This window comes from Haliaeetus leucocephalus, unplaced genomic scaffold (assembly GCF_000737465.1).
Source record: "Haliaeetus leucocephalus isolate CR32 unplaced genomic scaffold, Haliaeetus_leucocephalus-4.0 Scaffold76, whole genome shotgun sequence".
NCBI classification, from domain to species: Eukaryota; Metazoa; Chordata; class Aves; order Accipitriformes; family Accipitridae; genus Haliaeetus; species Haliaeetus leucocephalus.
Window position 1 is genome coordinate 2,551,707 of NW_010972512.1, and position 69,529 is coordinate 2,621,235.

A 69,529-nucleotide genomic window follows, 5' to 3' on the forward strand; every position below is an offset into this window, starting at 1 on the left:
GTCTCCATGGCTGAGCTCCCTCAGCCCCAAATAAACCTAAAGGCACCAGAAGACCCTCTGTGGGGTTGGTCCCCAGCAGTTACCTGGGGCAGGGAATAAGCAGAAGCTTGTTTTGTCTCTGCAACCTAGTCACAGCCTCAAAAATGCTTCTAGCATAATACTGCCATTGTTGTAATGCCACAAATATCCACACTACGTCCTCCCCAGAGGTTCACAGGTGTGGATTTGGCTGATTTTGAGAGGTAGAGGAGTAGACATTCACAGATGAGACTGCCAAGGGGACTGGGAAAAACTGGGAGGTACAGAAAGCTTCCCATGCTGGGAGGGACCTCCAGGATTTTTCTGCTTGAGGTCTCCTCCCCCTTGCAGGAGGGAGGACGTGTGCTGAACCTGCTTCAGCAAATTTGGGGCAGCCTCGAGTTTGTCTCCGTTGCACCTCAGACTCCTGTATTTCTGTGTAACAGCATCGTGTCTGCAATCGCTGGGGCTCCTGGTGACAATCCCCCTGGCTCTGTTTTGTCCCAGATTTTCATCAGTGTCCTATGAGCCAGCTCTGCCCTGCTGGCAGACCTAACCCAGCCTGCACCCTGCCTGGCCTGCGGTCCCCTCCTTGCTCCTGAAAGCTGCTGCAAGGCAGCACGTCCACCATCACCGGTCCCATAGCATTGAGGACACGTCTCGACCTCCTGTAAAATCCCAGAGCCGACAAGGCAGGACGTTAGCTCCCACGTACACGATGGACAAGTTCCAGCCTTGTCTAATATTCATCTATGACCTGTCAAAAACTGCCACCAAACTGTCCCCCAACCACATTGCCTGGTTCCAATAGGGTTTCTGGATGGGGCTTGGCCCTGACCCCAGCACTCCCCGCTGCCTGGATTTGGGAGGGAGAAGCCACGAGATGGCACCCTTAGTCTGGAGGAAACTGCACCTCCATCTTGACATGCTGGGAATAAGGACATGGCTTGGAGGTCTGGCGGAGGGGACCTGCAAGTCCTGGGTCTGGCCATAAACTGCTCCAGAGCACTGTGCCCTTGGTATCTTGGCCCGTCATCCATAAAGGACCCACAACAGCATTTCCCCACCTCGCTACGGGTGATGAGGGAATAAATGCATCCAAGAAGAGTTGGTTGTCCTAGGTGGGTCCCTCTCACGACCGCCACAGGGCCACCCTTTCCCTGGGGTGATCCTGGCACACGGCGCCCATTGCACCCCGAGTGCAGGAGCATTATGCACCTTTTGACTGGCGGCTTCTTCTTCAAAACATCAGCCATCATCTTGCTGGTGGGAGGGAGCTTGTTCCAGCCTGAGAAGAATAGAGGAACCAGAGACCTCCATCAGCACCTTAAGCTGAAAAGTTGACCCCCTTCCCATGCTCCCAGCCCCTTTACTGAGAGTGTTCATGCTTGCTCGTTACGGCAGCGTGCGTGAAGCAGCAGGCATATGGGAATGCAGTTGCGGGGGGCAGAGGCTAAAGTGCTACTGATGCCCATGGCCACCACGGGCACTGCAGCAGAAGCCGAAATATGCCCTAGGCTCTGTGGACAGCACGTCAGGCTGCCCCAAACTTCCCACCCCAGCAGATCCCTCCATCCCTGCACCCCATCTCCCACCTGCAAAGATCCCTGTCACCCAGCGAGCCTGCATTTCTGCTCCCACCATCACAGAGCCCGTCAGCTGGACTAAGCCAATGATGGCCAGCGTCGGCTTTTCCAGCTGGGGAGGGAAGATGCGTTTATAGAGGGAACGATTATCGTCGAAGAGGCTGCGAACCGACTCTTCGAGGAAGGCAAACGAGAAGGAGTAGCCCGTGGCAAAGAGCACCACATCAATGTTTTCTTCGGTTGTCCCATCTTCAAAAACAGCAGAGCTTTCAGTGAACTTTCTCACTTTTGGCTTCAACACAACAGTCCCAGAGAGGAGGCAAAATGGCAGCTCTTCGTTGACAATTATCTTAAAGTTGGAGCTTGCAGGTGGAAAAGAGGACAGCAATGTTAGCATCTGAGAGGGACCCGAAAGGTCTTTTGTGGCCAGAATTTCCCTCCAATGGTTTGCTATTCCACAAATATCCCCTGAAATTAAAAATTGAGCATTTCACACCATTAAAGCCCCCCTGACAAACCAACAAAATAGTCAGAAAAAACACCTTTTGGTGGATGCCAAGCCATAGTTCGCATGGTTAAATCGCGAATTGAACTTCCGAAACCTGATCCTCTTTGTGATGGCTGATGGGAGAAACCAGTCAAGAAAATGGTTGAAGCGGGTGGTGTTGACCATGTCGAACGGGAAGCCATGGTCCGAGACCCGGCTGATCACCCATGTGTTGCTCCTGGCGCTGAGGAACACCTGGGGAGAAGGCAGGTCTCAGCCTCCTGCCCAGAGGAGTTGTCAGTTTTGCCCATCCCATCTCCTGCACTTGGGAGCCAAGAGGGGTATCCCAAGGGAAGGAGACGGTGTCCAGATAAACCGAACAGCTCGTGGTGGCTTCTGCAAAGTTCCCACAGCTGCTGAATGGCCACACCTCAGGTGGGCCAAACTCTCCAGGAATTGCAGAACTTCTTCAATTGCCCTTAATTTGAAGTGCTATTTATTGAGAAACCCAGCAGGCAAAGTTTTCGTACCTTCGCAGCCACGTGGCTCAGCTCCACGGAGAGGTCACCACCGGTGTTGCCAATGCCGACCACAAGGACCCGCTTTCCCCGGAAAGCCTCCGCATCTTTGTATTCCTGGCTGTGGAGGTACTGGCCTTTGAAGCGAGTGTCAATACCTAGGCAGAGAGCAGGGAGCATATTCTACTGCCACATACATTTGCTTGCCCCAGCCTCATGCCTGGACCCTCTGCAGCCCCCAACCCTCCACCTCCCACCTCTGCAGCTGAGAAACCTGTGGATGTCTTGGCTCCACGTGTGATGCCACGCTCTTGCACCTCCTCTGCTCAGTCCCGCTTTGCAAATTCTCAAGCAAGAGCCTGGCTGCATCTTTACGAGGTGTTTTTCCCATTCCTGGGAATGCCCCCCACCATTCCCATGGGATGAGGGTCCTGCCTGCCCCAGCATGGGGGCTTCATGGAGCAGGCAGGCTCACAGAAGAAAATGCAGTCAAGGGACCCATGGGTGCTGGGTGAAACCCTGGGGGGCAGCCCCAGCCCACCCCACTGCTGAGGCAGGGCTTACCTGGGAAAAAAGCCAATGGTAAGTAGGGCTCCTGGAAATGGCCAGTGCAAACCATGACAGCATCAAAGATGTGCACCTCCCGGATGCCGTTGGTGTCGGTGACCACCTCCCACTGGCCTGAGGTGGCGAAATCTGGGCGCTTCCTTACGCTGAGAACTGTCGTCTTGCACCAAAGCCCAATGAAATAGCAGTCAGGGACTGTGCCACGTTTCAGAGAGGACCTGCCTGCAAAGGGCTGGGGCTGCCACAGGCAGGCTGGGTCCCCAAGGAGCTGCATGTCACCTCTGAAGCTGTTAAATCCCACCCTGCACCTTTCCCCTGGTGATGGCATTGAGGCAGGGGATGCACCAGGCAGCCCATGTTCGAGCAGCCTAATTTAAAACATGGAGCCAAAAAGGCTGTGTTCAGGCTGCAAAAGGCACATGGTCTTCTACGGGATCACACCCGACATTTTCCCATCCCACCTCGGCAATGCCCTGGTATCTGCAGCCACTGATGGCTCTTCTCCCCATGGTGTTTGTGGTCCCTGCTCACCCTGAAGCGTATGTGCCGCAGGAGGTCAAAGTGCTGGCTGTACATCCGAAAGTACTCCAGGAGAAGGCCATGGGGTAGGTAACTGGGAAAATCCTCTGGACATGGGAAGTCGCTGAAGCAGGACATCTCCTTGGAGGTGTTGGTGATGACTGAGCGGTACACACTGATCCTCCCACCATCCATGGAGTCCTGTGTGAAGCCAGCAGTGCCATTTGCAGGTGTGTGGGGAAGGACTTTCTCCCTCCAAAGTATTTGAATATTTTTCCTCCTTGTATTTGGGTCCAAGGAATAAACCAGGACTAGCACCTGGTGACCATGGCTTCTGCTCCTTCCACCTCCTTCTCCACCTTGAAGTTAGGGACACCCTTATGCCTGGGACAGGGATGATCCCTGAGGGCATGACCACCATTTCCTCTTTGCTGCAGGCAAAGGGCATCCAAGGGAGGGGACAAACCCAGGGACAATCCTCCCCGCGCAAGCAGAGCCCACTGACCGTGTACCGCCAGAGCCCCCCGATGTCCTCACTCCTCTCAAAGCAGGTGGGCTCCAGCCCCTCGTCCAAGCAGCACTTGATGGAGGCCAACCCACCGACCCCGGCCCCAATAACGGCCACGCGTCGCACCATGCTGTCCTGCAGCAGGCAACTGGCCAGCGTGCAATCAGCTGGAAATAAAATAGCCCAGGGTTCAGCAGAAACACCAGTCCCTTCTTCCCATCCCCAGCAAAACACTCCTGGTCTTCTCTGGCTGCAGGTGTCCACAGAGGAAAAGTGTCCTGGGAGAAAGCCATTGCCAGCTCCTGGCTCGAGCATTATGAATGGATGTTGCTCTTTACCCTTCCTGCTGGGCTAACCCCACACCAAGGCCACCGTGATTCCCCTCCTGCAGGCAGGGGAAAAGGAGGCACTTCTAAACCTCGTTGCATTGCTGCTTCTATTTATTCCCTTTCCTGGCCCAAACCAGGGCATGCAAAGAAGGCAAAGGGTCTCGCAGCTATCTGCTTCTGCCTGCACATAGTGATCCTCCTGAAACCTTTTCAAGAAACAATTATTTCAGCTAAGTTGGCTCGTTTTCACGCTTTCCTTTTTAATTTCCCGTTAAAGGGCATTCTCTCGAAAACAAAAAGGTTTTGTTTTTTTTTTAAAAAAAGTGATGCCTGACTGAGCAGGAGCACGGCACAGCGATTCAGAAGTTAGACAGCACTGTGAAAGTGCAGCTGGGATTACAGAATATACAAAAGGTAAGAAACCCAGGAAACACAGGATATAAATGGGAGGAACTCAAAGCTAGGGGCGTGTAAATTGAGCTGCACTGAGCTTGACTGGAAAGCAGAGGAACTAGGAAAAAAATGAACCCATGTGAACTTTGATTAGATAACAAACACTCCTACTGCAGTCTAAAGAGTCATTTATAACTCTTTTTCTACCCGTTTATGTGTCAAAAGGTAGAGTTAACATAAACAGGAACTGGAGGAAACTGCAGAAAGCCAGGGAAAAATGAGGGAGGCGAAAAAAAAGCCCTTCTGCGTCCAAAAGCCCATCCTGAGCCACTCCTTGATCTACAGGAACAGGGCAGGACATCCCAACGCTCGCCCGCCCCCCGTTTCTGGAGCCTCCCTTGGCTTTGGGAAATGGTAGCAGCGTGCCTGGGCTGCTAAAGTCCCCCCTCTTTTCCAGCGCTGCCTACAGATGCCTTTACTCCGGAGGGTCCCCGCAACACCCCCTTCTCCCCCCACCAGCAGCAAAAGCCAAAACCCCGGAGAGCTGTCTGCCCACTTTTAAAGCCTGCAAAACCCAGCTGGAGAGAAGCGAGGAGCAAACCTTGCGGGGCAGTGCCGTGCCTTCGCTGCTCAGGCTTCGGCCGAACTTTGCTTCGAGTTTCTCTAGCCGCAGATTTAAAGGAAAGGCTGAAGTCCGGGCAGCTCACCGCGGCTCCTGCACTGCTGACCTTTACACCCACGGTTCCCAGCTCTGCTGTGTTTAAATGTGCTGGCATAAAGTTTTCAGCCTCCCTGTGGCGGTGCCAGGTGGAAATCCAGGCAGTAAACCCAAGGGGGCTGCTCTTGCAAGGACTCCCACGCTGCAGTTCACCACTGCCCCAGCCCTGGCAGCAACTTGAGCTTGTCCCGATCTGTTCCCCGGTGTGCTGCCTGGGCTGGGCAGGCACTTGCTTGGCATCCCCGGGAAGTCGGCAAAGCACACTCCCTTTGCCCGCATGCCAGCAGACAGCATGGATGGAGGACACGGTGCACGGTGCAGCCTAATTTTTGGTGATCAATGAAAGCCCCTGCAGCCCCAGGCTTGTGGGTTGCCCACGGCACCTGCCGGCATGGCCCCAGCCCAGGCACGGGATCCCCCAGGGAGATAACAAGGTGGCAGCCTGCAGCATGCTCCTGCCACAGCTGATGAAATTTTATTGATTGAAAGTCTCTCCGTGCACAAAACGAAGCCCTAGGATTGTCCGGTGGTGGGGAGCGCAGGGAAGCAGAACAGGGAGCACTCAGCCCCGCAGGGTACCAGCCCCAGTCACCGCAGCCAGGACCCTTTCACTGGAAAGATGCACCAATTCAACCCAAACTGGGATTTTGGGGTCATAGGGTTTAAGGTTGGAAGAAGGCACAGCCTGACCTGTGTACCCAGCCCAGATAACCCCTTGCTGGACTAAGGACCCTGATTCCTGGGTGATTTGGGGCAGGGCTGGGCACCCGTGCTCCTTTCCATCTGCAACACCCAAAGCCATTTTTGCTAGTCTTGTCCTTGCTTCATCCTGGCCAGTGTGGTCTGGGCATGGCCATGCCACACAGCTGTGCTCTGCTCAGGGCAGCAGGCAGGAGAGCAGCAGAGGGGCAATAAATGCTGGGGGGAGGTTGCCATCCCTGGCTAATCAGGTCTGCAAAGCTGTGCTTGTGGGTGAGCTGGAGCAGAGAGAGGTTTGTGCTGCTGGTTAAAGTTTTAAATTTGTTGCCATCTGCTGAAATCCCTTTCCCCCTGTCCCATGGCACCCTGTGGAACTGTCTGACCTGACATAACATCCTCAAGGACAAGACAAAACTTAAACAGGCTCTAAAATCTACCGGAAACAAAAAACCACAGCAGCCAGGAGCAGGAGAAACCCCACCACAGTCAGGAGAGAAGGGCAGGGGCTGGAGGAGCCGGCAGGGACTCGTGTTCTCGTGGGCTTCAGGGTCCGGTCCCACTGGGTGAGGATGGCCTGGCGTGCCCCCTCCCAGCGCCCGGGGCCCCCCAGTCGGTACTGGTAGGGGGTGCAGGGGCCGAAGAAAATGGTAAGGGCCAGCCAGGGGTCTCTGCAGAGCAGCCCCAGCACGCTGGGCTTAGCACCAATGAAGGAGGCGAGCTTGTCCATGTAGACCAGGCAATCGGTTTTGAGGACTTCGTCAAAGGACAGACCAAACCTTAATGAATTGGAGAAGAAAAAGAGGTGGGAGAAGGATTGGTGTCAGTGGGGCTGAGAGGAACTGGAGGTCAGATCCTCTGCATCCGCATTGTTATTGCATCCGGATGCAACTGGGTTCTTCTTAGGAAAGGACTGGGTGTACGTGCAGTGCAAACCAGGGTCTGCCCAGGCCCAGATCCTGCCCATGACACAGCATGTGTTAAGTGATGCTGGCTCTGGTACACACCTCTCTCACATGCATCAGTTGTTCCTTCACTTCATCACCCACAGGTTGTATCCGGACCCCCTCTCTTCACTTTGATGGACCTTTTCTAAAAGACTTTGTCAAACCAGTTTTGTTTGGTTGGGTTTTTTTTTCAACTAGTTTCCCTTTGCTCTCTGCAGAGGAGTCAGAATGAGAAAGGTGGCACACTTTAGTTTCCCTCACATTCATTTCAACTGAGTATTGCAAAAATGTGTGGTGAATTGAAGAATTGTTCCAGTTCACCCTTCCTGCAGAATTCACCACTTCATGTCCCACCTATGCTGTTTAACCTTGTATTGTACAGCAACTGTTCTGTGCAATCCTGTATTTCACCCCTCTATAGCTTTTCTACTACAGCAATCTAGATGAACCATGGATTAATATATTGCCTAGTTTCCTGGTTTTATCTGATTCATTTCCTAATAATTCTTAGACTCTGATTTGACCTTTTGCCTGCCCATGAACTATGTGCTGATGTGCTGAGACATCTATTCACAGTGATTCAGATCCCCGTGCTGAGAGGTGAGACAATTTGTATGTACACATTGGGTTGGCTTTTCTTCCCCCCTGCTGAATTGCTTTGCATTTATTACCATTAATTTCTCTGCCATTTTATCTCTCAGTCCCTGGGGACCCTGGCACACTTCCCCAACTCCCAAGCAAGCTTTAGTCTCAACTACCCTGAATTTCTTCCTGACATGAACAGGCAAAATATCAGCATCAAATAAAAGGTTGCATTGGCTCAGTGCAAAAGAATAAGGGGGTGGCTGGATCTGGGCATCACCCCCTCGCCTCTGCTATAAATGCAGGGAGCAGTCGCAGAGTGTGAGCTGTGTTGCTGCTCCTCAAACTCCAGGGGCTTTTCAATCCACTGAAAACCTTTGGGGCTCCAGGGAGTGGCTTACCTTCGTACTTGGTTTTTCTTCTTCTCATTTACTTCCTTCTCCATGACAGACTGAGGAGGCAACCGACACAAGCCTAGAAAAGAGGAGAGCGTCCTGCAGAGTTTAACTCCTGAGGGGACTTGGGAACTCATTCAGCAAAGCGTGGGAAGCGCTTCCCCAGGAGGGCAGGAAAGCCTTATCGCTGGATTTAGCTCAGCAGTGGCAATTTGCCAAAGACCAGCCCTCCATGGTGGTACAAATTCACCTGCACTTTTTCCTGCTCTTACAGATTTGTGCTGTTGGGGCACAGGCAGATAATGTACGGTGAGATGGGCCGTGCAAAGCCCCAGAGAGCACCATCCCAAAGAGAAACACCAGAGTTCCCCTGGTTCTGTGGAGGAGCCCTGATGCAGCCCTCCACACCAGCCCAGTGGGAGGTTATTATTATTATTTTGATTTTAAAAAACCCAGACAACCCAAAAAACCACCAGTAGGCTTCCTTCCTCACCTCAATAATTACAAATAATTCCTCTTGTAGGGCAATGAGACTCTTTTCCTCTGGTCGTCATGGTGGACAAACCACCATGTCCCTTGAAAAGCAGTAAATTCTGCCAGGATGGATCCACCACAGTTATCTTAAAGACAACTCTTATCTGTGCATCCAGGTTTACATATCCATCTCTGTGCTCTGACTTCTAAAATATTTTAGAGAGAAAATACTGTCATGAACAACCTAGTTTAGACCATGGTTTGCAGCCTCAGGTGCAGGACTGCACATCAGCTGAGTCACAGTAAGGAACAGAGTGCATGCACTCAGCTTGCAGCAGGCTGGGTACAAAGCATTAGCTTAAAAGCATCAGCTTAAAGGGCAAAAAAAAGCGATTTAAGGTAGATGTTATTAACTTGCATGTAGCTTGGACCAGTCACGCACTCATGTTGCTGTAGCTCAGCTGAAGTGAAATAACTTGGGAAGTCTGAGCCCTAGAAATGCTCCCTTGTCCACTTTGAAGTGAGCTTTGGAGTCCCCAAGGACTGAAACCCCTCTTGGTGCATGGAGGGGACAAGACGTGTCCAGTTTGAGCTGTGCTTTGATACATGGGAGAGCTCATGTTAGCTCTCCTACCTTTGAAGACACGGGTCACCCAGCGTGCTTGCATCTCTGTCACAGGCATGATGGCTCCTAACGGCTTGATCAGCCCAAGGACGGCCAGGGTGGGCTTCTGCAGGTGGGTTGGGAACACGTATTTGTAGAGGGACGCGTGCTTGTTTTCCACCTTGATGACTGCTTCTTCTAGGAACGGGAAGGAGACGTTGTAGCCCGTGCAGAAGACGATGATATCGATGGGCTCCTCCTCAGGGCAATTGTGGAAGACAACCGAGCTGTCCTTGAACTCCTTCACTCCTGGCTTTATGGTGATCCTCCCCGTCAGGATGTAGCTTGGAAGGTCATCGTTCAGCACGGGCTCACGCACCAGGCAGCTGTGGACAGCCGAGGGGCTCTGGGTGTTGGAGACCATGAACAAGCCCTGCCGGTGCCCCTGCTCCTCCTCCCCCCGGGCCCTCCATCACCACAACCTCCTGGTGTTATTTGCTCTGAGCAAACAGCCCTACCTGCCCCCCCTCTCCAAATACTGACATGTTTGACCCTTGCAGCAATGTCATCCAGTCCCACAGCCTGAGTGACTCATGGACATCTCCTGCCTTCTTCCTCCATTCATTCAATTACTCTTTAAACCATCTCTTTTCAGAGCTGATCCATGCTTTAAGCCTCCCTCCGCCTCTTTTACCAAGGACCCTCATGAGGAAAACCCCTCTGGTCCTTCCTGGGCTTTTCCAGTGTGCTCCATCTCACATCACCAGGACAGGAGGCTACAGCTTATCTTCTCCTGCTGGGCTACAAACTCCCCGCTGGAGATCACCCTGGTCTGGGTGCTGTTTGCTGCATTGGTTGATGTTGGTTGCTGGAGATCTCCCCCCTGCCTGCAGCACAAGCCCTGTGATACCACATGGGATGGGAGCCACCAAGAAGTACCTCTTCTCTGGTTGAAGGCCATAGTTTTCATGATTGAACCACTGGTTCACCCTGTAGTTAATCAATCCCTGTGAGAGGGGTCCGGGGAGGCTGTTTCTGATCAAGCTCATAAGTCGAGTGTTGAAAACCATGTCCCATGGGTAGCCGTGGTCAAACACGCGGCTGAGCACCCAGGCGCCTCGGCTGGTGCAAATGGTCACCTGGGAGAGAGCCAAGAATCAATGATTCGTCTGATGAATTTGCTGCTTTCCCTTTATAAAGTAACCCCAGAGGGGCACGGCGCAGACAGCTGTGCAATGAAAAAGCAGCAACAACATTTTTAAGACCTCCTGGCAGCTGGCAATGGAGGTGAAAAAGGAGAGAAGAGAACAACCAACTTTCTTTCAGGATAGGTTTTTGATCAAGAAATACAGCTTCAGAAATACTGTTTGGACACCATGCAGGGTAAACCCAGCTTGTTCTCCCTGCAGTGATGGCAAACTGAGATATTGCCCCCCCCAGCATCACCCTCCCCATGCCCCTAGTGTGGCTGGGTGGTGGTACCTTCGCAGCTACACGGCTGGCCTCCACCGCTATGTCCACTCCCGAATTGCCCATGCCGACCACGAGGACACGCTTCCCCTGAAACACGTCAGGATGCTTGTACTGCCGGCTGTGAAAGTACTGGCCTCGAAACCTCTCGATACCTTGGGGAAAAAGAAACAAAGCTTTTAATTGAGCATATGTGGGTTTTTTTGGGACAACTGGTGTAGAAACAATCCAGATGGCAAGAGCAAGGAAGTACAATTGCTGGACACCACAGACTCGGGGAGATCCAGCCCTCCATCCCACGCACATGGAACTGGTGCTTCCTCTCCAAAATGGGGTCTCACTCATCCCTGCACGGCGGCAAGCAGGGATACATGTGCTGGGCGGGACTTGGAAAATAGTGATGTGCAAGAGCTGTGCTGATGCAGTCTTGGGATTCAGCCTTTATGAGATGGGGCTGCAAGGTTCAGGAAAGCCAGTAAACCTCTTCTCCTGCCCTGCAAATGGCTTCAGAAGCACTTGATAATGCTGATGGTAAGGCAACCCTCTCTATGCTGACAGCTGGAGACATTTATCACAGCAGTTATGAATACAGCCCTGTCAAAGATGATGGAGCTTCACTGAGAGCGCTTTTTCCCATCTCGCATACTGTGTGGACAGTTTCACGGAGGCTAAACCATCCTACCTTGGAAGTTTGCTCTGAAGTGACCAGTGCCTGCAAAGACAAAGCTTCTGAAGCACGAGGATGTATTGCTGTTCATGCTAGGAGGTTTGAAAAGCAGGAGCAAGAAAAGGAAGGAAGCATTTTCCCTGATGAACCCCTAACCCTTTTTCCCTCAGCATCTGGAAGCAGGTAGCTGCAGGCAGCTGTGTACCATACCGGGAAAACAGTGCAGGGGGAGGGATGGCTCGGAGAAATTGCCGCTGCAAACCATAACGGCATCAAAGATGTGCGATGTCTGCTTCCCGTCCACCTCTGTGACCATGTCCCACTGGCCTGTGGTGGCAAAGTCGGGGCATTTCTGGATGCTGACAACAGTGGTCTGAAACGTGGAAGCAAAGCGGAGTCACCACTGGCACCTGGTATGTGCGGGGAGCGGGGCAGTGCCGGGGCACCCATCACTCACCCCAAATTTGATGTGCTCCCGGAGACCGAAGCGCTCGGCATAGGACCGCAGGTAGTCCAGGAGCTGAGCATGGGGCAGAAACACCGGGAAGTCCTCGGGGTAGGGGAAGTCGGAGAACGCTGACATCTCCTTTGAAGTGTTGCTGATGACTGATGGGTAGAGGCTTGGCCGGCCGGCCTCGATGTGTTCCTGGCACGGCACCCCAGGGTGCATCAGCCCTGTGCCCCACAGTGGCGACTGTTCCCCCACTCCCCTTCCCCTGCTCTCAGGGAGCGCAGCCGGGAGAGGTCAGCACCCAGCAAGTTCTCGCACCCCATCCCCACCCGCTGGAGCCCAGCTCAACCCGCTCCCCAGCCTGAAAAGCTGCAGCTCCCGTGGGAAGGACAACAGGCACCGCCGGCTCACCGTGTAGCGCCAGAGCCCCCCGATGTCCCGGCTCTGCTCAAAGCAGGTGGGCTCCAGCCCCTCTTCCAGGCAGCACTTGGTGGCTGTCAGCCCGCTGACGCCTGCGCCCACCACCGCCACTCTCATCTCCACCGTCTCCGCCGGGATCCCAGGCTGCGATCAGGGCTTAACCTGGGAGAAACCCCACAGAGGGTCACCACCCTCTCAGGGAGCAGCTGTCAGCATACCCTCTATAGGGGATTTCTATATATGCCACCCCCAAACCTTCACTCCCTTTTACCAGCATTCTGGGCTTTTCATTTACAAGTTAGATTAAATGTCTTTAAATCTTCTTTTTTCTCTTTTTTCTTTTTTTTTTTTTAATAAATCCATCCACTTTTACAGTGTGCTCGCCAGACTGCTTCCAAAACCCTGCAGTTGCCCTGGAAACTCGCTTTAAAAGTATATAGTTAAGCCACAACTCACTGCCAATTTTTATTTACAAACCGTGTTTAAAATATCCCTCCTTATCAGTCTTGCAAATATTTGTATTTTATCTTTGGAGATCTGTCCCTGCCTTTCTCAGAAAAGAAAACAAAATGTGCACCAGGACTATCCAGTCTCTGCATCACTGACTGGGTCCTGGGGAAGATGCCGCTGACTTTGACACGGCCACCGAGGCCGACAGAGGGGCTGCAGGTGTAGCAGACCTTAGCTTTAGGGAAGTTTTTGTGTCTGTCTCCCAAATCTGCCCTGCTGGGGAGGTCTGGGCTGGATTGACAGGCTGTTGCAGGGCTGCAAATGGCTCCAGCCCAGGGCTCAAAAGGCAGCAGCCCCCTGGGTTGACGTCCAGCCCTACAAGGCTCCCAGGGTTGCAGTGAGGATGATGGACCCGAACCCTTCTTGATAGTGCCAGGCAATGAAAGAAGGGATGATGACCAGGCACCGTGGCTCAGGCTGGACATTGCCAGAGCAGGGACCACCACGCAGGTGCCCTGGGGGTGCTGCTGCAATCCCTGGTTTAATCCCAGTGCCAACAGGGAGCACTCTGCTTGACTGAATTATTAACCCGGCGTACTGGAATGGCACTACAGCTCGGTGGCACCAGCTCCTCTGCCCCAAGAAGCACTTTCAGCTTCCACTGGACACAGAGGATGGTGTATTTGTCAGACCAAAAAAAAAAAAAAATCTTCTGTAGAAAAATGGGGTTGGACACAGTATTTTCTAAAAATCACCAAATTCTCCATGAACAATTCAGCTTTCAGTAGGAAGGCAGCACCTAGTGAATACTCTGCTTTCCAAGGTTGGAATGAAAACTGGACTTTTTCCTTTTTAAATGAAGAAAGCACTAGCTTAAGCTGCTCATCATTAGTTGTTTGGGGGTGGTAGGTGGGTGGGGTTTGCATGGCAGGAGTTAACTTATATCACAAACATCTCCAAGCTACGTATGCTATTTAATTCCCTAGCCTTTTGCAGAAAAGCTAGAAATAACATCCAGGAACCACTGTCTCTGCTACCCCATGCCTGTTTCTGCCACAGTTTCCATACTGTCCCTGCAAGTATTCGTAGCAACTAACCTCCGAAGTCTCAAGCCGTGGGGTGCTTGCGTGGGGCAGGGAGGGACGGAAAGGCTTTGCAGTCCCCCGGGGACACTTACCTCCCAGCCTTGGCTGCCTGTGCTCCTCTGTCTTGCTGCCGCTGTGGGGAGAGCCCCTCTTGCTCCCGATTTATAGGCGAGACGCAGCGTTTTGGCAGAGGCAGGGGAGGGCGGGTGGCTCTCCCCGCTCCGGCACGGCCACCCCACTCCCGCGGTGGTTGCACAACCAGGGTTATCATGGGAGGAGTGGCTGGACTGGACTCTTCTGCTGTCGTGCTGGGTGAGCCAGACAGTCCGGCTGATGATCCCTAAAGGAGCTTGAGTGCGTGGGAGAGACTGGAGTGGTCCAGATGTGTCCCACGGTCATGCAAGGAGGACACGTGTGTGCAGGGGCAGCTCCAGCTGTGGGATGTTTTCACTTGCCTCATGGCTGCTTTTCGAAAGGAAGCTGAAGCAGCTGACAGACAGCAGGGTTTTGGTAGGACTTTGCACCCAGGGCACATTCCAAAAAAAGAGAGCTGGTTTTGTGGTCACTGCTCACGGGACATGAAGGCTGCATCATGCCACTGGCCACACGTACAGCTACCGGTGGCAGGCAGGAGGCTCCTCATGCAAATTGGGAGAGTGTAAAATGGCCACAAATACCAGTGCACTAAGGTCCTAAGCACAAATAAAGTGGAAATGTTGGCTGAAATATCAATGCAGGACATAGCATTAGCACCCATTCAGGTATTTTCCAGGAGCAAATGATAATTGAAATAAAGGGAACAAGGCAGGCTTTGGACAGGGCTTTGCCTCCAGCTACTCAATATATTTAGGGGTGACTGGTGAGAAAGTATGAAATCTTTGCAAATGGATACAGCTGGACACAGAAGCCATGGCCAGACAGTTGATAGAGGACTGGGTCTTTAGGAAAAAAACAGCATTTAGAAAGAGACATAGTGATATTTGTGTCATGGGGATGACAGCAGATAGCAAACTGAGGCTCTGCAGTGTGAGCGCAGGGGACATGGTGAAAGCTGCCGGCCCCATCAAGGCATCACCTTGACACTGACAAAGGCAGTCCTGGAGTGATGGGCCCAGATTTGATATCAGCTCTTTAAGCAGTTTGAGTAACCAAGAAGGCTGCAGGGGAGGGGAAGAAAAAAACCCATCCGAGGTCTGCAGAACAGAGGGTGGTAAATAAAGCAGCTCCATCCAACAGAGACATCTGCTCAGAGCCTGTGTTCAGATCTGCAAAAGCACGAGATGGGCCCATAGCTGGGAGTTGAAACTAGAAGTGGAAATGAGATGCACATTGATAAATAAGGAAGGTAATTAGCCATAGGAAAAGTCTGCTGAGCTTTGTGGTGGACCCAGGCACTTGAACAAAACATGTTTGGTTTGTGGAGGGACAGGACTCCGCCCCTGTGCTGGGGCACTGCCAGGAGTGTTGCCACCCATCTGCAGCACCCACAAAGAGACATCAGCGTTCTCAGACTTCCCTACCCCAGGATCTCTTGCTGTTTCTGCCCAGTGCCTGGCTCCTGGGGTACTCTTGCCTCCAGAGTACATGCCCAGTCTGGGGCCAGCTGTGCCAGCCACGCTCCGGCACACCTTGGCAAGTGGTGGCTGAGACCGATGTGCTTGCAGGGGCTGGAGCCTGTGAAACCAAACTCATTCGAGTTCAGGTTTCAGACCACTGTCAGCAGCACGAAGGAACATTCAGATTTTGCTCTCCCAGGCCAATGGGACATGGTTACCAAGGCAAATGGGCAACAAGCCTTGCACATCTTTGACGCTGTTGGAGTTTGCACAGGCTACGTCTCCCAGCTCACACTCCCACTAGACCCTTCTCCAGACGCACAAGACCTTGCACCTGCAAAGCTTCTTGCCAGCACTCAACAAAAAAGAGTAGGGAGTCCACAAAGGCAAATATTTTGTTCTTTATGTGCTCCTGCTTTTGTGAGTTTCCCAGCAGGGATCCAAGCGACTCGCACTTAGAGGCACACTGTGGCAGCTTCCCAGGAGTGATGTTAGTGCTTTTAGGAGGGCAGTTCAGGGAAGCTTTCTAAAAGAACAAGTTGTATTTTGGCATAGATGAGCTACTGGCATAGAAATGGGGCCAGATACCTTTGCTGCAGCTGCTTACAGCAGTGGTGGCTCTGACCATCCCTGATGAGGAATCCAGTCTGGAGGTGCGGGACGAGAGTCTAGGTTAGAAACACGTCCAAAGCCTCAGTGCCCTGGGATTAAAACTCACTTTCCTGTGATCTGCCTCAGGCCTGTGGTGTTCCCCTCCACAAATACCCCTTCGGTGTCTGGACCAGGCATGTAGAGCAAAGTATTAGTGGAGATGAACAATGTGATAGCAGGGAGGTAATTACTGTTAATTATGCACGTGCACATGCATGCCTAGGGCACAGAAAAGTCTTTGGAAACACACAGAGAAATTCTGGTTGCTTTACTTACCTCTGCTGCTGGCATGGTGGGGATGGCATCCTGGGACACATCTCTCCAGCTTCTCTCCAGGAACAGTCTGTGAGGAGCAGAGAAGAAAATAGAATAGACAACACATTAGTGGAGCTTTTTCATATGTTCTCAGGGCTGGAAAAATTCTTCATGGCCTGGTGTTCAAGCAGAGCATCCTTTGGTACCTTTGGACCAGTCCCCCTGAATTTCTGTCGTTGCGAAGACAGGAGAAGACATGGCCACAGAGGCCCTGTCCCCATTTCTGAGCAAGTGGGTTCTGCCGCCACCCAGTTGGGGAGGGTAGGGGGATGCTGCCATCATCATCGCACACACAAACTGCTGGGGAAAATGGGCTTTCACCAAGGGATGGAGTGAGGCCAAGTCAGGGCATGTAATTTGGGGAACTGTTTTACCACCTTCCCTCTACCCAGCCTGGGACACCAAACAGCTGGGTTTGTCCACGTCCTCACATGCTGGGGCACAAGACCTGTTAGATGCTGGGGGTGTATCAGTCATGGGGGACCACAGAGAGGGCCAGGAGCAGTAAAGAACTGGTGGTGGCTCAGGACAAGAACTGGGAATGGGACGTTCACACACCTGCCCCCGCTGGTGAGCCCCTTCTCCCCTTGAGGACCAAAGCTTCCTGGCACTGGTGCAAGCCTGGGCTCTGCAATGGGCTTTTAATCCTTAAAGTAGAGGGAAGGAGAAACTTGATATATGCATTTAACCTTAATCAGATGGGAAAGGCACCTTCTCTGAAAAACTCCGGCACCAGTTTCATCATCTCTGTTTAAAATAATGCCAAGGAGGGGCAAATCTATGTACAGACAAGTCTCAGCACAGCCTGCTTTGCTGTTTTCTACCCTTGTGTCAGCAGCTTTTGGTGTGTGTCATGGTGAAGGGGGACAAGAAGAAGAAGAAAAAGTGGAGTTTCTTGTTAAGCCAGTCTCTAAGCAAAGCAGGGTCCTCACCATCAAGCAGCCGCTGCTGCCACACACACTCAGGAGCTGACGGGATGTGGGGTCTGGGCTCATCAGGGAAACACTTAATTTTCCCCTCTCCAATATTATCACTGCCTCCCCTTACTGACCAGAAGGCTTTAATCACCATTTCTTTACTGCACATGGAGGTGAGGCTGCCCCAAAGGTGGCTGTTGCCTCCCACTGCTTCCCATGAGGCTGTGGGATACTGCGATCCATGAGGTGAACAGAGGCTGCAAGCAGCTGCTGGCAGAAAAAAGTATTTCCCCACCTCCATTTCTTAAAGCCTGGATTTTGGCCCTGAAAAAAATTGCTTATGCTTTGGTCCCAAGGCCAAAAGGCAATTTCCTGCTTAAAAAAGAATAAGGCAAAACCTCTACCCCAAGCAGCAGGGACTGTTTCCCTATTTACTTTACTATTTCCAGCACATAGAGGACACTGGCAGTGACAAACACTGGCAGGACACTTACACTTCTTTTTAATCAGAGCTAGGTATGTTCAATATTTTGAACTCTTCCTGAAACTTCTCAAGAGACATCACTGTTAAGGAGATCCAAAGGATATGCAGGAGCAGATGGGGCCTGTAGCAGCTACTAGAAGAGAGGGATTTGCTTGCTAGGCAAGGAGGTCTCTGCGTGGAGAGCAGAAGTGTTTTACTTCAACGTAGTTGGCAAAGTTTAACCTGATTTAATAATAAGTCACCATGTTTCCCAGGCATGTAACCTGTGGAATTCATCAAGAAGAAGCTGCTGCCCTTGTTAAACCTATTGTGTTAATAAAGCTTGGAGAACTGCACTTTTTAACTTCTTGGGTTTGGAGGTTTTAAAATGTACATTTAAGAACTTCCCCAGACAGCTGCTTAAAAATCTTCACAAGAACAACCCTGATGGACACAGACACCCTCCCTTGCTCGCCATGTCTTTGTACCAGGACTCAAAGCAGATGAATGCATATACTCCCCAAGTACCATGGGAGATGCACCCAAATAACATGCAGCAGTAGGAAGGGCTTTAGACCCTCCTCAGCTCTTCTCACCTCAGCATCAAGGAGTCCATCTCCATCATTTCACAGGTAAAATAAAACATAACTACTGAAGAGACTGTCAGAGCAAATGGGAGTTAAGTTAAGGTAACTTGTAAGCAAATAATCATAAGAAAGGGCTGTCTAGAGAGCACAGGGTTAAGACATGCACAGCCCGACCAGAAGGCGCCTTCCTACCACCACCACCACCAGGTGAAGTCATCCATCAGCCTTCAAGTGTTTTCAAAAATTCAGTCAGCGTGGCCGACACCTTTCTCTAAATATTGACCAAGCACCCAGGCCAGGCAGTTTGAATGCCTTCAATTCCTGCTGCCTTTCCAAGAGCATCTCCAGCAGAGGTGTGCCCGTGGCCGACATTCCCATCCCCCAGCACGGGGACACAGCAACACTCCTAATTCAGGCAGAGATGTGCTCCTGCACCACCCCAGCCTCCCACCTAGGAGCACTTTGGTGCATTTATTCCCAGAAATAGGTTTTTTTTAAGAGGACAAAATTCCCGACACTATGCAAAGCAAGCCTCTTGGACCACTCAGAAGTACCTCGCTGAGGAGCCAGCACAGGCACTATGACAACATGTTAGCTCACATCAGCTGGCAGATCTTCTCTCATCTCTGATGGCTTCACCAGACCCTAGGAGACAAGATGGGGAGGGACCTCAGGAACATCTGACCCATCTTCTCCTCCAAAACCAGTTCTGACTGACCTTTACCACCTTGTTTCCTTCACCTGTTTTAAAAACCTCCCACCCAACTTCATGCTTGCTTTTGGAGTGGCTGTCAAGTTTTCTCTTATCTCCACAGCAAAGACAAGCTGTTAGCTAACATTTGGAGATAACTGAGGAGATTTTGCAGCACCACGTCTCCATAAGTTTAAATGGGAACTTTCCAGATTAAGTTGATAGAGGAGCTCTGACTGGCTCATGTCTTGGCTTGCTAATTGGTCTGAGAAGCTGCTGAGCACTCACAGGTGGTCCTGGGGCCTTGGGGCTGCTCAGCACCACTGAAGATTAGCCCCCGTGGCTGGTGTTTCCTATTTATATTCTGGAAATTATTTTTTATGAGGAAATTGTGCTGCAGGGGTCAGTGTATTTCTCTGAGAGCTTCACCCAGCTGATGAGATCAGGGTTGGGAGAGGTCGGACCACCGTGACTGAGGCAGTCAGACTGCAACTAAGCAAATGGACTGATGGCTTGAGAGGGTGGGTGGCAGGAGGAGAAACAACAGCACTGAGAGGTGCAGCAAGGAGATGTGATGCTGCTGGGGGAGCTTGTGAGCCAAGCTCTGCCCCTTTTGTCCCCTCTGACTGGAAGGAGGGGTGGAAAGAAAAGAGCCTGAGGCCTCCTGTTTAATCCGTACAACATGGTTCTGGGAACAGGAGCAGTGACATGTGGAATAACCTGGCAATAGCTGCTTCTAATGAATATCTTGATCTGAATCAGACCTGGGACAGGCAAATCCTAAGACCAGCCACCCCATATCTGCCTTTTCTAAAGCAATAGCAGCTCTCCAGTGCTTCCTTCTGACAGCCCAGTCCTCACCCTTGGGGAAGGACTCCCATGATTTTGTTCAGGTTGCAAAATATGTAATTGATCTGACAATACAAGAACAACAACAAAACCTTTTTTGTCTGGAAGGATTAGTGTCCAGCAAGTAAATAATGGGTTAGTCAGGACTGGAGACAAGGATACTCTCCTGTTCTATCTTCCTAGGGATCAACTCCTCCATCCCCTATGCTCAGAAATACCTGTAGTGTGGGACTGGGCCACAGTACGCTTGCTTGTGTCATGTTGATTGCAAAACACAACAAAATTTGTGATAGCAAATCCATAATAAAAATATTTTCCTCTTATCTAAAGAGAAAGTGTGGCCTGAAGTGGTGTTGGTCTGCAGGACACAAACCCCAGCATTTTCATGCTCTGTATTTTACAATAATTCTGATCATCACCGCTGTATCTGTTTTCCCTGAAGACATTTTGAAAGATCACAGCATTGCAAAACAGAGTGTCAGCTCCAGGAGGTGACCTTAGTGTGAATGGGAAGGCACTGCTGGGACTGCCTGGCAGGGACCGTTCTGTCTGCTCTGGAGAGGTCCACCTTCTCCTTGGCAGCTGGGAAGAACCCACCACCATGTCCAACCCCAAATTCCCCAGACTAAATGCCAAAACGGTCTTCCCTTCGAATCCCTCTGGGGTCTTGGGGAATATTGGCCCTTAAACTTCTCAATATCTGCAAAGAGAAGAGATGGAAGGAGTGTCCAGGGCTCCAGGAGTCTTGAACTGCAATATTCAGCAAAACTTTGGGTACAGCATAAAAACCCAGGGTGCTGGGACCCAGACTTTGGTGGTGGTGACATGGCAGATTATATATATTGGGTCAGGAGACTGAGGAAATGTGGGTGAAGCCAGGGCTGAGCTCAGGGGTCTGTTTCATTGCTTGCTTCAGGACCACTGCGTTACAGAGTAACCTTTGCCTGAGCTTAGACAGTTCACGGGAAAAACATCCGTCCTTGAAAAAAAATGAGCTACGATATCGCTTCGGTAAAGAAGAGAATGAATGCAGTAAATGTAAGTTTTCAGGAAAGCATGTAAATGGCCTGTAAAAACTATTGAAACATTGCCTTGCTGCTGCTGAGACAGCAGAAATGGGAGCCGGCCTTTGCTAAGTATTGCAAAAGAGCCACATTATTTGGCAGACATTAAAGATAGCTAGAGGAGGTGAGCTGGGAACATGTGTTCCTCCCCGACAACTCTCCTGCAAAATGCAGCATCACATGGTGATGGGACCAGGTCAGAAACACATCACCCCCCACCCCCGCCGCCCTCCTCTCCCCCAGATAAAGACTGCAAGCTCAGAAACCATCTCCCAGCACCCCGTTTCCCAACGCCACGCACAGGACTTGCACAGCACTGCTGCTGCAAAATGGCAGGGACATGCATGGAAAAAAGCTGGGATTATGAACAGCCTTTTTGCAGTAAACCCGGGCGGCACCCCCTGCCCTGCCCACCGGGTGGGACTTTGCTGGCATCTCCAACAACGGGCTGCAGCAGGGATTTATCTGGTGAGAAAGTGGGGAAGAAGCTCCAGCGGTCTCTTTTCGCAGTCTCCCCTTCAAGACAGGTGGACTTTTCTGGAGAAGCGTGTGAGCAGCATAGCAACCCATCTAGGGACCATGGGTCTGCATCGCCTGCCTCCTGCACTGGCTCCCAGTAACAGCTGCACGGTCTCCAGGAATATCGTCAGTTCTGGGCTTTACCAATGAAACCAGAAACACAAGCATAAACAGCTGTGATATATTTTCAAAGGTCCAAGTCTTGTTTTGTGAGGCATAAGGGAGGAATAATCCAATAGCGGTGAATCATCTATCTCGTGTCACGCAGCATTTGTGTCAACAGCCAAGTACAGCTGCTGTAGCCCAGCTGTAGCCCTATGGCGTTGGATGCAGCACCAAGGTATTGGAAGGGGACGATGCTGGCTGAGCATTTGGGCTGTTCCTCTGCTTTTCCCCAGACCATGCAGGACAGTGTCTTTCCAGCTTCATAGCGAACCTCTATTTGCTTCCAGCCAAAGACAGGCTGAAGGATTTGGGTTCAGCCCTTCCAGCAGGCCATAGGCTGGGTCCCAGGCACCAGCAGCCCTGGCTGGGGACAGGTCAGCCATCTCCCCGGCTTCCCACCTTACAGCTGCTTGGTTGGTGTTATTCTGCAAATAACTTCCCCATCTGGTACATATGCAGCTTGCTAACCCTGCTCCTAGACATGTGCTTCTAGCAGTACTCTATAAACAGCTTTTACCTTGGATGGACTCCAGCAGGACGTATGGATGTATATGGTGATCGACACCAACCATCACAGCATCAAAAGTGGCCAGTTCCTCTTTCCCATTAGTTTCAGTGACAACAACCCACTGGCAGGTGGTTGAGAAGTCCTGGCTTTTTTTTTTTTTTTAATCCTGATGACTGTAGTCTGATAGGAAACCATAGCAAATACATCAATACGTAGGTCCCCGCACGCTGTGTGATGCCGACACAGAACAGGCAGAGCTGGGTGCTCAGTTGTGCTTCCTATCCTCACTTGCCCTAAAATAACCAGGCCAGCTGTGAGTAACGGGTCAGCTAGGGCCCTCCTGGCTCGTTCCCCTTAATTAGTGGGGGATTTCTGGGAAACAAGCATTTACTGACCCACACAGGGACAGAGAGCCTGGCTCCAGTGGCATGGTGCATGGGGAGCAGACACCCCCCGGCACCAATGCTGTTGCTTCCCACTGTTTCAGCAAGCTCTGGGCCATGGGAGGGAGGCTGGGCTGGCAAACTGGTCCTTGCTAGGTGGAGCACTTGCTCCAGCAAAGCAAAAATAATTGCCGTGGTGTTTAGTCTGCAGGACACTGTGCAGAATCACTTGATCTTCACCCAGCAGCTGACCTCGGTACTGGCATCCCCAAGGCATCCAGCAGTAGCAGTGTCATGCAGTGCTGGCTAAAATTCTGGCTTTTTGGAGCAAACTGGTGATAGGTGAAAGTATCATGGGTGTTTACTGATTTTGCATGTGTAAAATAATCAATTGTTCAAACAGCCCAGAAAGGTGGAAGCTAGTGTAAAAGGAATCATAGGACACATGTCTCTGCTCTGCAAAGGACTATCCTGCGGCGCCCTTGTTTGCAGAGATGCTGTTGGATTTAGTATTTTGGCCCCAGGGTGGGTTTGCACACATGAGAAACAGCTGCAAAACAGAGGAATTCAGAAATAGCAGCTAGGTGTATCTTCCCCGTGATACTCTGGCCAGCAGTAACGCCCTGCAATCTGCCCAGGGAAAAGTGTTACAGCCAGAGTGCTCTCAGCAGCACAGGCACTGGCTGTGACCTCATGTCAGATAACGATAAGGTCATTCAACCCATTTTGCAGATGTAAGCCAGCACCAGAGAGCCCTTGTGACAGCCTGGCCCACATTAATTTATTGACTGCACCTGAGGAAGAGGCCCCACCCTGCCAGCACCCCAAAACCCATCTTCATTCATTCCCTGACATCATCTCTGCTCACCCCATTGGCACCCCAACATGTCCCCTGTGCATCCCACAGTTCCCAGCACCACCACCAACTGCTGCCTCTTCTCCCTACTGCCCTTTCTTTCACATAACGTGGTACTTTGGCTTCCAAAAGGCAAGGGCTCCCAGCCCCCATTGCATTCAATGTGGGTCCTGCCAGCACCCCACAAGCTCAGCACAGGGTAAGCAGCAACATTCCTGACCACAGCTGTGTCCTAGCTGGGTAACAAGGCTGCCATTATCAGCTAGAAAAAAAAATCACAGTGATACACCACGCACAGCTTGTTAATTGCAAAAGAATTTAAAAAACTGATCAGATGATGCCCCTATATTTTTATTCATGTTTCAGAGAGATGGTGCATCTGCAGTGTTTTGAATTGGATCACAATCATAGGAAGGGCTTGCTTCCCACCACAGGTACACATCATTTGGACTGGAAGAAATAAGAGCAGGCAAACCTCTTCATCTATTGGTAGGAAGAAGCATGTTAGCAGAGCACTTCGGCAGAGGCACTGAAAAGGGAATGGCAGGCATCCTCTAGTCTCGTTTCCGGGGCTAGAGGTCACGGTAATGATATTATTTTGCATTTACATGGTGCATTTCATAAAACCACAGAGCGTTTTGCAAAGCTATAGTTATTGCTGTATGGAGGAGAAAAGCCAAGATGCCTGCAGGCAGAGTGCTTCCCAGGGAGCACTGAAATTACACCACGGGCTGGTTCCACTCTCGGCAGATGCATGCAAAGAAAAAGCCCACAAGATCTGGCCACATCAGAAGTTCAGCAGCTCACCAGGATCAGTCCAGCTCCTCCCCACTTGCTCAGGTGAGGGTGGACCATGGAGGCTTTGTTCCCCACCTCGGGATGGGCAATTGGGCAGATGGCACATCCCTGTCACCCCTGGACATGCATTGGAGGTGGCCACAGAGAGGGGCACAGGTGCCCATCCAAGCTGTTGCTGCAGGGACAGTGATGCCCAGCACAAAGCGAAGCAGCTCAGAGAGGGATCTCTCTGAGGATGCTCTCGCCATGGCTGCAGCAGCTGGGGTGCTGGGTTACACAGCCCCAGCGGGACAGGGCATTTTGGCTGGCAGACATGGTTCATCTCAGCTTTCAGATGCTCACATGTTCCAGCAAAGTCCAGATGTTGTTCCGAGAGCTGGTGGGCTGTTTATATACCAGAGTATTCCTCTCCATATTTTAATCTGATCATTTTTTTTCATTTGGGCATCTTTTCCTACTGGAAAAAAATGTGGATGTTTTTCTTTACTTGTTATGAAAATTATTTTTCAGAAGGGCCAATTCAGGCAAGCTGGTTTTAGCCAGTACACAAGCTCTACACCGAAAATTTTCTTGAAAAACCAAACATGTTGACTCCAGTTTTCCACCAGAAAAAGAGACAGTAGGCAGGGAAATTTAAAGACATGTAGCAATGCACCACTATTTGAATACATGTAGAGGGACAAAATAACCAATGTTACTTACTGGGGGTGGCACTTACACTCTTTCATAGCCCCAGCTGAGAAACCTCCCAATTTTACCAGGCATGGAGATCACATCCGATTTATCAATGCTGTTTTTCAGGGATCTCTTGACGACTTATTTTCAGGTTAATGAGCAGGGCAGCAGCACGCATTGCCCAGCAGGAGAAAGCATCCCATGCACGTACACCGCTCTGTACTCCTGCATCCCTCCCCATCTCCCTGGGGTCCCTTAGCAGTAAAGGGCAGCAAGGAGGAGGAGGAGCAGGAGGAAGAGCACCCCTAGCATAGCCAGGCAGGGGAAGGCGGTGGGGACAGCGGGGGTGATGCGCGTCTGCGTGGCCCGCAGAGTTCGGTCCCACTGGGTGAGGATGGCCTTTCTGGCCCCGCTCCACTTCCCTGGGCCCATCAGCCGAAACTGGTAAGGGCTGCAGGGGCCAAAGAAGACCTCCAGGGCCAGCCGCGGGTCTGTCAGCAGGAGCTTCAGCACGTTGGGCTTCACACCGATGGCTGAGGCCAGCTCGTCCATGTAAGTGATATAATCCGTCTGCAGCGTGGTGCTGTTCCCATACCTTCCGGGGAGAGAGGAGGGGAAAAGAGGGGTTGCTTTAGGTTTTTCCCTTTGTTTTTTTAATTTTTTTTTTTTTCCCTTTAAGCACAGTTTGGGCAGAGTCTGTCCCCTGCTCTCCCCTGCCAAAGCTGGGGAGCAGAGCTGGCTGGGGGGCACAGCTCCAGGGGACATGCATCATTGCTGCTGTTAGTGGAGGAATCTGGCTCACAAGAAAACATTGCGTTTTGAAACTTCCTACAATGCAACGGTTTCTAAAAACAAAAGAAAACATAGCTTGAGCCAGGTTCAGCTTTCACTGGTTATACTCCTATTTTTAAAGTATTGCTTCACTATAATATCAGTTAGACTCAGAGAGGGGGAAAGCAAGGCACTTTCATGGACTTTATGAAACAAAAAAAAGGTCACTTTGAAGAATAATGATGGAAATGTTCTATTTCTGCTGGAGCCTCACCCTGATTCTGTGTGAATGAGAAATGCTTTTTCAGCCTGATAACGCTCAGTGATGGCAAATGAGCATTTTTAGACAGGAAATATTTCCATCATGAATTTTCCACCCGAACTTGCCTGATTCAGGCCTCCATGGGGCTGGTGAAAACATATCCACTGACACCAGTGAGCTGGTTGGAGGTTCCTCATTGCAGAGGGGCCGCCTGGAGGTTAATTCATCTGAGACTCAAACAGGGCTTTTCAAAGGACCCTGCTTGTTTGGAGCTGCCTGTCCCTTGCTCACAAACTGCCCCCATGGCAGCTCACCCAGCACCCTCATCCATCCCACTTGGGGCTGAGATGATGGCAGGGCTCTTCTGCCAGCACAGGGAGACCCATGAGCTGCACTTACCACTTGAGCTTCTTCCCCATCTTCTCATCAATGTCATCCATCATCTCGCTGACTGGGGGAAGCGTGCACTGCCCTTAAAAGAGCAAGAAGAGTATCAGCAAAGGGACATGATGCCCAGGAGATCCCTCCTGCAGCAGGTAGGGTTTGCAGGGATCAGCTGAGCTCTTGGGTGCCTCTCTTCCCTTTGGTGTCAAGATCTGTGCTTGGGTCAAGCTTGGTTGTTGAGGATGTGACAACACTGGCTCTCCTGTCCTTTAAGTTATGTAGTGATGCCCAAGAGGCTCTTCTCCCCCAGGCAGCCCCACCATGTTGCCATCTGCAGTGGGCTGAGAAGTGACCTGCTCCCATGGTGCAAGCTACCCCATCACATAGGGATCCCATTATTGGTATTTCTGGCTAAACTCCTTTGTGTTCTTGAGCACTCAGGCACTGCCCTGATTTTCGGTTTGAACATGCACGTTGCTGCTGGGAAACACTACTTCCCATTGACAGAAAACAGACCTTTGCCCAGCACAAGCTCATCCACCTACCCTGAAACACCTTGACTGCCCAGCGGCACTGGAGGTCCGCTGTTGGGATGATGGGTCCAAGGGACTGGACTAGCCCAATGACTGCCATGGTTGGCTTCTCCAGCCGAGGAGGGAGGATGCCTTTGTAGAGGGTGACCTGATTGTCCCTGCTTTTGATGATGGAATCATCCTCCATGAAAGGGTAAGCATAACTGTAACCGGTGGCAAAGACTACCACATCGACGTCATCCTGCACAGTCCCATCTTGGAACAAGACAGACGTTTCTCTGAACTCCTTCACGTTTGGCTTAATCACCACCACGCCACAGGCGATGCGGCTCGGGAGGTCATCATTGAACACCGGCTCCTTGCGGGAAGTTCTGCAAGGGCAAAGGTGGTGGGGCTGTCACAGAGGTGGCTTCTGCTGCCAGCCCAGGATAGGCACGGTCCAGCCCCATTCCAGAACCAGCACCCCCAGGGGGGTTTGGGGATGGATGGCCCCACACATACCTGTTCAGTGGCATGAGGCCGAAGTTCTCATGCTTGAAGAACCGGTTCATGCCTCTCACGTACAGCCAGTCGCTGATTGCCCTGGGGAGGATGTTCCCCAGCCAGGTCCGGAAACGAGTGATGATCAGCATGTCCCAGGGGTAGCCCTCGTCCCAGACGCGGCTCATCACCCAGGACCCACTTCGGGAGCTCAGGTAGACCTGGGAGGATGGCCAGGTAGGGGTGAGCCACCTCCATGATGGCTGTGAGTCCCCAGGGCTGTGGCATGTGCTCAAGCAAATGGGGACCCCCCCACTCCCCAATGACTCTGGTGCAGGTCCCCGTACCTGTGATGCCACGGCACTGAGCTCCACAGCAATGTCACTGCCCGAGTTGCCCAAGCCTATCACCAGCACCTTCTTCCCTCTGAACTTCTCTGGCTCCTTGTACTCTCGGCTGTGGAAGTAGCAGCCTTTAAACTTCTGTATTCCTGGGGAGGAGAACAGAAAGGGTCGTAATTCACCACAGGAATGAAAGGGAGAGGCTGTGCTGGCTTTGGCATCTCCCCTTCCCACAGATGCTGCTGGAGCATCCACCAGAGCATTTCTCACAGTAGTATATGTCTCCTGTATACAGAGGGATGCTGCAAACCCGTAGTCAGATGAGATCACTCTCTCTTCATTCAGTATTTAAACAGAAATAGTGTGCAAGCACAGGATACCTTTTCATGGTATTTCTGTACCCCAAAAGGGTACCACTGCAACCCCAACATCGCCTTGAGGTGCCTGGACAGCCACACTCCATCCCCTTGGTGTGGCTGTACACCCTTGTGGTAGTGAGCAACAGGGAAGCAGCTTTCATTTAAAAAAGAGAAGATGGCAAAGGACCTGAGGGCAGTTTTCCTGACCAGCTGATGCTTCAAGCCTGTGTCCTCCAAACAGACCCCCAGCACCAAATTTTTCTTGCCAGAGAGAAAGTTTTTTCCCAATAATGTGCCTGTACACAGAGAGAATGTGCTGGTTTGGGTTGGGATAGAGTTAATTTTCTTTATAGTAGCTAGTATGGGGCTGTGTTTTGGATTTGTGCTGAAAACAGTGTTGATAACACAGGGATGCTTTAGTTACTGCTGAGCAGTTCTTACACAGAGTCAAGGCCTTTTCTGCTTCTCACCCCACCCCACCAGCAAGTAAACTGGGGGTGCACAAGAATTTGGGACGGGACACAGTTGGGACAGCTGACCCCAGCTGACCAAAGGGATATTCCAGACTATATGACATCAGCATGTAAAGCTGGGGAAAGAAGGAGGAAGTGGGGGACATTCAGAGTGATGGCGTTTGTCTTCCCAAGTAACAGTTACATGTGATGGAGCCCTGCTTTCCTGGAGATGGCTGAACACCTGCCTGCCCATGGGAAGTAGTGAATGAATTCCTTGTTCTGCTTTGCTTGCATGCACAGCTTTTGCTTTACCTGTTAAACTGTCTGTATCTCAACCCACGAGTCTTCTCACTTTTACTCTTCCAATTCTCTCCCCCATCCCACTGAGGGAGGAGTGAGCAAGCAGCTGTGTGGGGCTTAGTTGTCAGCAGGGGTTAAACCATGACAGAGGCAAAGGCTGTTGGGTAATGTGCATGACATTTGTACTAGAAATCATGGGAAAATGAAAAAAAAAAAAATTATTTTACAAAATCCTTTTATGAAAAAACTTCTGTTAAAGGAAACAGCCTGAAGTACTTTTTTCTGGGAAAGATTAGCATTGTCCCTGCTTTGACATAGTTTGGATACTGAGTCTTTTTTCTTAAAAATACAGGTTTTGATTTCCTGAATGGACCCCCATCCCCCCAAACATTGCTTTCCTTTTAATGCTAAAAAGGTATTTTTTTCTAGGGAAGAACACTGTAATAGATTTGCCTTGCTTTGTCCCAGCGGATGAATTCCACACGCGCAGCTTACCTGGAAAATCGTCGAGGGGGAGGTTTGGGTAGACATGATGCCCAGAGCAAACCATAACAGCGTCAAAAACTGCTGTCTCTTCCTTCCCGTCTCTCTGGGTCACCACCTCCCATTGCCCCGTCACAGAAAAGTCAGGGCGTTTTTTAACCTTGGTGACCAGGGTCTTAAAGGAAACAAAAGAAAGAGATCCGTGGGTGTCTGCAGAGCAGACCAAGAGGTTTAGGGGGCCAGTGGAATTCAGAGGTCCCGGGGAGCCCTGGGGATATTTGCCCCTGCGATTTCATGCAGGCAGCTCTGGGGAGGGCGCAGAGAGGGGAGCTGATGAGACCTGCTTTAACAAAACCAGGAGTTTTTTCCCCAGAATATTTTCTCCCAAGATTTGGGAGACCCAGGCACAGAGGTGATGTCCCTCCAGCCCAGGCCCCCCCCACTACTCACTGCCCCTCTCCACTCCAGGCTTTTTACCTTGAACTGTATGTGCCGGAGGAGGTCAAAGTGCTCAGCGTACTTGCAGATGTAGTGCTGGAGCCTGGCGTTGTGCATGTAGTTGGGGTGGTCGTCAGGGAAGGGGAAGTCAGAGTAACACATCATCTCTTTGCAGGAGTTGGTGAAGACAGTGCGGTAGATGCTGGCTCTGCCTTCCTCTGCCTGGTCCTGGAGGGAGAAGAGCGTGGACGAGTCCCATTAAGGGGGACATGACCTGGAGCCCTGCACCAACTCCTCCAGGCTGGAGCCAGAGAAAACCGGCAAAGCCATCAAGCACAATAACCAAATAACTCTCTATGAGCACAGAAGTGTCCCAACAGGCTGGGAGGAGGGTTTGCATCACCCAAGGCATTTAGGAGCCAGTTACATGTGCATCTGCCAGGGAAAGTGGAAACCTCAGGGGAAGGGAGTGCTGTGGGAGGACCATGCCAGAGCCTCTCCACTGCACATCCAGAAAGCCTCAGGAGGTTGGCTGTGACACAGCTACACTCGTGCGCATGAACACATGCAAAATATCACAGGAGACAAATAAGGTGGGACCTCCCAGTGCCCAACTTCCTGCTGGTCTGCCTGTAAAGCTTCCAAAATCCCATGGGCACTCCCGGTCATCACTCCTTTGTGTACACGGTCTTGGCAATTGCACAATGAAAGGCAGAAGCCCGGCCAGGTGCATTTGCTTTGGTGCTGTGGCTTGGCTGCCCATGCTTTATGCAACTGCAGGGCAGGTCTGGCCAGGGACACGGATGAAGGCTTGTACCTACCGCTAGCAATGCACGTGCCAGCTGGCCAGTGTCCCGCTGACATCTAGAAGGGCAGGACATGAGGGATCTGCTGAAATCCCCAAGACCACTGCGCAATCAGTGGGGCCCAGGCTGGCTTGGTCCAGTCCTGCCCAAAATGGCCAGCCCCACGCTGTCCTGTCCCCATCGGGGGGGGGCACTTGCTATGTCTGCCCTGACACTAGGCACTTAAGAGCACAAAACACAGGTAATGCATTTCCCTTTCCTCATGGCTTTGATGCCAGCACAGAGCTAGGAAAAATGCAGGTTTCTGCACTGGAAAATCCATATCTGAAGGTGGCCAAAAGATTACCAATTTCTAATAAAAGAAAAAAAAAAAACCCCAAGCCAGATAAGGAGCTGAAGTGATTTTGACTTTTCCCCTCAATGGTGATATTCTTTTCTGAAATTCTCTATCCTTAATATCAAAAAGTATTGCTAAACTTTCTGGAGGAATGTGTGGAGCCTTCCCCAGAAAAGACAGAAAACATGTGGTCCATGTTTTGAGATAAATCAAACATTTCAGATCATCCAGAACAAGCTTTCTGCCCTCCCTCTCTGCCCTGGGGTTTAACTTGTGCAGGCCCAATTCCTTCCCCTAATGGCACCCCAAGCTGCTCCTGCAGCTGTGATCACACCCCAAACTGTCCCCTCAGCCCCAGCTTGCTGGCAGGAAAGTGGCACAAGATGGCTCTGAGTCCAACCCTCTGATTATTCACTCGGGCTCCTCTGCGGCTCCGTGGTACATGGCCACTACATAAAAGCATGCTGAGGGCTACCCTGTGCACCAGCGAGAGCCCTGAGGGGTTTGCAACCCCTTGGCTGCAGAGAAGCTGTTGATTCCCTCTGTCCCTAAAGGAGCAAGGATGGCATTTCAGAGGGGACTTGGCTTGGCTGAAGCAGGTGGCTCAGCGAGTCAGGGGATGGCTAGGCTGTTCCCAGGGTGAGGGAGGAGACCTGAGGACCTGTATTGAACCAGTCAAGCCCTCCCACATGCAGCCATCAGAGCAAAGCAAGCGGGTGCAGGCACGCAGGGTGCCAGCGGGTGCAAGTTTCCCCAGCCAGCTCTGAAACCAGGCACCCAAAGCCACTCACCGTGTAGCGCCAGAGCCCCCCGATGTCCTCGCTCTGCTCGAAGCAGGTGGGCTCCAGCCCTTCTTCCAGGCAGCACTTGATGGCCGCCAGCCCACTGACGCCTGCGCCCACCACCGCCACGCGCCGCACCATGCTGTCCTGCCTGCGGGAGAACGTGGCTGTGGTGGAGCGGAGACAGGCCAGGCACTTTGGCCGAGGTGGGTCTGCAGCCCCCCAGCAATGCCCTGCGGGAGCAGGACACCCCCTCCCCAGCACAATTCCCCCAGCTCCTCAAGTAACCCGGGGGGTTTCTTGCTGATCCTTGCTCACCTGCTTCCCGTGCAGCCCCAAGGTATGTGCGTAAGAGTTTTGGGCAGGGTGGAAGAGCTTTTCCCGGTACCCAGGGGCTCTCTCAGGGAGACGACCAGTGGCTTAGGAGGAGCTCCCCCGGAAAAGCAAAGCTCTTTTATGCAGCATTGCACAGGAGGCAGGGCCAGCGCCAAGGGGTTGTTTCAATGAGTGACTTGTGCTTTTTGGACTTTAGCAAGCCTGGAGTTGTAACATGAGGAGGAGCTGTGGGCACAGAGCTCCTAAATTAGGAAATAAAGTGTTGGACTGAAATTATTGCAAGATAGAGCCCGGGGTCACTGAGCAGTGGCAGCCACCTCTGGCCCATGGGACGAGCAGCATCTCTCATACGCGTGCCCACACACACCTCTCCAAAATGGCACGGCGATGCCTCTGTCATCAAGAACAGCAGGTAGGACCAGGCTGCCCGACCTCGCCCCACTATTCCACCCCAGCACTGCAGTTATTCCTCTGCAAAGAGGGCAGCTGGCAGTGCCACCCCAAGGACAAACCACCCCAGCATTGGGCAGGTTCCTGTTCAAAGCACCTGACCGCTTTCCCTGCTTCTAATAAATGGGGTAAGCGTGTTTCAGAGGACATCTGCAGGGCAGGACAAAGCACAGGCAAGTGCAGAAGAGTCTGTTTGCAAATCCCAGTCCATCTCTGCACTCTTCATCTAAGTCTCATTGTGTGAGTTCATCCATCAAACCCCTGCCTGCAGACAGGTCCCTGGGGACAACTGTTCGGCTGGGAGTATGCCTATTTGAGAGTTGCTGGAGCCTCTAAAGCTATCTAAGCTGGGCTGTTAATTAATGCTAAATTGACTTGAAATAAAATAGAGCAGAGAATGCCAGAAAAAAATGATTGAACAACCAAACTGAAAAAGAATGAAATTGCTAATTTTTCCACTCTCTGCCAAGTTGGTTGGACTTTCCAAGGGATCAGCTTTGGAGTCATGGTTAAGTTGGCTGAATACAAATAAACTGCCAAGCTGGCTTTATGGATTCCCAGCCTAGAGGAAGTGTGGATCATCTCCTGCAGGACATGATCTGGAGGAGGACTTTTATGAATTAAAACATTTGTCAGAAAACTACACCCAGGAGTGATGTACACTGAGAGAGCATGCCTGCTCCTGGCCCTGGCATGGGGATAGGAAAGGTCAACCCAAGGCAGAAGGAGGGGGACAAAGGTGCAGGAAGAGTCAATCATTTACCTGGAGTGACACAGTTGTCAAGTTCTGGCAAGAGGAAAAAGCCCTGGACCTCTTGCCTCATCATTTCCCAGCTGCCATTTTCCTCAAAAAAAAAAAAAAGAAGAAAAAAATTGTGAACATTTTTTTTCCCTCCCTCTCTAAAAAGTAAAAACAAAGGGAAGGAGAACTGCAGGTGTGGGAAGGCAGAGAAAAGAAGAAAAGTTAAGGTATTCAAAAATCCCTGGGTGGGCGCGGGGGGTTGGAAATAATGAAAAGCTTCAACATTTCTAATGGCACTAGAGGTAGTTCTGCCCAACACCTGCAAACTCCTGTTTGACTTTTTATCGTATGCTACAGGAAAGCAAGAGCAGAAGAGGGCTCCTAACTTCCAAAAGAGCAAGAACAGCTGGGAAAAAGCAGTCTCACCTACAAAAACCTGCCGCTTTCCAGCCTGAAGCTGCCTCGCACCAGCAGCACGGCTGAGGCTGGAGGTGGTTTCCAGTGATGTTCGGAGGGGTCACAGCATGACAACGGGAATGCTGCTGGGGACAACCTGCAGGGACAGGAGCCATGAGAGGCCGATGGCACCATTTGCCTTGGTGTGCACCGTGACCCCAGCCCCCTGCACGGTTCATGTGATTGCAGCTCTGTTTGTCCTGGTTGCTGCACCGAGAGATGTGTATTCATTAACCGGGGGCTGGTGCAGATGGTAGGCAGGGGTCACTGGCCACCACAGCCAGTCCCTCTGCAGCCACTCTCAACCCTCCCGCTGGTAGTAGCAGCAAAGGAGAGAGTGAAATATCCTCCAGTTTTGATTCCTTTGCTGCCTGCAAAGGCTCCCTGAGGCAGCAGCCGGAGGGATGCTCGGCACACACCCTGGCTGCAAGACCGAGCAGCGGCTTGCCCACGGGCCGCACTGCTCATGCTTCGGCCGGACCGGGCTCCGCAGCACTGGATGCGGCATAACACCCACAGCAAGAGCCAGATGCTTCCTCAAGGAGCATTTCAGTCAAAATAGCCAGGAAGAGGAAGATCCCTCACTGTACCAAAGGGGAATAAACCCCAGCGCGGCACCTCAACTGCAGCCATCGGCCCAGGGCCAGCCAGGTGCCATGTCGGCCAGGAGCAGCCTTTGGCCTCGTGAAGGGCACGTCCCCGGGTTCTCCTCTGATCTCGCCGGAGCATGCCACCGGGCACGACCGCAGAGCTGCAGCTGGGCTCCCGACTCCATTGGCAGCCAGGGATGAACCAAACTTGCCAGAGGTGCCGCTGGCCCTGCTGGGGAGCGGTGGGGGCCCCGCGCCCCACGGGCGCCCGTGACTCCCGTGGGGCCATCGATCATCCTCTCCTCCCGCATCCCTCGGGCTCTGCTCAGCCCTTTGATGTGCAGCTACATTGTTCAACCATCTTTGAAGTGTGAAATGAGAAACACCCCTCCAGCCCTCCGGAGCAGCCAGCAGCACTGTGGCAGCCATGGCTGGTCGAGGGGACAATAAATTCGCGGCTGGAGTTACACAAAGGGAGGCAGTAAACAAGCACAAGTTCACCTCTCATTTGCTCTGTACTAATTGCATCGGAGCACTTCCCTGGCCAGCGCTTGTTTTTCTTGAATGTGGCTAAAAATCCATTTTTCATTTGCTTTTTCACACCCTTCTTCCCCATTTTTGTTTGTGAGCAAAATCCTTCCAGGGAAGGGCTGCAGGACCATTCCCATTAGGTTTGGGGCTGATGGATGGAGCACCCCAGGGGAGGCCAACGCCTTGCGATGGGGGAGCAAATGTAACAGCATCTCTTTGCTCTTCTTAATCCTCCTGTCAGCCCTGAAAATTGGTTTTGCCATTCCCTAGGGAGCCATTCTGATCTGCACTCCTTCAGTGGAGGTGGGAGCTCCGAGGGCATCGCTCACCCTCAGCTTCACAGCTCACCAGTCACCTTCCCAGACAAGGACAAACCAACCAAAAAACTCACCATGCCTCCCATGAAATCTTTTTTTAGGTACAGTAGTTGCAACAGGATAACACATCTCATTGCTTCTATCTCAAAGACATCTCTACTCTAAATCCTTTCCCCCTACACTACCCCCCAGCCTTGGAGCTTTGTGTCCTGCAGAACTCCAGTCCATCTCCATGTCCTCTCTGGGATTCATCCTTAGGCAGAGCCTCTCTCTGTCCTCCCTCATTTTTTTTTCTTCTGCCCATGTGTTATTTTCTAGAGGTGCTGTCTGAATGCAGGCAGGATCCTGAGAAGACCCAGAAACTGCTGAGAGCATCAGGTGAAACCTCATGGGAAGGGACAGCTGCCTCGCTGCAATGTAAGCTGCTTGAAGGTACCTGGCTTTCAGGATGTCACACAGGATCTTCCTTTCCTTGGGCAATCACCTGGCATGAAGGCACCCAAGTGTTTACCTGGCTTCTACCCCGCTCCAAGCCTTACACCCACCAGGGAGGAGCAGAGGCCCACAAGGACTCGTGAGTCAAATGCCTTCACCGCAACTCAGGCGAAGCACTGCTCCGGCCAGTGATACACAGCTCTTGCCATGCTTGTGGCGATTGCTGCAGCTTGCCTGGGGCCAGAGGTGCTACAGACATGGACAACCCATGGGATCCGCTCCCAAATGTGGGAACTGTCCCAAGGGTTACTCTTCCCTCAAGAAAACCCCCTCCTCCTGACTGCTTCTCCTACCCCTGCCCTGCCAGTATTTTCCAGGGACCTCCCTAGGGAAAGGGCTGTCCTCTGTCACAACCGTGCAAGACTTGCTTGGAGTCCCAGGTCTTGGTGAGGTCCCAGACTGGGATTGCAAGGTTTGAGCTGGTTTCCTGCACACCCTTGCCAGAGAAGGAGAAAACACAGCCTTTGTTCAGCGAACAGGACACCAGCAGCTCAAGTCTTAGCAAAAAACCTCTCAGGGTGCTTTGTGACCACACCTGCCTGGAACAGGTTTTGTGGCTTTAAGGATCACATAATTCCTGCTAATTAACCATGCTTTCCCTTTTGTCCTCAGGAGAGAGGTATTCAGCAGAAGGCATCTGGTTTAACCACCCTGGAGGAGGAAAGCAGCGGATTATTCCCAGAGGAAACCTCCACGGGCACACGCTCGTCCTTAACTCAGACTTTCCAGCTCCGGTAGCATGGACAAGTTGAGTTGCAAGTTGCCATCCACAGGTTGAAGCACTGCATTTTGCTCAGGTGCCTCATGGAAAGGCAAGGATCCCCTCCTTGCTTCAGTGGAGAAATTTACCAGACGTTTAGGACATTCAGCGGGATGAAGGCTGCAAAAGAAGGAAGGCTAATCAAGACCAGCACTTCCAGTGCTGCATTTCCACGTGGGCAGCTCTTGTCCCATCTCCTCCAGTGGAGATCACAAGACCCAGGGTGCAGGTTGGTGCAAACCCAGAGTTTGCAAGCCCTCCCCACGAAGCTGTTATAGCCAAGGGCTGGCAGGATGAGGTAGTGCTCAGGAGCCAGAGGAGATGAACTTTTGCAAGCTGGACATCTTCAATGCGAGCCTGGCTGCTTCCTGCAAGGCAGAGCAGGAGCAAAACATCCAGCCAGGTCCTCATGCTTGGCCCTCCTAGGGCACAGCACAAGCTCCCTTTTCTCTTCACAGGCCACCACTGCTCCCCAGCAGCAGGGAATCAGTTTGCCTCATTATGGTTTTAGGGCTGCTAATTGCCAGTTACAAGAAACCCACCTGAAGAAGAAAATGTCCTGTCTCCTCTCCGACAGGCTGCTCCAGCCCCGAGGACGGGATTAGGGGATGGTCTCTGGGTGCAGCACCCCAACTCCACAGCACCTGCCCGAGCTGCAGATGGGGGATTTTTACCACTTTCTCTTCCCTGCACACAAATTGGTCGCAGACATGGTCATTTGTGAGGGATGCCAAGGGAGAAGTCATTCAAACCCTCCTAGAAGCATCCAGCTTACCGCAGCCTGTCCATGGGGCAGAAGGAGAGTGGAAGGGTGTAGGTGGGATTGTGTCCCAGTTCCCCACACCAAGAGCTCCTGACCTAGCTGGTGAAAAGGATTTGCAGCCTCTAAAGCTGCTTAGAGCAGGAGCCAGGGAAAGCAGGCTCCCTTAAAAACCAACCCACAAGTCTTAATCTCGGCCAGGCAGGTACTTAGAGCTTTGTTTGCAGACTTATTTGAACTAGGAGGGAGGAAAGAGCATCAAACTATGGAAAACAGCTCTGAGGAGAGATGGGCCTGCTGCCTCAAGCAGGGCTGCTCAAGTCCCAGCTTTGGAGGGCAAGCGGTTAAAAAGGAATATCAGCTTTCTTTACAATCGAGATTTCTGCTGTGGAATTACTTAACACACAGATAAATAAAAATGTGTCCAGATACTTAAAAGGGCATTGGCATTGCACACACAATCCAGTTTGTCTGATTTCTGTACCAGGCAACCTGGGAGAAACTCTGAATCAACAGGTGAAATCCTGCTGCTTTTTCCATTCAAAGTCTGGATCTGTCACACAAAAGCCCACCTTGCATCCTGGTTTTCATATCCACACTTGCTGGCTCTGCCCTTTTGGGTTGCTAAATCACTGCTGCCCCAGGGAAGGCAGCCCGAAGGAGCTGCCCCAGCCTGAACAGCTAACCTACTTTTTATTTGTCCCCTAGATTGCTTTCTCCAAGTTGTATTTGGTCATGTACCTCATGACTCTGTCAGCTGTTTTATGTATTTTATAAATTCCCCATATCACATATTCAAAAGCAATATCCCTACTGCTAAGATGTCTTTATGCTCATATTATTTATTTTGCTCACCTTTGCACCCACAATCTGTCTATACTTCCCATGCACCATTCCCAGACAGTCCTAGCAATCAGATTGGTTTTGAAGTGAAAGCACCAAATTCCTCATGGTACAAAGCAAAATGCTTTGACCAGCAATGGGTGTAACGCCACAGCCCCTTTGCTCTTTGGGACCTGCACTTCAACACAGCTACGTACTTCTGCCCTCTTTCTCCAATGCACATCTTCTGAGTAGGAGCTGCCGGCTTTTGGGTGGAGAGGACTCATGGCTGTCACTTCTCCCGATATGCTTTCCCGCAAGCAGACCCCTGCTCCATGTACTCGTAAGCCCCTTGCAGCCTAGGAAGCTGGAGAAAAACACCTCTGCATAGCAAACCATTGCTGGGGCTATTCCCCTGTGGCTTACTTCCACAAGAGCTCCCCTGTACCTAGATAGATGAGCAATTCTGTTGGTTAACCCCATCCCAAGCCCCAGATCAGCGGGACTGATTTCCTTCCATGCCAATGCCCTTTCCCCTTGTCTTCTTGCCATTGCTCTGCCTGTTGTGCAAAGCTTGCAGAAATAACCTCAGAACAGTTTCTGGCCTTTTTGCTGTAGGGATATTGCTAAATCATATTATTCTTGCTGTCATGCTACAAAAAATATTATCCACTTCAGTACAACCATTAACCATAATTAGTGCTCAGTTGCACAGACAATCTGGAACAGGGGCATCTCATCTTCTGCTACGAGTTAATAAATCTCTCCAAGTACAGAGGGACCAGACAGCAAAATGAGCAATCACTCATTTCTGCTCCTGTAACTACTTTTAAATGCCCCAGCAAACAAGCTCGCAAAGAATATTTTCTCCATTTTTTTCTGTACAATCAGTTTCTGTTCACAGCCAAAGTCTCCTGCCCTTGGATTTCCCTGGATCACCAGCCTGGGAGGCTGACAGTCAGGCACTTAAGAAGCCCTGACAGATGCAGCCCTAAGATATTTGTGTATCCAGGGCAGAAAAGCCCCCAGTCTCATAGTAGGCTGCTCCTGACCCAAACCCTGCCTGCTGGGCAGGTGTAACACCATGCCTGGGCCTCAGTTTGTGCTGGAACTGCTGCAGCATCTTCTGCTCCTGAGGCCATTCCCTTCCCAGGAGACCCTTTGTAATGTTGCAGACCCTTCATAATCTCTGGGTCCTCAGCAGCCGGCCAAAAAAAAAAAATAAAAAAAAATGCTCTGCTAAAGCCTCTCGTGACATTACAAGGCATTGCTCACGCTGCTTGCTCTGAGCACTCAGCTCTCCCCTGGAGCTTGCTGCTCCCAGCCCCGCAGGCAGCACCATGCAGGTTGGCTATGTGACACCACTATCTGCTCTGGCAAGGTGAAGGGCCTGTCCTCTGCAGGGGTTTTAAGGAGCTGATGGAAGATGTTGCCTCCAGGGTTGAGTTCATTTGCATTAAGATATCAGTTATCTTACCTGTTGAATTTTTAAATCTCCCTCTGGACTCTGAAAGAGCCTAGAGCCCTCCAGAAGCGGTGCAGAAGTTGCCCTTCATGGGTTGCTTATCTCACACTGGCTCTGCCTGGGTCAGTCCAGGGATGTGCAACAGGACAGCAGGGTCTGCTGGTTGCTTTCCAGGTTAGTACAGCTCTTTGCTGGGTCTTGCAGGCATTCAGGCTCAGCTAGGACAGCGCTGGAGCACACAGCCCACCCTAGCAGGAGCCTCTGAGGTGCCATCCAGCCTGAATTTAATCAAAACCCCAGCTCACTTCCCTTGGCTTGGGGAGGCATCCTATCCCCCAAGAAGAAAAAACCCAAACTCAGTAGGAAAGGTATCAAAACTGGACCTCCCCTACTCAAAATTCAATAGAGGTAAAATCTTGGAAAAATGCTTAAGAAGAGGGTAAATAGCTGAGCCTGAGCGTGCGTGGGGGGGTGGTGGTGGTGCTCCTTAGTGCCCTCAGGACCCCGACACTCAGGCGGATGAGGTCAATTCCTCCCTTGGGCTTAATCATGGTGCAGGTTAAACAGCAGGTGAGAAGCATTTTGGTGAAATTAATGCAGCTCCTGTCTAAAATGGCCCAGATGCAGCAAGACATGCTCGTGGTAGGAAGGGTTAACAGCTTCACACTGGTTTCAGCCTGGATGCGGTCAACTCCTTGCCCCCAGCTCCAGACACCCCCCCCCCTACGATGCTGAGCGTGTCCAGAGCTGGGGGGGTCCAGGCTACGGGGGAAACCTGGCAGCTCTGCCCCAAATCCCATCCCGGGCACCATGCAGGGGTGGGTGGCAAGAGCACGGAGCGTACCCCCGCCTTTCCCCTCCTTCCTTCACCCGCGGGCACCGGGACCGGGGACCGGGACCAGGGACCGAAGGCGTCGCGGCAGCCGCGGGGGCTCAGCTCCCTCTGCGGGCCGTGGAGGGGCTGCTCCGGCTCCGGCACCGCCGGGCTGGGGTTTTTTTAATCAAACAGCCCAAGGTCGGGCACGGAGCTGCCGTCTCCGGGCTTGTGCCGAGGCGGGAGGACCGGGCTGAGCTCCCACCCCGGCTGCGCACCTGAACCCATCACCCCCTAAACTGGGGGACAACCCCACGTACCCCCGGGTGACAGCACCGCTCTGATCCCACCGTCTTCACGGAAACAGAGGAGTGAAAGTGCTGAGATTTAAGCCCCTGTCTAAGCGCAGTGATGCTCCTTATAATTAACTGCTGGTGCTGCAGCGACAGAGCGCTGCTTTGCCTCTGCTGTTACGAGCAGTCTGTGCGAAACCTCGCAGCCCTGGCTTGGAGCTGCCTTCCAGCTTACGTGCTGCCCTGGGGCTGGGCAGATGCCCCATCAGCCTCTTGCTCTTACCAGCTCCCCTTTTGCAGCCTGGGCCTTCAAACACCAACCCACTTGCACTGGCAACACTCTGGCTCTTGCATTGGGGACGCAGCATTGCAGCTGCTCTGCTGCACATCACCACCTCCCCACCCAGAAACCTCCCTCTCCTGAAGGTGAGGTCCTCACCACCAAAAGATGATGGTGGCTCTGGCCAGTGGCTCATTGCTCCCTCTTTGTAATATGATCAATCCAGGTTTGTAAAAACACTCTTTCCAACCGCAGGTCCTTGTACAGCAGCTCCATCCCACCCCAGGAAAAAAACCAACTCCTCGTCAGCTCAAACTGCCTGTAAAGTCCTGAGTTTTTGCTCCAGAAGAGGGTTTCTCTTTCCCTTGCATCAGGCTATGATTTTGCAGCCCTGCTCAGCCGCTGACTGTGTTGCCAGGCTTGGTGTCTCCCAGAGGACACTGCCACAGTGCCTGTCACCTGGGGATGAAGGGACAAAGGGACAGCACTGCTCCACCAGCCCTTACCCTCGGGGCTGCTTGGATGCGCCCCAGCTCCAAGGCAGGGGAAGAGATCTCAAAGAGATGTTTCTGGGCTGATTAAAGTTAATTAGCTCAAATGATGCCTCTGAAGGGAAATGTTTCTTATTTCAGGTTCCCGCTGACTTGGGCCCAAGCCTGGTTTTCATAAGGCCGGTAACTGCAAACAGATAGGGCCCTTTCATTGGAAACAGGCAGCGCAGGATATAATTAAAGAAGTATGCACTGGCATCTCAAAGAACCGTTTTCAATTACTGCTATTTCAAGAGGATTCAGAGGAAATATTTTAAACAAGACCACTGCAAAAATAGATTTTGTTTGTCATTAGCTTTGAAATAATATTTGACTTAAGGGCTGAAATTTCCATATGCCAGGTCTGCCTCTGGCTGCACTTTTCCCAAGGGCTGGGAAGAGGGTGATTCACAGCAGCATGGGACCTGGGAGCAGAGCTCCCTATGTACGGCCCTATTTCCATATGGGAAATACTCTCCTTTTTCCCTGGCTGGTTTTCTCTCTGTGCCAGCCTGGAAGTGATGCATGGAGCAGCCTCAGACACGAGGAACATTCTGCAAGGGACTGGTTTGGTTACTGGACTGCACTTGGGGTGTTCTGGGGACACATTGCCGCTGCCTTTGGATGGGAATGCCCTCCTGTAGAGGGAGTGATGGCTCCATTGGTCTGTGTGCTTTCCTTGGCCATGTCAGCTGTACCTCTGCATAGCACGAGCCCATGGGTGTGAATTCAGGCTGGTCTGTTCTGCCAGTGGCCACACAGGTGGCCTGGAAGATGCTGTTTTGCCATAGTGACCACAATGGTAAAAAGATGCTGCCTCCAGCCTCCCTGCATCTCTGCCTCTCCTGGCTCAGGCTGTACCTTCAGAAAGGAGATGAAACTGGAGCTAATCACAGGAGTGGAGCAGCACCTGTGACCCTCACCTGGGAGCCCTTTTCTGGGCTGCAGATGTAGGTTTGGTCTACTTTCCCTCCCCACCTTTCCCAATGTGTGAACAGGACACATGCCCTGGGATGTATGAAACCCAGGGTCACACAGGGCAGAAGTGAGTGGCAGTCACACTGTAAGCACTGTCACTGTTCCCAGGAAGGATGGGGACCACCTCACCCAACCACAGACATCACAGTGCCAGCATTTGTTGACCACCACCTGAGATATTAAGGACAGACAATCAGGAGAAGTCAGTTACTATCCACATGAAAGGATCCCAGACTCACACCTACAGGTTCAACACCTAATTATCAGGCAACTCGAGTTCAACGAGGGTCTCCAAGCTTCGCCCGGCACGTGCAAAGTGGGCACGTTCATCTTCCTCTTGCAGGGCTTGACTTCCCAGAGGAAAAGGCTGTTTCTCACAGCACCTGGGACAGTCAGGCTCCTGGCTCCCCAGGGGCTCCTAAAGCCCTGTGTGAAGTCAACAGCATGGGAAGGGCCCAGCCACAGACTGGTGAGAAGGGCTCTCCACTGACATTTGCCCAGGGAGCTTATGAGGCTCAAGAAACACTAGTCCTAGCAGGATCATGAGAAATGATTTCTCTGCGCTATTTACAGCAACCAAGGACATATTTTTCCTTTCAGAAACACCGCAAGGAGGATTTTTCTCATGGCTGTTGAGAAAGAGGGGTCCACCTCGGGGAATAGCACGGGTTGGGGTGCGTAAGCTCGGAGCAGCAAAGCAACACATCAAAGAGAGCCAAGGACACCAAAAACGGAGTTTGGCCACTTCCATGTCAAAGTGCAGGGTTGTTGGCACCAGCTCAGACTCTTGCACACAAGAGGAGTGTCAACAGGCTGCAGAGATGTCTAATGAGCAGAGGCACCAAAAGATGGCTCCTCTCCATGCTCATGGGCCAGAGGCATTTCCAAATGCATGGCTGCTGGGTGCAGGGCACACATGACAGCTTCCCCATCCCACAAAGCAACCAATGGGCAATGAAAAGGCTATAAGGGGTGAGCTTCCTACCATGCCGATGGAGCTCCATAACCCAAAGGGTTATCCAAAGTGCTTCGTATCTCCAGAGCTGCAGGCTTCAAGACAGCATGAGAAGCTCAGAGGGCTCCATCTCAGCCACAAAGCCTCCAAACATACTGCAAGAACTAGTGGAAGAAAGAAAACAGCACACCAAACCAGATTGGGTCAAATAAGCCTAGACCCATGAAGATTTCACATTGTTAGCAGCTCTTGGGTGGCTGTTGGGCTAAAAGCACCTGAAAGGAAGCCACCAGCCCTGGGAAGCAGGACCAGGAGATGCACCTTCTGCTCTGAGCTTAGAGTGAAAGCATAGATACAAAGACCTGCACAAATAACATCACCCAGAAGCCAGACAGCAGGGAGAGGAGGGCATATGTCTGCAAAAATGGGGAAAGAAAATAGATAGTTCAAGTGAAGAGCAGCATGGGCAGAAGGCTGAAGAAATACCTCCTTTCCACGTGCAGTATTCCAGTCCCTGTAAGTCCAAGTGGATTTTGCCATTAGTGCAATCAATTCTCCTGCAGGAAATCCAGCATCTTCTCATGGAGCCCCTGATGCCACTTGCAGTGATTTCAGGTCAGCCCCATGTCCATGCCGACAGGCAGCACAGCCCAGAGAAGGGCACACAGCAGGATAGCAGCTGGCACTCTCCTACACACACCTTTTCCCTGTACCGCTTACGCTGCTGGGTGCCACCCCACACCATCAGTCCCTCCCAACTGCTGGTTTCCAGCACAGCAACAAGCTTCAGATGGTGGCTCCATGGTTTCCACTTGTGCTGCCCCCTCCCAGGCGTGCAGGAGCATGGCCTCGTCCCTGTCTCCAGCTCCTCTCCCAAAGAGCTGTTGTTTGACCTTTCTCCTCCCAGCTCTCCTGTGCATCTCCAGGCATTCTCACTGGCCGTATCCAGTCTTTCACCATCCCTCTTGGGGCACGGCAGAGCCGGGGCTGCAGGACCAGCCTCAAGCGGCCCAGGTCCATGCATGGGCGCTGGCCCACAATCCTGCACCAAATCCCAGGGTGTCACCCAGTGGCAGAGAAGCATTGTCCTCCCTCACCCCTGCCCACCTTCCTCTCCTTTTGCACCACAGCTCCTCCAGCCCCTCCGCATCACCGTGAGGCATCGATCGGGTGATGGATGGGCTCTGTACTATCACTGACATGGGCTGAGTCAGTCCTGGTGCTTGCCAACCATTTATAAGACCACAAAGTATCACCATGATCGCTGCCGGCACCAGTTCCTCCCGCCACAGGGCAGGGTGGCCTCTCTCAAGACTCCTATGAGCCCTCCAGGAAATATCCCATAGAGAACAAAATTAGATGTCAAAGAGCGGAAGGATTTCAGCTCTGGCAGGTCCCCAAAGCTGGGAAGGAAAAAAGTGTTATGAAAACACTTCAGAAGGCAGTGAGAAATTAGACGTAGGTCACTTGAACTCCAGCCCTGAGGAAAGGGGTCAAGCCCGCAGGGTAAAGCCCAGCTGGATGGGAGGAAGCCAGCAGAGTTTTTTGGAGGAGGAACTGCTTGGTTTGTTAATTTGATGACATCCCCTAGGCTGGGTTTTTCCTTCACTTGGGGATACAGGTCTGGACCCACATGCTCGCTCCTGCTCAGTGAGGACAGCAGTGCATCTCCTGCCAACACCATGGAGCAGCTCGTGCCTGTGTGTGATATTTAGATTTTGGGCACGGGCCACCCAGCTGGCAGCACTGTTGGATGATTTTACTAGACAAAGCACAAGAGCTGCTTGCCTGTAGGATGCAAACAGGTTGGGCACTGATGACATGGTCCAGCCCAGGACACTGGGATTGTAGGTCTGGTCTAAGCAAGTGGTAGTATGATGCGAATCTCCTTTTAACACATATTTTCGGGATTGCGGAGTGGTTTTCTGACTGCTGTTTGACAGCCTTTCACAGATGCCGAACTTCCACTTTTAAAAGCAATTGATTTTTGAGCACATTGTCTCAAAGGGACTTTGTCTCCCAAGAGAAACTTCCTTTGGAAAACAGTCTCCTAAAGCTCTAAGGGCACTTGCAACATGTTTTGCTTTTATATTACAATTTTTAAGGAGCCTTTAAAGGAGGATGTGAGGCAATGGATGGGACCCCATGAATGAATTAAGTTATCGGCAGTCCTTGTGTTTATTTTTTCCATGGCAAAAAGTCCTTTTTCACTTTCAAGTATTTAGAGTGGCTGCATGCACCAACAAAACTCGCAAAATGTTTCAATTACCTGGTCCTGCATATTTTGGACATGCTACTGAGCAGATTAACTGATGGGTTGACCTCCTGAGCTCGTTCAATAATGTAAATGTTTTTTGAGAGAAGCACAGCATCGCTGGAGATGAAAGAGAGTATTTGTTGGGTTTGATGGCTCGCATGTGTGTGTTCACTTTGAAATCGTGGCCTTTTGAGGATGGAATAGGTTGACTCCTAATAAGATGCTGCTTTCTACCCCAAGGCATCCTGAGGGAGTGTTTGGGCCGGTCCTGAACACAGCCCTGGAGACTCTCCAAAGACAGCATCTCCTCATGCATCCCCCAGAAGGTTGCTCCATCCAGGTCCATGCAGCGCCGATCAGCAGGCAAGTTTATTCTCCCTCTACTTCCAGCTTCAGCTCACTCTGGAAAGATCAGCATCCTTGTGAGAGCTACTTCTTGGGAGATTTATAGCTTGGCTCGGCAGCTGTACACAGTTCAGAGTTTACATAAACGCTGGGCATGGTCCCAGCGCTGGGTGCTGACTCAGGCGCCCGCCCATGCGATGCTCCCACGTCACCGGTTCAAACGGGCCTCACAGAGCATCCGCGCTGACATTTCACGCTGTCACGAACCATCACAGTCACTGGTGCAGCCAAATCACAAGGCTTCATGTTCTGGGGAGAAGAGGGTTTAAATCTTCCCCTCCCCAGCCCCTGACCTCAGGCAAACACAACGTAATTGGGTTGTCCCAGTTGGCGACGGGCTTGATTCATTTTCCTGTGGAGAAATCTCTCTGTCCGGTTGCACGAAGAGTCTCCATGGTCCTGGCTCAGTTTCCAGCACCTGCAGAAGGACTGGCTCCCTGGACCCCCTGCCGCAGCCCACAAGCACCCACCAGGCACAGCCGGCCCCTGGGACACTGTCACAGGTGATGGTGGGTCAAAAGGCTGATGCAGAATAACGCTCACCTGCGCTCCAGGGGAAAAAAATGTTCTCCACTGCAAGAAAAAGCAAAGTGTGAGAATTGAGGGAGAGTCCCAAGATGAGGGAGAAGGGCACCATTGCTGCAGCCACTGAAGGAGAGGGTAACGGGAACAAGATGCTGTAAATCTTCCCCATTACGGAGATGCCCGCTGCAGCTCCGGGGGCAGATTCTCAGCTTCCAGCCTGGGTGCTGCTGTTACAGATTTTGCTCCAGCTTGACATGGGGATTCATTTGCAGCCTGGGATGCTAAAACATGGCACAGAAAGGCTTTTTTTTTTCTTCTCCTTTTTTTTTTAATTACCCAAGCTGTCAAAAACCTCCATTATTTCTTACTTTGCCATAACGGTACATGGTGTTTCATTTTGTACCTCACTGTGGGTTTTTGGAGATGCCCGCTTCTCACAAGCCCCTCCCTGTGCATCTGTATCTCTATTCCCCTCCTGGGAAGCCCCCCTCTCTTTCCTGAGAAGTGGAAGCTGCAAATGCCATAGCACCATCTGGCTGCAGCAGAAAACTGGTCCTTTCTGCAGCAATTAGGCTGACACCCCAACTCAACCTGCATCTAAACACACCTTCCGATATCTGCTCTTCCTGACCGCATCTCCATTCCTGGAAATTCAAGGCACAGCCAAAAGCCTTAGACCTGTTTATGACTTGTTGTACAAAAGTGATAAATGGCTGCTCAGAAAACATCTCCTCTGGGCTGCTCCTCATATGCTCCTTGCCTGCATTTTAATAAGCTAATGTTTGGGAATAGTTAAGTAGCTGTCTTGACTTGTTTAACTCGATAGCCACAGATATTTCACTAAGCTGACATGGGATTTATGTCTCAATAATGCAATAATGTTTGGTAAGCATCGCGGTTTCAGGGAGATTTATGTCCCATCAGCAATCTGAGAGGGATTTATAGGGCCCATCAGAGGTAGGGTTACAGGAGGTGCCGTCTGAGAGACACCAAGAGCACTGTGTCTTACTGCTTGAGGGCAATTCCTTGGAGAGACCAAGTCCTGGAGCATCATAGCCTGCTGACATATTGCCCCGCTAATGTTTTTCATTAATAAAACTAAACACGAGGGCTAAGGGAGCTGACTGGTGATGGAAAGCATTTTGTAATGTGCTTCCATTCTTCCAGCTCTGTGACGGGCAAGGAAAGGTGGTGGGGAGCCCACTGTGATCCAGCCCACAGGAGAAAGGCCATCCCTATCACCTATCTCATGTGCTTTCTGGGAAGATGCCAGTGGTGACCACGCTGCTGCCCCTCTAAAGGTCACAACCAGCCATCAGCGAGAGCCTGGAGGCAGCAGCAGGATGCCTGGAGCAGGGATGAAGCCCAGGAGGCAGCAGTGGGACTACGGGGCACCCACTTCCAAGAGATGGAGAAGGACCATGTCTCCCAATCACACTCCAAACCAAACATTCCACAACACTGCCATTTAAGTGCAAACCGTACGCGTTAGGGACAAGCTGCATTACAAACAATCAAATTCAGTGTTGCAGGTGGCTTTTCAGAGCAGTCCTGGTATGTCAGATTCCCTCTGTCTGGGCTTTCTTGAGGATGCTGGCTAGGAAACAAATCCTCATCTCCAGCAAGTTCAGGAGATCTTTCTCTCTGCTGGGACAGCCTACTTACTGTTTTTTGACTGCGAGAGGTTTGACCGGTATCTTTGCAATTTCCCTGCCAGAAATCAAGCCAAAGAAAACCTTGGAAATATAAGGGAGGGAAAAAAAGAGAAAATATTTTTTCCTTTGTTTAGGAGAGCTGGCAAAGTCTATGTAAACTTCTTGAAGTGTGATAGACCTGCGAGAGGCTCATTTGCACCCGAGGACACGAGCTCTGGAGCATCGCTTTTCCTTGAGTCCCAACAGCCAATGCACTTCCCAAGACAAATTTCTTTGGGTTGAAATTGTTCCCTCCTGGGTCTCAGCCTAGACATACATCATCAGCAAGATTCATATGATTAAAATAACTGCAATAAAGTGATTGATTTCGCAAGAAGCAGGTGTTGGAGGGTGAAACAAGGCTCCAGAGCAGAGCATTGGAGCTGTGGAGCTGAAGGACCGCAATGCTGGGAGCTGCATCATCTTTGCTTTCCAGCTCTCACGGTGACAGAATAAAACAGGTCAGGACTGATGAGAATTAAACTACTTCAGATGTTGTTTCACTCCTGACAGTTATTAGGACAAGTTTGGTCTTTACTTCTGCAAACAACAGCACTGAATTTCCTGTAACAAAGTGGCACCATGACTTGTTCAGCCTTATCAGAAGGAGACCAGGACATGCTTTGGCTGCTCCATTCAACAGCCCTTTGGCTTAAGGGTAGCATTTACTAATTGCAGAATTGGCCAGATATCCTTCCACCAGATCTTCCACTGAGCTGCCAGAGCTCAGCTGGGATGAAAGGAACCTGTTGTATCATTTGATATATCCATACAACATCAGGGTGGATACATCCAATCCTGAGATGCTGAGAGATGGAGTAAAGCAACTTACACCTCCTAGGAATGACCAAAAAAAAAAAAAGAGGGTATGAAAAAAAGTGAAAAAAGTCCTTCCTCACTGGCCAGTTTTTGATCAACTGCTCTGAGCAGGCTCTGGCACCAGAAGGAGCTGGTGATCCCCAGGTTAACAAGCCAGCACACCAAGCTTTGAAGCCCAGCTCCTTCTAGTTCATCGCTTTTGTTGATAAGGTGGGAATTGCTATTAATCACCAAGTATACATGTTCCTGTTACTCTTTCATAACAAGACATGGATGACCACACTGCTATCCTGGCCAGCACGCCAGCATCTTCAAGCTTTGTTTTTTTAATGAGCCATACCTTCAAGATTGCCCAGGAAAAACAAGCATAGACAGAGTCACCCAGTGTCAAATAAACCACAAGTGTTAGAATTCATTGAAAAAGTGACATTTGAGTACATGAGAGTTTTGGAGGGGGTTTTCACATTTTCAGTCTTCTCTTGAAAGGTTTTAGATTTGTTTGTTCAGTGTATTTTTTGGCCAGGAAAACCAATTTTTTTTCTTTTCTAGACAATTCCCTCCAAATCTTTTTTTTTTTTTTTTAAACTAGGAAAGGGGAAAAAAAAACATGGAGAAAAAGCAGCTTTTCAGCCACACTAACACAAACTCACTCTTCCTCCCTTACAGAAAATGAACATTTGGGACAAAAGGCCCCATTGCACCAGCCAGGTGCAGGGACAGCAGGTCTCATCCCAGCTCTCTCCAACAGAGTCCCCCAGTCCAGCCTCAATATCCAGCAGACACTCTCTCCAGGCTCTGCTCACACTCACCCCATCCCTCCCCAGGACCTACCTCCTCTCCATCCCTTTCTCTTTCTTTTCCCTTCTTCCTTTTGCTGCCCCAGCAGAGCTGTGCTACCTGTTAGCGTTTGATGAAGAAAAAGTCATGTAGGGTGGCCAGATGGGAGGGCAGAGCCTGGACCCTCGGAGGGCAGCCACAGGTGTACCAGTGCCGTGACGTCCAAGTTGGAGGCAACGTCACAGCTCCACTGCAGGTCCATGTGCGAACCATCCCTCATGCAGCAACACGAGGAGCACAGCGTGCCTGTGCTCTGCTCTAAACACACTGCCGAAGGATGTCCACACTGCCTGGTGTCCTTGGTCAAGGTCCCACTAGGGCTCCTCCAGGCAGGATGAGAGCCTGCAGGAGAGGAGATACGCAAACCAAACCAAACAAAATCACATCTCACCACTGCTGTCCTGACTCTTGCACCTACAGCTGTAACTGCACACATTAATGCAACACAAGCAAATATTAGTTGAGCGTGTGCAGCACATGCAACGCATGTTCTCCAAACACATATTTTTGAGCGCAGGCACCTTTCCACTACTGTTCAGCATGTGCTTCTCCCTGTTGGTTTCAATAAAGCCAATGCATACAATAAAATTAGCTTGAGGTTACACACATGCAGCAATAACAGCTCCTCAAAGGGAAAGCTATTGAATGGGACCCACCTTGGCATGCACAGATTCCTCAGGTTGTGTGCATGTGGCTGCATGGGTGCATTCATGCTTATACCTGCGCTATGCCACCTCAGTCCCCTGCGCTGGGACATCAGGGGCTGAAGATCGACCACAGCGTGAAGGCGCTGCCAGGGCTCCCATCCAGCAGAAGGAGAGCGAGCATCCTGGCACCATTAGTGGTCTATGATGTGTTTTTTTAATTAGGAAAATAACAACTTCGCTGACTTTTCTATTCCAATCCTGTTCCGTTCTCGGTAACGGCTCTTATTGTAATAAACAGCATTGTAGCCCAGACTCGAAGGCTAATGACTGTTGATGGGAAATATTTTGTTTCATAACAGCGGCTGCAGCCAGCAGAGCACATGAGAACATTTTTTCAGGAACATGGAGGATACTATTTTTAACTGTTCTCCCCCATATTTATGGTGCTTGAAGGAAAGATGCGCCAGTTTAAACACGTTGCAGCAATATGTGCCATTTAACTCTGCCTGTGCCATGTAGAGAGGGCGCGCAGAAGTCCCAGTCTGGTGGCTGGGCAGTGGGATGACCATGCTCATCGTAGGCTGGTTTCCTTGCTGTCCATCCATCTACAGCTTTACAGCGCCCAACACCAAGACTATCACGATCAGGATGTGACACAGCGCTCTGCACACTGACACCCAGCCCCAAAACGCACCTTTTGGTGCTGGCTCTGGGCCAGCAGCAGGGAGAGAGCAGGATCTGGTTGTGCCAAGCACTGTGGACATCCAGAGAGTGACATGAGAGCCTGAGCAGAGTAAGACGTGGCCGGTAAGGACGGTCACCAGGTGCGTGCAAGTTGCCCAGGTGTCACCCAATGCATTCCTCCTTTTGTTGGCATCCTTCTGCCCCTGCTGGGAAGGTCCTTCCCCTCAAGCAGGGAGCAGACCCCATGCCTGCTATCTTTCCCACCTTGCCTCCTTTGGGATTATAAAGCCCCGTTCAGCATCATAGCTTCTATTCCTTAGTGCAAGACAGATCCACAGAAGAGCCAGACCTGCTGAGGCTGCAGAGGCTCCACATAGGTCTAAGAGCTCCCAACCGCAGCACCAGAGATGTTGCAAACCCAACAGCATTAACGCAGACAGAAGCAGCGTTTAAGCGCGTAGTAAGTTGAAATCACGTTCCTCCATGTCCAACAAAAACACGTTCTTAATAGTCGTGGAGCTAAGTGGAGTCACCCAGAGTTATGATTTCCTTTCAGCAGATATTTCATCTTCAAGCTGTCACTTTCACTCAGGCCATGATTAAAACAATAAACCCCAGAGAAGCCACCCTGCCCCCCCATCAACAGCTGCTTCTCCTCCACACACTGCAACGGGAGCCATTCATCACCAAAAAGAGGGAGGAGAAATTAAAGACAGATTATTATTATTTATTATTCAAAGCTGCCATGTTTGGCCAGTGAGCTTTCCTTGGTAAAATGAGAGTGGCCACGGCTATCCCCCTGCAGATGTTGATCAAGGAGGGAGAAGTCACCCTATGATGTAAGGGATGCATTACTGCTGCACATGCTCAACACCTCTAGGACTTTCATCTCTCTTCTCATGCAATATGCAAGTCATTGTATTGGAAGGATTCCCCTTATTTACCTCTGACAACCTTGGACTTTTGCATTCCATCAGTGAAATCCCACCTTGACAAGCAGCTTGCAAAGGGGAAAAAAAAAAAATCAAATATCATGCATTGCCAAAATAAACAATGAGTGTATCACTGTAACTCCCGGCCCTGGTCCTTGTGATCTCGGGCAGCCTGTTCTCCTGGGTTTCTGCTCTTCCCACCCTTTGTCTGAACCTGGATGGCACTGTGGGGTCCTCATGGCCTTAAAAGAACTGGCTGATGGGGAAGGAGTGGGCACCCAGGCTGTCCTCTGAACCTGCAGCGCAGTTTTGAGTGTGCGTGCAAGTACTGTAGAGATGACAGGCAAGATCCAGCCACCTGGGCTGACCACAGGGCTCATTGTGCAGTCAGAGGAGATACCTAGAACTAGCCCACGGCAGAGATGCTAGGAAAAACAGCCTACATCCTGCCAAGCTCAGACATGAAGCGTCCTGCTTGGACATTTCACTTGAGCCACAAAGACAGGCATTGCAGAAATGCAACAGTTTTCTTGGAGTTTGTTTTCCAAAGGCTCAACACGTTCCACTTCAGTAAGGCTGGAAAATCTATCGTGTCAGTGCTCCTGCCATGCCTGCGCATATTTGCATTTTCCTTGCAGTATTTTTAGAGATTTCCACTCCTCAGCCTGATTTGGGATGAAGTCAAATATGTGAAATCTTGGAAGCTGCCACAGGAAAAGAAACTCCATTTTTCAACCAGCTTTAGATACAGCCTTCGGCCATGGCGATAAATCTTCTGCCAGCCTGGAGAGCTGCACTCCTCTCCCAGATAAGGGCCTAACGTGGTCCAGAAGGTGTTTGTCCCCCAGCCAGCCTGGGGAGGTGCTGCCGTCCTACCCCTCTGAGGACGTGCTGAAGCTTCTCACAAGAGGCTGCTTCTCTGATGGGAGGCAACAGAAAGAGAGGGCACGTGGCAGAGCTCCCTGGCTCCTTGTTCCATCCAGCCCTCCCGAGCCAGAGGAATGGAGAGCTCAGCTATCTCTCCATGCTTCATTAGCTCTCCTCCAAGATATCCCTGTTCCCCAAGGGTCCCGTACCTATAAGACCCACACAGAGGAGGAAATGATGGGGCTGGCTTGGAAGAAACTCAGTTCGCAGCTCTACAGAAGGACCAGCTTCAGCTCAGCCTCGTCAACCCACATGTCCACTGAAGACTCCCCAGCACCGCTCCTCCAAAAACCATTTCTACCTGCACCGCTACAACAGCCAGGCAGTTTTGTGGGGTACAGTCCCACAGGCAAAGCACCTGCTGTGGGAGTCACCTCTTTCCACCGTGGGATGGACCTAGTTTGATGCCCTGGTCAAACACATGCCTTTCTGGTCTGCACCGAGCAGTGCTTGCCAGGTAGGATGGCTCTCACCTGAGCTTGCTCTCTTGTGGAAGAGAAAGAGACCCTTAGTCATCTTCACACCCCTCACAGCAGGGGATGAAGCACACTCTGGAGCTGCATTAATCCTGCCTTCACTTTTAGTTTGACCGTAGTCCATGTGTGTTACCAGGCCAGTCCCAAATCTGCACATCTGCTAGAGGGAAAGCCACTGAGTTAGCTCAGCAGCCTTATGAGGACCCATCTCAGTTTATGGTGCGACCTTTCCTTTCCCAGGATGGGCTTTGCTGGGAGCACCCACCGTGCCAGGGCCATGGTGGGGATGGGCAGAGGGAGCAGTGGAATATCCACATGTTCCACACTCACCTCAAGGAAATCTCACCACCTACCTCCTCTGCTCATCGGGGTTGGCCGTGGCGGAACGCTCATCTCCTTCACACACGGCTGCTTTTTGGGCAAGTGGGACTGGTCTCACTGCCCAGCCCTGGGGCAGCCCAGCCAGCAAAACAGGGTGCTTTGTGGTATCCCAAGATGTGTTTATAGCATGACTAATTTTAGCACCTCCCATTCGCAAGGAGGGCTCCACCCGACCCTGCGCTGAAACCACCTCTGGGCTGGAAAAGAGCAGCTGTGAGACAACATCTGGCATCGCTCGGACAGGCAGAGGCAGGAAGCAAAGGAAAACAGCATCTGTCTGAGGCTGCTGAGGGACTCCAGCTAGACAGAGAGCAGAATTTGGCCAAGACGCTGGAAAGAGTAACTCTAATCTTAAAAAAATTATTAAAAAAAAAAAGATGAGACATTATAAGATGCTGGTTGCCGTTTGTCATCCTTCAGCCTGCTGTTAACTCCCACTGTGCCTCTCCCTGCCATGACATGGAGATGTCAACCCCTCCTTCCTCAAAGTTGTTTGGACTTCATCTTCACAGCTGAAGACCTCAGTGTCCCATCCCAGCATTGTCCCTGGGACCCCAGTACATGGGCTGGGAGGCTGCAGGGGAGCACAGGGCAAGGTCCAGCCATCTCCTGGCTCCACTTTGATAGGGGACAGTCCCTTACTTTTCAACTTCATTTAAAAATCAGCACCTGGCTCTTAAATGATGCAACAACTTTGCCAGGGTTCCCCCCACTCAGGGCACTGTGGTCCCAGCAGCCCCACAGATGCACTCCTGCCCCACAGTAGGCACCACTGGGTGTGGATGAAGGTTTGGGCACAGCATGTAGTCCTCACCAGCCCCCAAAAAGTGATTGCTGGCCTCACTTCCCTCCCAGAGAGTATTTTTTGGTAAGACCCAACTTGTGAATGGCCTCAGGTGCACACCACATCCCTTAACTGTCTGCTGGTAGGAAATGCAGGTGCCCCAGGCTCCTGAAAGGAGCTGGGGTTTCCCTACTCCTCTATTCTGAGTTTTGCTGTTTTGTGTGATTTCATCACGTTTGCTGAGCAGACAGAATCACACAGAATAACCCAGCTGGGCCCCACTTGTGGCTGCAAGAGAAGCTTTTTGTGCTAAGTCCCAAATCCAGGCTGGAGAGACCCAACCAAACCACTGGGCAGCTGCTCCTGCTCACCCGGGATCTTGTTGCAGGGGCAGAAGCAGGGAAGGGCAAGCAGGAAAACCCCCACAAGCAAACCCCCAGGCACAGAGACACCCTGGGGGCATTCCACAAACAGGGCGATGTGCATGAGGGGCAGCAGTTGCCCAACACACTGTGACGGTTTAGGAGCCAGAGCTGTTTTTTAAGAGCAATAGCTATATTTCCATGGATGACTTTTGGACTACAGGGGTCCAAGTCACTCAAGCCCCTTTGAAAAGCTTTGCCCCAAAGCCTCAGGTGTATGGAGTTTACACATGAAAGTGCAGATAGGGAATATTTAGGGGTAACATGCCCTTTTTCTTAAGTAATAGCCAGCAAGAGAAAGCGGAGAACCCAGGGAGCATGGTTGAGCACCACCCTGATGCCAGGGTGCCCAGCCCTGGACACAGGCTCTAAATTTCTCCTCTTCCTCCCCAGAGCCGTGCTCGCACAACTGCAGATGAGGGGCTGAACAGCCTCCTGGACAGGCAGCATCGGCCAAAAACCTATTTGGTACATTTATTGAGTGTTTTACTACAATTGCAGAGCTCTATAGCTACACAACTTTTCTTCATTTCCCTGATGTTTTAAGCATCTTCCCCTTCTCCATCAGCATGGAGCAGAGAGGGAGGGCAGGGTTGTGGGTCAGTGTCCGCCTTGGATAAAGCAACAACCTCTCCAAAACCTCAGGACCAGCTCCAGCCCTCTGTTAGACTGGAAAAGTTACACTCCCACTTCTCACAGCAGTCCAAACCCTCTGTACTTCCAGCCTCCCAGTCCCACCATCCCATCCCATCTAACATCCAACCCTACTGCAGGGGCAGTTTAGGCAATGCAGGTTTTCCAGTGGGTCAGGAAATCCTCATCTGAGTTTAGGGTCACCTTTGGGCAGGGATTTTTTGTAAGTACCTGGAGCAGCTGGGCACTTCTTCATCTGCTTTGCAAGTCCCAGTCATCTCTGAGCCACAGCCAGCCTCTCCTTCCCTGCTGGGATCAAGAAAACCCTCCATGGCAATAGCCAGGATGTTTCCCTGGGATGGACAGGGAGTCTGGCAGACAGCTGCAGGGATTAACTGTACCACTTTGAAATATTCCTGGAAGCAGCAAGGGGTGCTGCAGAGAAAGCCATGAGGGTGAAGGGCCCCCATGGCTTCACCTGGCAGTCCATGACCCTTCCAGCACACTGCAAAGGGCAAGCTCAAAGCCATGCCAAAGTTTGGGGAAAGATGCGCTCCAGGCACCTGTGTTGCTCAAGGCTGGGAGAGGCTCTGTGCTGGGCATGGCTAGAGGAGCAGTTTTGGCAGGACTTCAGCTCCTGGTTTTCTAAGAGAGCCCATGCAGGTGGGTGCAAGCAGCAGCTGGTCAAAGAGCTGGACCTAGAAGGGACCAGCCATGCTGCTGCAAAGGGAGGTTTCCAGGGGCATGGTGCCATTTGGGATGGGCACCTCTTCTTCGGCATTACCCCAGCTGCTGGGGCTCAGGCTCCCCAAACAGAGAGAAAAACCATCCCCAGGAGACGATCAAGGACTTGCCCTAATGCAAGTCTCTTTCAGCATTCCCATGGCTGTTGGGATCTCACTGGAAGGAAACCTCAATCAAGAAGCCTCATGTTCAGCCCTTGCATCCACATGTTTGTCATTAAGACTTCCCAGCTGAAAATTAATCTTACACCTGTTACAATCAGAGTAAAAGAGGCTGGATCTACTCCTCCTAATTCCAAAGAGTGGCTGTGATGAAGATAAGCAGTGTCACTCCTTGTCAGCAAGTGGTAAGCAGCAGATATGATTTTCCTAGAGACATGAAGCCCAAATGAATTAGGTATCTACTGCCATGGTGGGGAATACTATATGGGTATAATGTATGGTCAGATGTTCAGGAGATACTGCAGAAGCAGCATGTGACAGCCTCCCCACATGCAGCTGCGTGCAGGGAGGCTGCCACACGCTGCTTCTGCCATAGCTTTTTATTGGTCTTGCTAGGAAATCCAGGCCAAACTAGGAGCTGGAACTCCATGGGTTGGTAACTCCTAGTGCATTGGTGACTGGCAGCCATCAGGTGAGAAGCCACAGCACGGCAGTGCCAGGTGGGGAGATGGACACTTGCCCAAAGGATGCTCAGATGAGCCGGCTGCAGGTCTGGATGGACATCTGAGGCTTGGTTTAACTCAGTCTGAACCACTCCAGTCTCAAAATCAACTTGGAAGCTATGCTATTTGCAAGTCTACTTCTTTTGGGAACCAAGAAGTAAGTGAGAGACTGATATTATTTCAGCTTCAGAGGGGTGAATAATCAGTTTTGCAAGGAATGCAAGCTTGGCTGACTGCTGAGGGCTTTGCAGAGATACACATGTCCCCTTAACAGGGGCTCTCTGTGGGCTGGGCTGCTGAAATTTAACTGCCCCTTGCATTCAGCCTGGTTAACAACCCTAGCACACACTGCCCATGGAGGGTCAAAAGCCAGATCAGCAGGGAAACAGGAGGCCAACCCAGACATGCTCCAGATTCCCAACATTTGGCTCAAGTCTGAATGAATCACTTACAGACCAAGAAGGGAAGTTGCAGAAACCCACCAGCCCCAGACCCCCAGCCTCTCACCCCTCACCCCCAACAACAGCTCCCAGCAGAGATCTGCTCTCTGAATCACAACTCACCAGCTCCAGCCCAGCTTGGTATCTTCCCCTGGCAAAAGCCTTTTGTCAGCACCTTCCCCCACCTCTACTTTAATAGCCTGCACCAATTAGCCCTCATTAGCCTCTGAGCTCCTTCTGAACATCTCCTGCTTTGCGGTGGAGCGTTTTCCCTATTGAGCCCCTCTCTTTCTGCTCCCTGCACAGGTGATGGGACTCAACCCTTTTCCTCTCCTTATTTGTGGCTTTCCCTCCCCCCACCTCCCTGCTGCTCACCCACCCCCAGTACCCACATAGGGATGCCCAGCCCTCCCTCCCCTCTCTTCTCTGAACAGAGACCCCCATGCTGGTGTCTCCCCAGCCCAATGGGGTGTAGAGAGCTGGGGGCAAAGCCAGGGGTGCGTCTTGCCTCTTCCTGAAAACCATCTCTTTTAGGAGAAGTCTTTGTGGATGCTTCCTGCCTTAATGCTCCTGCTGAACTCGTTTGCAGTTGCTTACGTTGACAGAAGGATCCTGTGGTTCAGGCGGGGGTCTCAACACGGTGTCCGTCCCTGCCTGGCTCACTGGCTAGCTTGCACAGCGCGTGCTGCAGAAGGGTCCTGTCCTGGTTTCATCTGGGATGTAGTTAGCTGTCTTCCTAGTAGCTGGTACAGTGCTATGTTTTGAGTTCAGTATGTGAAGAATGTTGATAACACTGATGTTTTCAGTTGTTGCTCAGTAGTGTTTAGACTACAGTCAAGGATTTTTCAGCTTCTCATGCCCAGCCAGGGCACCTGACCCAAACTGGCCAACAGTGTATTCCATACCATGTGACGTCCCATCTAGTTTAGGAACTGGGAAGTGGGGGGGCGCAGGGATTCGCCGCTTGGGGACTGGCTGGGTGTTGGTCGGCGGGTGGTGAGCGATTGCCCTGCGCATCATTTGTACATTCCAATCCTTTTATTACTACTGTTGTCATTTTATTAGTGTTATCATTATCATTATTAGTCTCTTCTTTTCTGTTCTATTAAATCGTTCTTATCTCAACCCAGGAGTTTTACTTCTTTTCCTGATTTTCTCCCCCATCCCACTGGAGGGGGGGGGAGTGAGTGAGCGGCTGCGTGGTGCTTAGTTGCTGGCTGGGGTTAAACCATGACAGTCCCCATCTCCACTGGGGTCTCTCTGCAGTTCCCCAAAGGGCTGCATGGTGTCCCCAGGATACGTCTGCTGGGCAGGCAGCCCCAAGCCCAGCTCTGCTGGCCCCAGTCCCCCCGTCCCCCCACCCAAGGCTCCAGCGTGTTCCCAGTCCCAGCCAACGCTGTAGGACACCTCAGGGCAGCAACACACAAAACATATGTGGCAGCTTATAGAAAGGATTGGGGAGTCTTTTCCCCCTTTTATTGAAAATGATCATTTCTATTCTAGTACAAACACTGTACATTTTACATCACAAAGCAAGAGATAATTTACAGGATACACTTCCATCTGGGAATCCTTCCTGTGGCTTCACGCGTCAAGCTCCACCAGCCTCATCAATCATCCATCCCTGTCATGCTCAAAAATCCCACTTAGAGGGAATCAGCCACCTATTTCTGCATCGAGAAAGGGGGGGGCCTGAGAAAACAGCGCTCGTAGAGAGCAGGCGAGAGGAATGTGCCTCAGGACCATCTTCTCCCCTGAATGGTACCCAAACTTAGTGATAACCGGGGTAACCATGGCAACTTCCTAGAGCTGCAACCAGAAGTCTACTAAAAGCCTGGAAAACTCCATGCTTTCAGGACACAGCCCTTAATTTGCACATATATTTACACGGTTCAGTAAAATACAGATTAAACATACACGATCATAAAATTTCGCTTTGGCTTGATAGACAACTAGAAACTGCCTGTCGGCTGAGGTCATCATCAATTAAGAAACAAACAACAAAACCCATCCATTCATCCAGCTGCACTCTGTTTAGCAAATCCATGTAAATGAAGCAATACTGTCTCGGATGCTCTGGTTTACGTCTTGATGTCGCCCAGCTCAAAGGTGATGTAAAGGTCTCATCCAGACTGACAACAGCCCAGTCAGCTGTGATGGCATCCCCAACCAAGCAGCCCAACCCAAGGCAAGACCCAACTAAAACTGGAAGTACAAAAGCTCACACAACCTTCCCGCAGGAGCAGCCCCATGCAAGTCAATTCAGTTCCTCACACAAATGAAGTGAGGAGGGTGAACAAGGGTTTGCACAGGGATTTTTGTGAGCCCCTTCATGTAAACATCACAGCGTGGTGGTAGGGATGGTAACCTCAGTCCACAGATGGGTAATGGGGTACCAGGAGCTTCATGCTCTCTGAACTGTCTCCTTGCTAACTTCAGAAATAGGTGCCTACACACAGACTCCAAAGCAAGCTGCTCAAGGTGATTCCTCTACTGCAAAAAAGGTGCGCAGAGACTACGGGCAAGCCACAGGCCACCACGATGCTGAGGGAAGCAGCTGAAACCTCCAGGGTGGACACTCGGGCAGCCTCAGGCCACCACAGGGGAGTTCGTTCAGGCTGCTGTCACTGGGGGGGTGTTGGTGGGTTGCGGAGGAGGGCAGCAAGGCAAGGAGAGGGGAGGGCACCAGGCTAAGGCACTCAACAAGTGGTTCAACCTCTTGAGTAACGCTACATTGGACCGGGTCCTTTTTCTTTCTGATCGTGCAGGACATGTTCTTCAATAGTTTCTCCGTTTGTGTAGGCACAGGAAACAAGAGTGAGTTTCTAAGTGAAGGCTGAGATCACTTGGCTCTAGGAGCTGGAACCACACTACTCATGATAGAAATATTTTGGTTTAGAGATGTTTAGCTTCTCCAGACTACAGAAGGAAAGGCCAAAAATGGGATCAAACAGAACATTATGGATTTCTTAAAACGCAGTGCTTGTCCAGCCTCACTTCCCCTGCTTGTGTTCTGTCTACAAGCATAATCTGTGATTTCTAGCTTTTTGTCCTGATCACAGTTAGATTATTTTTTTTTCCTCAAAAATATCCATACAGGGAGAAAAAAAATTCCAGCAGCAACACACACAATCACGAGCACAATTTACACCAGTTTGGATTGGGGGCTTTTTTCCCAGTGTTAGGTCCCCAGTGTTGGGCTGGATTTCCATTCATCCTCTACTAGTTTAATTTTCACCTTCACTTTAAAGAGATTTATTTCTCATTTCCTGCAACATGCTGTTTTAGACTATCAAAGCCCACTGTCAGACACCTACATATGCCCAGCATGTCTGCAGCAAACCCCAGGATGGAGACCTAAGCCATTCTACCAGAAGTATCCCTCATGACTGTGCTTCATTCTCCTTCCCATATGGTCCAGCCTGGACCATGGAGTAGCTCTGCTACCTTCAGTGGGACTATTTCATGGCAAAGTCCCACTCAGTTTGGCCAGGTCTCCTGCACAAAGCACTATTTGCCATAAATAAGGCCCCTCCTCCCCCAAATCTGAAAGAGGCAGGCATCACCAGCAACATGAAAGATCCTCATTTCCTCAGGATGCTTGCATGGAAGAAACCTCTTTTGGGTTGCATCTCCTCTACTCTTCATGGAGAGATCAGGTGCTAATTATCTCTCCAGATCCCAGAGGAAGGACAGCAGGTAGGGAGAGCAAAGGAGAGTGGTTAAGGCTACGGGACAAGTGTCATTGGGCAATGTATGGGAACTGGGGGGAGATATGGTCTTCATGTGGGATACTCCCTGCTGAGACATGACCTGTCCTCAGAGGGGCTGGCAGAGACTTTCCATGGGGATGTCCTTGTGTGTCCCCAAGAGCCACATGAACCTATCTGACTGGAGAGGAGATCCTCAACTTATCCTATGAAGCTGCAAATGCCCATGGGGAAGAGCTGCAAAGAAGCATGGCTCCCTCCAGCGCCACTTCTTTGGGGTTTCTCATGGGGAGACGTGAGCTGGCCATTTCGAGCGCTGCCCGAGGCTACCGGGAAAAGCTCTGACAAGGGTGAGAGAGGCTGCGGCTGGAATTCCAATGCACGGCTCCAGGAACCTGGATGCAGCACAAACATCCCAAACATTTTAAATGGATTTTATTTTGTTTAATAAAAAACACCAACCAAGCTTGCATGTATATCTTATATATATAAATATATACAGTATATATAAAACAAATGCATCTGGACAACACCTTTCCCTGTGGCGCAAACTGTAAGGCATAGAAAGGAGTGTCCTAACAGTCCTATTCTTGGCACTACAGAGCGATCCCCCCACTATGCCTCCCCGGCTCACACACCCACATTGGCTTTTCTCTCTTTGTTGGCTTTTTGAGACAGCAGTGCTGGGAATACTCAAGAAAGCCATGAAGCGCTGTGAAGCCCAAGAAGGTCCTCCTCATGTCTCAGACTGGTCCAGGCAACCCAGGCAAGATGACCCCATCTTGTTGCACTGTTGGGCTTCTCGCAGACTAACGGTAACGGCGCTGCCTCTGTGGCACAAGGGACTGGAGGGATGAAGGGTCAGGTGGATACAACAGAAAGTGGTGACCAAACCTTCTTCTTCTAGGGTGAGCTGGGGCAGGGGGGAAGAGGAGCAAGCTTTGCATCTCAGCATGATGGTGGGTGGGACATGTCCACGGGCTGAGATCAGCAGAGGTTTCTTTTTGCAGTCCCATACAAAAATGGAAACCAACAAGGGTGAGACTGTCCTTTACTGAAGAAGCTCGTAGTATATTGAGCAGAAGCAATAAACCTGACAATAACAAGAAAAAAAAATGGTGGCATTATCCCAAAAGGAAGGAGGAACCTTGTCACTCATGAGCGGTTCAGTTTGCTCCCAGTTTGGTCCCCATGCTCAGTTCTGGGTTAGGGTTGGCTTTTTTTCTTCTTTTTTTTCTTTTTTTTTGTAGCTTTTTTGTTTGGATTTTTTTTTTTTTCTTTGAGCACAAACAAGTTGCGAAGCAGGACGGGTGCTGTTGTATTTTCTCCTTCTGCAAGGCAGCTGCCTCCAGTCGTTAATTGACTGTGGGCACTTGATTCCTCTGTAAACTATATTCCTTTGCCTTCAGTCTCAGGTTGGCAATACTGTTGGCCATATTCATGCCCTGCGCTGGGCTGGCATTGGTACACGTGGCGGAGTAGGTGGCCATGGCGCTGTGGGATGGAAAGAGAGAAACATCACGTCAGACGTGGTCTTCACACCATGCAGAGAGCAGATGCGCACCGCAGAGAGGTTAAACCCTGGGGTTTCGATACCTGTGGGATGTATTTCTTACGTAAGCAGGGAACAATCACTACTTTTTATGTAACACCCCTGTAAATCTCCCTGCTGCAGTTCACTTACCCAGGGACAGCCAACAGCAAAGCTGGTTGAAGTCAACAGGAAAATTTCCATTTCCTATTTTCTAACCCAAAAGGTTTACAATGAGGTCAGGGTGCTGAGCCTGCCAGTTAGACCATTGTCTTTAAAAGTATTCCCACTGGAAGCAATGTCTTTTTGATGAGAGCAATTGCTGGTTTTATTGCCTGTGAAATCATGTAACTTCTGAAACACATTTTACATTAAAGAAACACTCTGGGAAAAACCCATTTCAACAATTGTGATGCTTTTTGGTTTCAGCCTTTTGGAATGAAAATTTCCACATTTTCCCCTCAAAACTTCAGCTGATCATAAAGAGCATGCCTTAAAGGCTGAGGGGAAAAAAAACCCAAACATTTTTTCTCCCTTCAAATCATGACTATTCATTAAAAACATTACTTTTGACAGCAGAGGCTGAACAAAGATCTCCAAGTCCTTTCTTATCCTACCAAAAATTTGCAAATCTGCTTTCCAGACCACTAGAAAATGTGTTTAACCCATGCGTCCCAGGTTTCTGCGAAAAGCAACCCTCCACCCCAAAACCCAGCAAACTACCTGTTGCATTTCCTGTACATGGGTCCATGGATCAAATCCAGTTGAAAAACACTGAGTGAACTAGAGATACCCATTTAACGCAGCCAGCACGTTCAGGAGGAAACCACAAATGGTCTCCTGGAGGCAAGCTCAGGTCTGGTGCTGACCCCTTCCATCTGCCTGCCCAGGTGGCTCATGTCTGAGGCTCTGGGAAACACTCTCCTCCATCCACAGCCCCAAAAAGAAGATAGCTTGTTTTTTTCCTTTTTTATTTTCCTTTTTCTTTCTTTTTTTTTTTTAAAATTTCTTCCAGCACTGATGTCCACAACTAGAAGAACCTTTGCAACAGCAAATCTCCCTTGAGGGAAGTGGGCATTTGCTGCACAAACAGATCCAGGCCGTGGGCATGCATGCTCGCCTCAAAGTGCTGGTGGCATCTGTGACTTCGTCGGGCAGAGCTGACCTGCCAGGAGTTTAAATGCAATCCAGTGCTGTCTGAATGCTCAGCCTCCAGGATATCCAGACCAGGTAATACCAGTAGGTTCCATTCCATTCCATTCCAAATGACTTCTCTTTCTCACTTTAAAATCAGGGACAAGAACTTCTTCAGGGAACAACTGTCATCTTTGCATCAGTGGAAACAAAACAGCTTACACACATGGAAAGGACAGGTAAGTCCCGTAAGTATAAAGCTGCTTACACCCATCCAAGCACCGAAAACTCTCTCCAGGAGAGCAAACATTCAGGGCACTTTGAGAGTCTCTAACAGCTACTGGAAGGGCATGGGGGATGGACATTAAAATATACACATCAAAATACAGGCTCAACTCTGGCCAACTCAGGGTCCATCGGCTGCATTTCACTGGTGTCCAGGGCACGATGGATCGGCGTGCCTGGAGCCTTCCCCAGCACCCCCTCAATTCCCTCTCCATGGCTGGGTTGGTGACTTTACCCTCTCCTTCCCCATAAGTCAGCAGCAATGTGAGACGCCAAGCGGTGCCTGCAGAGGCATTGCAAAGTTTCACAAGGTGTATAGCTGGTGGCTACTTAAGCACCCATTCCTACCTGCTTCCACAGGGTAAATCTGCCCCATGTTTTTGTGCTGGAAGAAATTAGAAGAGCCTCAAGGATACTCTAGATTAGATAAAATAGGAATTTTCAGTCTTGGGTGTAAACTGTCCCCATTCAAAATCAGACTGCTGCCCAAGTCTGGTCTAAAAGTCCAGGGAGCCTCGTGCTCTCAGCTCCTCAGAGGCGTGGGGAAAATTACTGTTGCCCAATGAAATCTCTGCTAAACCAAAAATCTCCAGAAATGCTCTCTTTTAGCAAGTTATTCCACAAGGAGCAGCGCGCAAGAAGGCTGTCTCCAAACATCGGTATAGCTTGGGGGTTGCTCCAGAGACCGTCCAGGGTCTAGTAAGTGTTGAAGTCACCCTGCTGCCCCCTCCCTCCACCCCATTCAGGCACAGAAAGGGTCTCCTTCCTCTTCTCAGCTGCCTGCTTTCATGAAACACAGAGGAACATCATGTTTCTGGGGCCTAAAATCCTTCTTTCAAATATGGTTTTCAATGGCCCATGGAGTCAAAGGTTGTTAGAGTGGGAAGTACAGGCTGACAGCACGACGGCTAGTCTTGTTTTCTTAGGAACCTATGCTAAAAAATGTCTAAGCAAAACATTTCAACTTCAAAAAAATAATAGTATCTACTTGGCTATCCACGTGACACTGATCTGCAAATAGCTTTGGTTGACCTGTGGCTGAATGTATTTGGAGAATAAACACACTGATTGAAAACTTTCCCCAGATCTAAGAGTAGAAACAGCACGGGCCACACAGCTCTCAGCCCTGCTCTCAGCCCTCTCCCGGACTAGCCATTAATCAGGGGCTGGTACAGCAGCACTGAGGAGATGGGGAGGGGGGCAGAGGGCCACGCAAACACTCTGCATGGCTGTTTTTCACCAAGTGTCCAATACTTTTAATAACCCTACTCAGTTCAAAGCTTTAATGAGGCTGTGACAACCTGGCCCAGATGCCCATTAAGATGACTGCCACTGCTAAAAGATAACCAGTAGGATTAGAAAGCCTGGGAAGCATACGGTGTCTGAGGGTCCTAACCGCCCCACATTGTGAAAACCAGCTGCTCTGCTCCTCTGCCAATGCCTCCTACCCCTCTGCAGGTCAGTGGGAGGGTGACAGTCCATCCTGGTTTGGCACGTCAGCCAGCGGGGATGGCTATAAGCTGCAAATACATCTTGGCTTAAGACAAGGGGAAGAAGATATCAAGACAGTGAGGATGCGTCTTCGCACCATGGAAAGGCACATCCAGGTCTGGACTTCAGGGGGATAAAAACTATCCCTAAGGCTTTCCTTTCTTCCTTGCTCTCCTCATCCGCACATCCCAGATGCCTTGGGCTTCTTGTTGCCCAGGGTGGCCCCAGACAGCCCTTCCCAGTGTGGCCCTGGAAGTTAACTTTGCAGGGTCTTCTCCTAGTAGCCATTATGAAGCCCCTTGTGTAAACAAGGGAGGGACAATCTATTTTTAAAAGTGTGAGACGTAGAAATAAGCCACGAGTGTTCAGTAGGGATCCAGTACTGTGACCAGAGCAGTCTCAGCGGGGTGGGGAAGGACCTCTGCTTCTTTCTCTCCCCTGAACTCACCACCCAGACTCCTCCCTAGGATGCTACACCAAGGAGCACTTCACAGAGAGAAAGCCTTAACCCCAAAAGGGGGATTTTGCCAGACAGCAGTCCTCAGATAAAATCCAAAGGGTAAGGGCCATCTCTAAGACCAAACTGGTGGTCATCAAAAGCATCCTTTCAATACCTGGAGTGGGTGAACCTATGACTTGTTCTTCTGGAGCTACAGGGTGGATGAGGAGGACCCGATGGCACTGAAGCAACAAACTATCAGGAAAGCCATGTGTTTGCAGACCTAACTACACAGACAATGTTTGGGTGCAAGAAGGGGGTCAAGGTGACTGAGGAAGAGAGGTCCTTGGCATGGTGTGGCTCCCAGAAGCCAGTGAGAAGCTGGCTGCGACCAAGCCGGATGAACAGGAAGAAATCCAGCCAAAGGCTCCAAGGTCCTGACCAACAATGAAGCCACTGTGCTAAAAAACACCCACCAACCTCATTTTTAACTGCCTACAAGCCAGCTGGCTCCCCACAAACCAATACATCCTGTGGATCTTGCGTCCACACCCAGTTCCTGCTGGGCTGTGGATGGCACGGAAGAGGACAGGGAGGCCTGTGACATGCATGGGCATCCCAGATCCTTTGAGCAGATTGGGGCTGCCACATCTGCACTTCTTTCCTGCCACCCCTTAAGCAGCACTGGCCACAGGAGGTGGACATTGAACACCAGTCTGCCACCCAGAGACACCTGGTCCTTACTGTGGGCAAACCACAGCACAGCACAACAGCACAGCTTGTGCTCTAGCAACTAGAAGGAAATTGCTCACCAGTTCAGTGCTGACCATTGAGGGGAGGATTGGGAGCAACATGGAGTGAGCTCACAGCTCTTCCTTGCATCCCAACCAGTGACTGCCATGGGACAGCCACAGAACTCCCTCTTCTGGCCACTGTGTGGTGGCTGAACCTCCCCAAGCCCTCTGCCATCACCTCCCCTGGATCTTTCCCCATGGAAAGGTTTCTTCCTTGCTTTAAACTGGATGCACTAGGGAAGCGAATGCAACCCCTTCTGTTTCCATGTATTTCGACCTGATCCTCTTTCAAAACTTCCTGAATTGCAGAGAGACACCACCAAGAAGAAGCCGCAACCTCCCATGGAGCCAGCTGCCAGAAAGCCACAATGATGCTGAACCAAGCCCACCTCGCAAGCCTGGCAGTGAGATGGCGTGGGATGGGAACAGGTCAGGAAAACCAGTGGGGTGGTCAAACTGCTGTAATCCTCCAGTTGTCCCATGCGAATATAAACAGCCCATTAGAGCTGTCTGAGGGCCACTCTCAGGCTGCTCTATACTATACCAGAAACTGGTCAGTCCCAGGGAGGTTACTGACTCACCTGTAAGGCGAGGCGGTACCCCAGGAGAGATAGTCGGTGGGTCTCGGAGCTGGGCGAGGTACTATGGGCTGCTCCACGGCGGTCACGTCCCCTGAGTAGGATTTAAGCAGAGAGGCATTCTTGCTGGCCAGCATCGCCCTCTCGTTCCGGCGAAACTTGGCTCTCCGGTTCTGGAACCACACCTGGGGTGGGAAGCACAGAGACCCACCAACCATCACAACCAGCTCTTCTGCTGCAACACTCGCCCTTTCACTGCACCACCTCTGCCCTGCTGGGCAAGACAGGACTCTGTAAAATCAGGCTGCTTTAGCATGCCTGTCACTGGAAACTCTCATGATAAGACAATCCTTAAGTCTGCCCTGATAAAGCCCTCGTGTGAGGAACTGGCTCAGTGAGGTCCCCATGGGACCAGGTCTGCCTGGTGCTGTAGGCAGCACGGTCTGGGAGTGCTGTACAACACATCAAGTTCCATGGTCTGCTTTGACTTTCAGAAGGTGCAGACTTGCAAGCTAAGGGCTGAGCAGCTCAGGATAATGTGAGCAGCCTGAACACAGGGCATCCAACATCTTGGCCTTGGACGAACCATATGAACACATGGAACTGGGAAGGTGGTAAGTATGGTGACAGATCAAGCCTGGCAGTCCTCCTCAAGGCATGGCACACTTGAAACTGCAGTACAGCATTACCCAGAAGCCTGGTGACCCTAGTGTGCCATGCAGACCTCGAGGATTTCTGCTGCTGTACTGGAATGGCCTGATGACCCCCCCAGGTGAGGTGTGCCTGAATACAAGCTGTGGTGGTTACCTGAACTCTGGCTTCAGTGAGGTTGACTCTGCGTGCAAGGTCTTCCCGTACAAAGGCATCGGGGTAGTGTGTCCTCTCAAAGACCCTCTCTAATGCCTGGAGCTGGCTGCTGTTGAAGGTAGTCCTGTTCCTTCTCTGCTTTCTTTTCTTCTTCTCTTCTGAGTTCAGCTGATCATCTAGGAAAGACAACTGGAGATGTGAAAGGCTAGAAAGCTAAGAGCCCACAGCAATGGGGTGAATAACCTCAATGGTTTCAAATTGGAAAGGGCTTAGGAAGAGGCTTGCACAATTTCAACACTACACCTTAACCGTGCCGTGTTAGTCCCCATGTAAAAAGGAGGTGGAAAGCACACTGACCCCAAGCATTTATTTCCCAGCTCAACTGCATAAGACTTGTACCAGCTCTCTCAAGCTACCCCATGCCTGCGCTTCCTTACCTCTAAAAAGAAACAAAAAAGTCCAAAATGCATGCCCCATTCCTGGCAATCCAGGCTTTTCTGACCATAAAGAATCATGAACCCATTTTCTTGGCTTCAGATTTCCAGGGCCTGCCCTCACAGCCCTCTGGGGTGAGCACGAGTCCTGCACCAGCTCTTACTGACTGTGAGAAGGTGTGCCCGTCTCTAAGTAAGAAAAGCTCAAGGAAACGGCTATTACTCTGGGCTTGACTACAGCCAAGGTAATGCTGTTCTCTGTATGTAGCTCCATTTGGCTTAAATGAGAACTGTATTCTCTTACTCTCCCCACATCCAGACCGAGAGGCGTCAATTTGGGCAGAGATGGGGAGCTGTGAACAAAGAGGTGTCAGACAGTGGAAATGAAGCATGACTGATATGGGCCTGAACAAGAGACAAGCACAAAAGCCAGTTTCACTTGTGTGCTTGCAAGCCAAGGACATGGAAATACAGTCAGACAGACATGGATTGCATTGCAATTGGGAAGCAAAAACCCAGTAAGAGAGAGACTGAGCATAAGCACGTTGGATACTGTTGACTGAAGAACAGATGTGCACTCTCCAGCAACCCCCTTGCCTTGCCCAGCAAGGTGGTGAGCAACAAACTATGCGTCCCATAAAAGCACATCTTGTTTTGTGCCTGGTTTGTATTTACTCGAGCAATAAATCAGTACATCCATACACCTGGAGTCACACTTATCACTACTGCCTGTGCCTACGGTCACTGGAGCAACATCAGTGCTGAGAAAAACTATGAAATTGCTTTTCTTAGCAAATATCTGCCCTGTACCATCTCTCCTTTTTCCAGTGCTGTTGCACGTGCCAATGTAGCAGCAGTGATAGAGCTAT

The 69,529-nt window shown here is 51.0% G+C and overlaps 4 protein-coding genes across 4 annotated transcripts in view; all 4 read right to left on the minus strand.

The window, feature by feature from the left end:
* FMO4 (flavin containing monooxygenase 4) overlaps positions 1–4,332 on the minus strand; it is a 4,825-nt gene extending 493 nt beyond the window's left edge. The window contains exons 1-7 of the mRNA XM_010582166.1: positions 4,201–4,332; positions 3,708–3,896; positions 3,174–3,336; positions 2,622–2,767; positions 2,147–2,346; positions 1,614–1,966; positions 1,237–1,306 (exon numbers count right to left, since the gene is read on the minus strand). Coding sequence (XP_010580468.1) covers positions 1,237–1,306; positions 1,614–1,966; positions 2,147–2,346; positions 2,622–2,767; positions 3,174–3,336; positions 3,708–3,896; positions 4,201–4,332 — 1,253 coding nt within the window. The remainder of the gene's footprint in view (positions 1–1,236; positions 1,307–1,613; positions 1,967–2,146; positions 2,347–2,621; positions 2,768–3,173; positions 3,337–3,707; positions 3,897–4,200) is intronic.
* A 2,443-nt stretch (positions 4,333–6,775) lies between these two features.
* On the minus strand, positions 6,776–12,466 carry LOC104840886 (dimethylaniline monooxygenase [N-oxide-forming] 1-like). Its single transcript, XM_010582179.1, has 8 exons — positions 12,341–12,466; positions 11,936–12,124; positions 11,689–11,851; positions 10,824–10,966; positions 10,281–10,480; positions 9,372–9,727; positions 8,270–8,342; positions 6,776–7,118 (listed from the first exon to the last, which is right to left on the minus strand). Exons 1-8 carry the CDS (start codon positions 12,464–12,466, stop codon positions 6,776–6,778), a joined length of 1,593 nt encoding a protein of 530 aa, XP_010580481.1.
* Positions 12,467–25,136: 12,670 nt separating this feature from the next.
* Positions 25,137–31,756, minus strand: LOC104840896 (dimethylaniline monooxygenase [N-oxide-forming] 3-like). The gene is made up of 8 exons (XM_010582190.1): positions 31,622–31,756; positions 29,727–29,915; positions 29,262–29,424; positions 27,659–27,801; positions 27,333–27,532; positions 26,844–27,202; positions 26,314–26,386; positions 25,137–25,476 (listed from the first exon to the last, which is right to left on the minus strand). The coding sequence occupies exons 1-8, from the start codon at positions 31,751–31,753 to the stop codon at positions 25,137–25,139; spliced, it is 1,599 nt and encodes a 532-aa protein (XP_010580492.1). The 5' UTR covers positions 31,754–31,756.
* Positions 31,757–62,430: 30,674 nt separating this feature from the next.
* The window catches only part of PRRX1 (paired related homeobox 1), a 39,104-nt gene continuing 32,005 nt past the window's right edge, over positions 62,431–69,529 (minus strand). The window contains exons 2-4 of the mRNA XM_010581503.1: positions 68,227–68,402; positions 67,423–67,604; positions 62,431–62,661 (exon numbers count right to left, since the gene is read on the minus strand). Coding sequence (XP_010579805.1) covers positions 62,523–62,661; positions 67,423–67,604; positions 68,227–68,402 — 497 coding nt within the window. The 3' untranslated portion in view covers positions 62,431–62,522. The remainder of the gene's footprint in view (positions 62,662–67,422; positions 67,605–68,226; positions 68,403–69,529) is intronic.

What these genes read in the sequence shown, in the direction of transcription:
- LOC104840896 (XM_010582190.1), bottom strand. Translation starts at nt 31,753, where the DNA reads ATGGTGCGGCGCGTGGCGGTGGTGGGCGCAGGCGTCAGTGGGCTGGCG. An exon ending in GGGGGCTCTGGCGCTACACG is followed by an intron (nt 29,916 to 31,621) that starts GTGAGTGGCTTT and finishes TTCTCCCTCCAG; the next exon opens with GACCAGGCAGAGGAAGGCAG. An exon ending in GGCAGTCAAGGTGTTTCAGG is followed by an intron (nt 26,387 to 26,843) that starts GTAGGTGGATGA and finishes TGCTCTTTTAAG; the next exon opens with GGCAGTGCACGCTTCCCCCA.
- LOC104840886 (XM_010582179.1), bottom strand. Translation starts at nt 12,466, where the DNA reads ATGAGAGTGGCGGTGGTGGGCGCAGGCGTCAGCGGGCTGACAGCCACC. An exon ending in GGGGGCTCTGGCGCTACACG is followed by an intron (nt 12,125 to 12,340) that starts GTGAGCCGGCGG and finishes GTGCCGTGCCAG; the next exon opens with GAACACATCGAGGCCGGCCG. An exon ending in GGCCTTCAACCAGAGAAGAG is followed by an intron (nt 9,728 to 10,280) that starts GTACTTCTTGGT and finishes GGCTGTCCACAG; the next exon opens with CTGCCTGGTGCGTGAGCCCG.